Genomic DNA, 72089 nt, shown 5'->3' with positions numbered 1-72089 from the left:
ACACACGAATTTGTCTTGAGTGCGACTAGAAGGCATTCCGCGAGCGTGTAACGCGGTCAGGCTGAGAGCCTGTGTTGTAGCCACCTGTGGGGGAGAAAGAAGAAGAAGCTCGAAGCGTGCAGACGTGCTTTGCATCGGCTCCGTGATTTCAAATTTCCCAAGCGCCCAAAATCTCCTGGTACCACCGGTATCAGCGGAATATTTGCCAACATCAAGGGGATTCAACGGAGCCGAACTTCGGTGAGCCGCAGTTTTAAGACCAACGAGAGCCCTATTCGTTCGGCCACGCCGACGGTAGGGTTAGCCCTAACGCCGAACGCTGGCGCGCGGGAGCTCGGAGACCCGCAAGCAGCCACCGTGTCTACGGTGAGCTGTGGGGACGATCCAGCCCGGAACGCTACGATCGCGGGGAACCCAGGCACCATTGCCCACCAACCCACCGACACCGAAACCATGGAAGTTGTACCCGAGAGTCACCCGAGACCCCTGCCTGACGAGGCCTTGCCCGGGCCGTCTCCCGTCCTCTCGGAGCAGCTCCACAATCAAGAATCCCAGTGGCAAACGGTCGTTTCCCTTCATCGGAAACGCCGCCTGCAAAAACAACAATCCACTGGTGAGCAAGATCCAGTCGGGCAAACCCCGCCATCGAAAACCACACCGTTAGGGCTAGCTCTAACCCAGGCGCCAGCCGCCGCCGCGAAAGCCACGTCGCAAGCTACCTGCGAAGAGCGCGGAGCCGGAACACCTATTTCTGAAGACGCGGCTGCAACGAGCAGGCCTCGCCGACGCGCGCCTCCACTCCCGCGCACTGACATGAAAGTCATTATCCGACCGACCCCGGGCCTCATCGTTCGAAAACTACAGACCCACCAAGTGGCCAAGGCGATCGCCCAAGCCACCGGAGGTGCGCCGACCTGCAAGGGGGACGACTTCATCGTCCACCTGCGACACGGCTCGAACATCATCATCGTGAGCACACCTCACGAGGCCACGGCGGCCACCCTCATGCAAATTATAAGCCTCACCTTTCACGGACGATCACACCCTGTGAAGGTGTATCTTTCAACACCCGAGGGCCTGCTTAAAGGTGTCGTACACGGCATCGACGCAGGCACCGGCGAAGAAGAGCTTATGGCGAATCTTCGGGTCCGCACACATGGAGTCCGCATCGTGCGGGCCCGTATGCTCGGAAAATCCCAGACAGCCCTACTCCACTTCGAGGGACCACAGGTGCCTAGATTTGTGTACTACTATGGAGGGGAGATGCCCTGCCGAGACTACCAGCCGACAAGGCAGTTCTGCTCCATCTGCAGAATCACCGGACACCGACCAGACGTCTGCCCCAACCCAACGGTTCGTGCGTGCAACGTTTGCAACTACATTAACCCAGACGCCGGACACACTTGTGTTCCGAAGTGCGCCCTGTGCGGAGGGGCCCATCTCACCGCCGCAACAGAGTGCAACAACAAGCTCAAACGCATTCCACCCAGATGGAAGCCTGCCTCCACCACCACACCCAAAACCCAACGACAGCCCCGCCCGGTCACTCACTCGACCAAGGCGGCTGACCTTCGCCCGCGATGGTTCAGCTCCGAGCGGGAAGGCTCCGACTTCGACTACTCGGAGTCTCCGAGCATCTACGGATCTCGGTCCGGTTCCAACCCGAGGTCCAGGTCCAGGTCCCGCTCCTGTTCTCGCCCACGGTCTCACTTTCGGTCGCCCAGACGGCGATCTCGGTCGACGCCCAAGCAAGGACAGCAGGCAGCACCAGCCATCGCGGTACTCAAAGACAAGGGGCCCCAGCAACACCACCGAAAGACCAAGGAAGCCTCAGTCAAGAGGAATACCAGTAAAGAACACGAGGTAAGCTGGGCAGCAGTAGCCTCCCCCTCGTATAAAAAACCACAGACGCCACCATCGGTGAAATTGGAACAGGAACTCGCCACCATGCGCGCACAGATACAGACACTCACACAAGAAAACAGACAACTCAAACAACAAGTGACACAGCTCACACAAATACCACAAGAGGCGGCTCCACACAAGGACATCATTGACCTCCAAACCCATGTCGATGCCATCCGCACCCAGATGCAAGCCTTTATGGACGCTACACGCGCCCAGTTGGAACAAATAACACAGACTGCAATACAACGGACAGATGCAGCAATAAAACATATGGAAGCCACTGTAGACAGCAAGCTTAAGAGCCAGCTTCACTCCGTAAAACTACGAAAGACACTACGACAGAACCTTTACAAGGTCACACCTGTAGCAGCACCAAACCAAATCGTAACATCACCGACCACAACGTCCAACAATGCCTAGACCATACAGGCAAGTCAAAGAAAACTTAGAAATTTGGCAATGGAACTGCCGTGGGTACCGCAGGAAGAAAGGGCTGCTGGCACAATTGATCGCTCATTCCTCAAAACCACCAGGGGTCATAGCCCTACAAGAGCCCGGTACCCGACCAACACTACATGGCTACGAAGAATATCACACAAGTCAAGACGACAAGTGGAAGGTAGGCACACTAGTAGACAGAAACATCACAACCATACAACACAAACCCATAGACGACGTGGACGTACTACATGTACTTCTCGAAATAATATACAAAGGCAACCAGAAACAGCGCGCCTTCGTACTCAACATTTATTGCCCCCCTAGCCAAAGGCGGGCAAACATAGGAAAACTCTTTGGGGACACCCTCCGCCTCGCTAAAGACAGTCCCCTGGTAATCATGGGCGACTTCAACGCTCAGAACACCCTGTGGGGGTACCAGAGGCAGGATTGGAAGGGTCTCCAGCTACAAACACTAATTGAACAGTGTCACCTTACACTCATCACAGACCCGAACATACCGACGAGGGAAGGGAACAGCGTAACACGCGACACCATCCCGACCTCGCCTTCATCACTCAAACCACTCGAGCCGAATGGCTCAACACACTCGAAAACCTAGGCAGCGATCACTTCATATTAAACATAACACTACAGACTGGACGCCTACGCAGGCAGATCGGCACAGCTAAACTCACTGACTGGCGAAAAATCAGGGAAGCCCAAGAACAGGACGCCGACACAATCACGAATCTGGAAGATTGGTGCGACAACCTCCGTCGACATAAACAACGCCACACAAAGGAAATCGCCAGAACGGAAGAGACCCCAGAGGTGGATCCCCACTTACTACACCTGTGGGATGCGAAACGGGGCCTTACCCGCCGCTGGAAAAAACAGAAACATAACAGGAAATTGAAGACGCGCATAGCACAAATAACAGCGGAAGCAGAGGAATATGCCATGCAACTCGCTTCCGCGAACTGGTATAGATTCTGTGACTCCTTCGGTGGCACGCTGGACACGGCGAAGACGTGGCACATCCTCAAAGCAATCCTGGACCCCACCAAAACCAAAGGAGAAGGACACAGGGCTCTGGAACGGTTACTACACACCTACCCAGGCAGCCAACAAGACCTCATCGATGCCATCAAGACCAAGTGCTATGGAGATCCCACTCCCACACAACCATGTAGAACACCCTACACAGGACAACCCAACCCGCTAATGGACGAACCTATCACCGAAAATGAAATGAGAGCGGTTATCGCAGCCACCACCCGTAACACAGCGGCGGGTACGGACCAGATCACAAATTCGATGATCAGAAACCTGAGCGACAAGTCTATCTCCGCGCTCACAGCCTATCTCAACAAACACTGGGAACAAGGTACGGTACCGGCGATGTGGAAACATGCACGAATAATTATGATCCCCAAACCGGGCAAGAAATTGGCAATTGAAAACCTCAGACCCATATCGCTCACCTCCTGCCTCGGCAAGGTGTACGAAAAAATTATAAACACGAGACTACAGAGACACTTGGAAGATAACAAACACCTGCCGGACACCATGTTCGGTTTCCGCGCAGGCCTGTCCACACAAGATGTGCTACTCCAAATCAAGGAAGAAGTCCTCAGCAACGTTTCCCGCTGCGGCGAACACGTCCTCCTAGCAATCGACATCAAAGGGGCTTTCGACAACGTCAGCCACCAAGGAATCCTAGAAGGGCTGGCCAACACCAACTGCGGCGTGCGAACGTACAAGTATGTTCAGAGCTTCCTGAGCCACCGCACGGCGGAGCTGAAGATGGGAGAGATCCAGACCCCAGTGTACCACCCTCCCAACAAGGGAACACCACATGGTGCTGTCATCTCTCCCACGCTGTTCAACGTCGCCATGATCGGCCTCGCAAGCAAACTGCAGGACGTAGCGGGTCTGCGGCACGCAATCTACGCAGACGATATAACACTCTGGACCACAACAGGGTCCCTCGCGGAAAAAGAAGAACGCCTGCAAACTGCAGCAAATCTAATCCAAGAATACGTCAGCCAGCGGGGACTACAATGCTCGCCCGAAAAATCTGCGCTCCTACGAGTCTGGCGAGGCCGGGGTAACCACGCAGTCCCCACAGACCCAACAAGAAGACTCGAGGTACGCCTAAACGGGGGCCTCATACCAGAGAAGCCATTGCTGAGGGTGCTGGGCATGTGGTTGCAGTCCAACCAGCGCGCTACACACACCCTTACACTCCTCAAAACCAGTGTCAAGGCGATAGCACGCATGATCTCCCGCGTAACATCCAAGAACAGAGGAATGAAGGAAAGGGACACCCTCCGACTGGTCAGTAGTCTGGTGGTGAGCAGAATGACATACAGCCTGCCTTACTACCACCTCACACAGTCCGAGACGAAGCAGGCCGACACACTTTTGAGGATGGCATTCAAGACCGCTCTCCGCCTGCCGATGAGTACATCGACTGAAAAATTATTGGCGCTAGCGTTGCACAACACCCTCAGCGAACTGACAGAAGCCCATTACGTCTCGCAACAACAGAGACTAGCGCGGACTCACACGGGCCGGCAGGTCCTACAAACCTTGGGGTTCCCAGCAATAACAACACGAACCCAAGAAACCTGCTTAATACCTCGTCACGTCCAGGACAGGTTTCACATTGCCCCGATACCACGCAACATGGACCCTAACCTACACTCCGGCAGGAGGAGAGCAAGGGCCCAGTACATGGAGAAAGCGTTCAGGTTCAATACCACGGCCCGTTTTACGGACGCCGCCATGTATGGGACGAACAACAAGGGCGCAGTGGCAGTGGCATGCAACCACCGAGGCACCGTTACCTCCGCTGCATCGACCCGCCCCTGCACGATCACGGAAGCCGAAGAGATGGCCATCGCGTTAGCCATCCGCGAGGGCCTACGCGCAAACCAACCACTAACGATCCTTACGGATTCCCAGCAGGCCTGCCGCAACTTCCTACAGGGAAGAATTGGAAGACCTGCAGCACAAATCCTAGCACGAATACTTAAGGAGGACCCTGAGGACTTCACCAACCAAACCATCATCTGGATACCGGGCCACACTGGCATCACGGGCAACCTGCAGGCCGACAGAGCAGCTCGAGGATTCGTACATAACCGAGCACTCATCACGCCGGCTGCAGAAGACCCGGACCCTGTCGACCTCGAGTATTCAGCCATCGTTAACTACCACAGAGGGCGTCGCTTGCGATATCCACCACCCCATCGAAATCTAAAGACAGAAGATGCCGCTGCCTGGCGTAGGCTCCAGACAGGCACTTACACGAACCTACACGTATTACATCGGATACACCCCACAGCCTACACAGACGAATGCCCATGGTGTGGGGCCACGCCAACCCTATACCACATTACGTGGGAGTGCACACTACAAAACATAGAACACCTAGACACGAACACCACGAGGGAGCAATGGGAGGCACTGCTGTCCAGCTCGGCCCTCGACGACCAGCTCAAGCTGATAAAGAGAGCGGAGAAGATGGCAAGAGCCAGCGGAGCCCTGGACTAAGGGCCCCGACCATTAGCGGTTTTCTGATTATTCTTTTTATAAAGTTTATCTATCTATCTATCTAGCCACCTGTGCATACTTGGCGTACCATCGCGTCGACTGCGGCCAAGTTGTTTTGGAAACGCGCAGTAACCCGTGCATTTGTGCACTTAAAGTGCAAAAAAAATGGCCGGGAAGGGACGGATGCTTGAAAATCGGATGTTTTCTTCAGATTTTATGGCATAGTTTTGGAGGAGTCTATATGCTACGAAATGTATGTAAAAGTGATTTTACCTGTAATGCTGCTCATTCACTATTTACGCACGTTTAGCCTTTACACGCAATATTCCTATTAGGTCAATACAACAAAATGATACATGGTTGTAATTTACTTATTTTCAGCTGATGGAATCCGGTGGAGCATCGTACGGCAACGACTGCTACTTACATGGTGGCACAACTTGGGATGAATGCACAAGACGCCCGGGACGAGAATTTGTATAGAGAAAAATAAACATTTTATCATTTCAGAAGACGTCTTGCGTCTTCTTTATGAAATTCCACGTGACAGAAATTTGGTGAAGGCTTGTAAAGATTGTTCGCAATCATTTTTTACTAAATAATAAAACGATTCTGCACCACGGCTGCACGTGGTTCAGTAGTAGAAGCGAAAAAATAAATGCCCCGCAAATGAGCGGATCTGGCGTGGCCTGTTCGAGCTGGTGTTCAAAACGCGCGCGCCTGGAACCTATACCGGAAGGTGTCACTACCATCCGCTTGGGGCGCTATAATCAATTCGGCTGCTGGGCTCTATGGGAGTGTATGCTCTTGTTGAATCTCTTTCTCTATGGCTGTGGTGTCGTTGCTGTTGAGTTAAAACGGTAGTCCGTGAGAATATCACTTCGCTGGTCTCTGCTGCCGCGCTTGCTCACACTAGCGTTTTGACAGTAACGGCGTTCATCGAGTGTGATATGTTCATGTTTCCTCTTGCGTGTTGACACTATGCTTGTTAATTCAGTGAGTAAGCGAACGTTTCCATGTTTATACGGCCGATAAGACTAGTATCCTTACGTCGTATAGCTGTGCACTAATTTGCTGTCACAATTGATGCTTCGTCTTGCGAGAGAAACTGCGACTTTTTTGTAAGGAAACTGCTGATACGCTACTCACCTGCTACACTCAGTGTTGCAAAGAGCTGGATTTCACTGAAAAAGCAATGAAAAAAGAAAGAAAAAAATGGTGTGCGATTCCATTGATGTGAAGGTGGAAGGAGTTGACACAGAATTTAGATCAAAGGTATAAGCGCCATCCGTGCTGCTGTAAAATTTTTAATTAAAGAACTGTCACAAACATGGTCAATCTTATTTGACTTTAAGGCCATTCTCTAATGCATTATGTCACCATTTTGTCATTGACCGAATGAACAATTAGTCGCTGACATAAGACTTCTTTATCACTACGCAATACAGAAAAAGCACGACATAGTCTATCATTGGATACATGGCCATTGTGGTATCTACGTAAAATACTGCGCAGATGAGGCTGCCCGATGTGCGCATGATCATGATGGCCTCCACGTGTAGCCATACCGTTGTCGAGAACAGACGCAGCTACATGACTTTGCTCACTCGCTCGTGAACTGACACTTTCACAGTGGAACCCAACGGAATTTACCAACGCTCGTCTCTACAACTTGGATTCGAATCTACGGCTATTTGTACCGTCAAGACTATCAAGAGGTCAGGAGACGCTTCTGTGCCCCTTGTGGTTTGGCGCTGTCTTCCCGCATGCCTACTCATTCCGGACCAGAATGGCCACCAGCCCTACATGCGATAACTCTGAGTGCTGTTGCGACTCGTGGTTTGAAGACGTGGGATCCACTTTCCTCGTTGAGGAATAAGTGAACCTGAGGTTGGATCCGATATTCAGGACGTCAGATAAACACGTATATATTTACATAAGTACAATAAAATGCAAAGAAATACAAATAAATGCAAGGAAATACAGAAAAGTTGATGATGAAGTGCTAGTCGCTGATTTCCTGCCGCCATCCATAGCTCCTTTTATGGCGTGTGTGAGGTTTGTTTAGTCACTTCCCCCAATCCGGTGCCAGGGGGTCCATGACATCAGGTCCCACCAACTCGCTGTCAGGAGGCAGCTGACATCAGGTCCCACCAACCCGGAGGTAGGTCGACCTTTTCGCTGACTCCGATCGTACTCTGAGGGAGGGTGGCCGGGTCACACTAAGCGGACCTCTGGCTTGGACACGCCAGTTTGTGCTGCTGACAGATGAGAGCCGTATCAATGCTAATTTCTGACGCCTTTCATGAACGAGGTAATCCAGCGCTGGTCATAATTCCTCCGTGTTGAGAAACATGCCGACGAGACCATCGGCCCGTTCCCCACAATCGTGCGAACCGTGACCCAAGGTTGTCACGGGATGAACGGCCGATCACAATATTGTGAGCTAACAATCGCCCACCTTCTCTGTGAGGTGCACCGTTTCAGTACGCCCAGAAAATAACTTTCAAGAGTATTAGATAGTCTGGACAAACGACCTGTTTAGGAGGAAATGGTCCTGGGACACTAGCTGTGACCGTCCTCAGGACAGAAGTATTTGAAAGCATCGTTGCGCTTCTTGCGAAATACTGGTCTTAAGAGTTTAAGCACGGCCGTATTCTCCTCTACCCCTTTCTTTTTTGGTGTTCTTTCTCTTTTTTGTAATACATCTCTTCTATTATCTTGTATTCCCCTTAGCCCCTTTCTCCATCACAGGTTAGCCTGCCATTCTGAGACTTGGTAAACCTCTGTTTCTTTGCGTCTATTCTTGCTTCTTCCTCCTTCTCCTATTTCTTTTGAGCGCTGACAGCGGTCATGCCGAAGAAAGGCACACGCAAGCACACTTTTATTTTGATCTGAGAGCTTGATCCACGGCGCACGAACACACACCAAATTTTCTTGATCGCTGTGCCTGAGTAGGTGGCATATTTATGACCAAGTTCCTACGGTTCGCTTCATTATATGCAAAAGCTTATACGTCTCATCACCTGGATATGGATACATTGTCCTGATCGGTGGTCATCGTGACGATAGGTACGCACACACATTGTCGTATCACATCTGTTGTTAAATTTGTAAGCATTTTTAAGCCTACCCAACGTGGAGTGTGTCCATGACGTAGGACAATGAAGGGCTTATACCCCCTTGAGTGGGGTATGTGTCTGTCTGTAGCATTCTGAGTGTAGCCCCTTGAGCTCGAGTGAGCGTGCGGTGTGGCGTGCTATACTGTCTGCGTTGTAGGTAGTAGTGTTTAGTGATTTCATTGTATGTAGTGGGCGCGTCCTTATTCTCCGAGTGGTTGGGTGAAGCCGCGCGGTCTGTAAGCGCGCGCGCAGCCTCGTGTGCCGCCTCGTTAAGGTTGGGGACGTCGCCGATCTTTGGTCCTAAGTGTGCCGGGTACCAGTATATCAAGTGGTTCTCAATCTCTTTCTTTGAAACAATCCTGAGAGCCTGTGCGCAGACCGTGCCCTTTTGGAATGCTCTGATAGCGGCTATTGAGTCGCTGTAGATATGGGAAAGATTGTCATCGGTGAGCGCAACAGCGATCGCAACCTGTTCGGCCTGCTCAGGCTTCCTTGCAATTACCGTGGCTGCATATCTTGTGGATCCACGGCCATCCACAACCGCCACTGCGAAAGCTTTGTTTCCCGTGTATGCCGCCGCGTCCACAAAAGCTGAGCGTTCGCGGTTCGCCAAGGCTTGGTTAAGAAGGAATTGTCCTCTCGCTTGTCGTCTGCCCCTGTTGTTTTCGGGGTGTACGTTTCTGGGTATAGGACGGACCATGATCTTGGCGCGGATGTCCCGTGGGAGGTCCGCAAAGTCTTTTTCTATGTCTCCTTGTGCAAAGCCTAGCTTCTCTAGGATCGTGCGCCCCGGAGGCGTCGTCGAAAGCCTAGCAAGCTGGGCGCGCTGCTGGGCTTCGGCAATTTCTTCCAGGGTGTTGTGCATGCCCAGGTGCCCCAGCTTCTCGTTGCTGGTGCTGGTTGGAATGCCGAGGGCTTGCTTGGTGACCTTTCTGATTTGGGCATTCAGTCTGTCTCGTTCAGATCGTGTCCAATTGAGCATTGCCGCAACGTATGCGAAGTGACAGGTGACGAACAAGTGTATTAGTTTGATGAGATTATGTTCCCTGAGGCCCCTGTGTCTATTGCCAATTCTTCTGATGAGCCCAATAGCGTTGTTGGTTTTGGTCATGAGCTTTTGAACCGTAGAGGCATTGACGTCTTTAGTCTCTACAATCATACCCAGGACTCTGATTTTATCGACGCACGGTATGGCGTGTCCCGAAGTGGTTCGTACGGTAATTTCTTGATTATAATCGAAGTCTGACGAGTATGGCCTGCGGCCCTTCTGCGTGGGTCTGCGTACGAGCAGCTCCGACTTGGTAGGCGAGCATCGGAGTCCTGTGGGAATTAGAAATTCTTCTATGGCGTTCACTGCTTCTTGCAAGATGTCCTGCACCATGCCCGGGGTTCCTTTGGACACCCACATGGTGATGTCATCTGCGTATATGGTATGCTCGAGCCCGTGGATCTGCCCTAGTTTCTCAGCAAGTCCCGCCATGGCAAGGTTGAAAAGCATAGGGGAGATGACCGAGCCTTGGGGAGTGCCCCTGCTCCCCAGCGAGAGAGTCTCCGTGGAGAGGTCGGCAAATCGGAGCGTAGCCGTCCTGTTATCCAAGAATGACTTGACCTACGAGTGGAACCTAGCTCCGAGGTTGAGTTTAGAAATGGTGTCCACAATGTATTGGTGAGAGAGGTTGTCGAACGCTTTCTCTAGATCCAACCCAAGAATGGCCTTGGCGTTTCTAATGGGGTCATCAATGATTTGGTGCTTAATTAAAATCATGGTGTCTTGTGTTGATAGACCGGGTCTAAATCCGATGAGGGTGTGTGGTAATAGTCCCTTGGTTTCGAGGAATCTGGAGATTCTGTTCTGAATGGCGTGTTCCGCCGCCTTACCCACGCACGACGTGAGTGATATGGGTCTGAGGTTCTCGACGCCCGACGGCTTGTTGGGCTTTGGAATGAGAACCGTGGTGGCGTTCTTCCATTCGGGTGGGACCCTGCCGGAAGCCCAGACCTGATTGATTTGATCCGCTAGGAACCGGACGGAGTCTTCGTCCAAGTTACGAAGGGCCTTGTTACTAACACCGTCCGGACCTGGGGCCGATGTGCCATTCAAGTTTTGAAGGACGGTCCTGATTTCTTCCAGGGTGAAGGGTTCATCGAGATCGGGGTTGTCAGCTCCCGTGTACGGGGAACCGGATGCAATACATCCCTTAACGTACATCATTTACTCTGGCCGTGCTCGCAAGCTCACGTAAACTACGACCAGGACAAGCGCAAGTTTGAAGAGGCAATCCGGAGTGAAGAACTCGCTGTCCAACTCTGGGTGGTCCAGCAGGTCCACGACGCCGCCAGGAAACTCAACCTCCCGGTTCCGTCGTGGGAGACGCCCACTCCATGAGAGCCCAAAGCTCTCGTGGCCTGCAGGACCTGAATAAAGTTGATTTCCTTCCTTCCTATACCCCCTTAAGCAATGGCTCATACCCGAGTAAGACGAACTTTATTCAAATGTCCTGCGAGTTATTCGGGATTTGGGCGAATATACCCGGTTAGCGTCCGCCATGAGCCCTTGACCTCTGGCGGTTTCCTCGGCCCGCGGAACGGCCCAGAGTTGGTCGACCATAGCAAAAAACTGTCTACCCGGGAGTCTACTGGTCTTCAAAATGATCCCTACCGAAAGCTAACCTAATTAAAATGGATATCCCAGTGACGCGACATTTAAAAGTGTGCATAGAATGAAGCGATTTCGCAATTAATTGAAAGCTGAGTGTTTGAACACGCATATTTGTTGACGGACCTAAAATATCCATGGAAGCCTAGGCATAAACAGTTTCACTGTAAAAACGCATCATATTCTAGGTGAGCATAAGCTTGCAGAGCACAGGAAAGCGGCGCAAGACGTGAAAACAGCGCAATAAATACGTTCAGCATAAGATTCTCTAGTTTCCCTGCTGCTTGCTGTACATTGGCTGCGTTGTGTGTATTATTATGTATGAATGTATTACTGCTATTCTTGTATAGTCTTCAATCATTAAGTGGTCATTTTCTTTAGAATGTTTTAGTAGTGTTCATTGATTGGTTATGACTCGTTGCTCACCCCTGTAATAATCCGCATGGGGGATTGACAGTATTCTAATATTAAATGAATAAATAAAATAGAAAAATAAAGAAATAAATCCAGAGATCCACAGATTATTGCCGATCCGCCGCGCTGAGCGAATCGAGGGTGTGCGAAACATTTGGCGAATAGCTCGTTATGGCGTCCACTCTGCTGCGGTGCGCGTCGACCAGTTCTGGTTCCCGCGATGAGTGTGACCTCATTGTGGAACTCGAACATTCTAAGAGTCAAAAAGAGCATGGGCTTGCCCAGCCGCTCGATCATTGTGAACCCGTTCCTCTTCCTCTGCGCCCAGTTGTGCCCCAGTAGTACGACAACCTTAAGCTGCTCAAGTAAACCACTGAGGAACGCAAAGACCAAGTTATCGTACTTATCGACAAAGCTGCGCCTTCTGTGAACTTTGTGAGCGTCGAAAATGGGGAAGGGGGGGGGGGCGTCATCGGCTCGCCCGATGTGGTGCTCAGACTCCATGTGCAGCAGCAACGAGCAGGCCTCTGTGCTTGGGTGAACAGAGTGCTAGTGACGAGAACGACCACGAAAGACCGGTGCGATCATCCGGTGACCGGAAATCAAGAGTCATGGGAAACTTCCTTTTTAATCTCCGTTCGCACGGAGGAAAGCACCACCCAAAGTTTTGCAGCTGAAACGGCCGCACCTTCTTACGAGCGCCACCTTTATCGCGAGCAAGCAGTACACAAAAATCAGAGGCGAGAGTTACGTAGATGACGAATTAGGAATGAAGGCGCTGCAGCGACCACGATGGCATCGTAAACGCGAGCATAGATCCAGCCGCTTAAGATGGTGGGCGCCATCCCCAATAAAAAAGCAAACGATGAAACGGATCAGACTTACAAAAAATCCAAGAACACCTAAGCACTTCTCATGAGTTGGGAATGCAAAAGCAATAATGTCTAACTGACCACCGCTGAGCGGTACCTTTAGTTACCTACTCCTCGCGGAGAAGCGAGCGCGTTGAGAGGCTTGGCGTATTTTGGTTTGGCTTTACCGAGTTGCAGTTAGAACGCAGGCGAGAGCTTGCGCGGAGAAGGAACACGGCTGTAACAAACGCTTCCGATAGCAATAGCGAGGTTGACGTGGCGTCTCCGTGATGCACTCTCCCCTCACGCAGTACTTGGCGCGCTATCCGAGCAGGCAGGCTCGTACCCCGGATTTCCTTGGGGGGGGGGGGGGGGGGGGCAACCCAAGGCAACATTTCTACGCAATAGAGGGAGGGGGGATACCTTCACTAGTACAGTTGTGAATAATGGCCACTGCTCGCCGTAAAGACGAGTAAACCCGCAAACGAGAAATTTCATAAAGTGTATCTAACATGCAGGGACGCTTGTGAGATACACCTCTCCTTTTCTTGACAAACAAGGAATCACGTAAAATGTACAAGCGCATGCAAGAAGCGCAGAAAGAACACTGCCAAGAATAAGTAAGCAAGCAAAAGTGTAAAATAAAATTTCTAGCCCCGTTTTTTGAATTAGCTCGGGAAGAATTATAGAGAAATATATATTTGCGGAAAAATCACAGTTCTTTTGGATCCCTCGTCTACTGCTCCACCAAGGTAAGTGCCAAAACTGACTCGTATTGTTGTTTAGGAAGTTACATACCAGCGTGTGGCCAACAGTCCCGTACAGCTGCGTAGAGCTCCCGACGCCTCGGTTCTAGACGTAACGCGCCCACCGCGGAGGCTAGAAAAACACCTACGCAAGCACAGCAGAGAAGTGGCTACGTCAGGCGGCTCGACTGATAACTCTAGAAGCGTCATTCAAAACAGACGGAATCCTTTTCCATTTCCAGCGGCGTTTTCTCTATTTCCTTTTTAAATAATAAATGTTGATCCATAAATCTCTACATGAACAGCGCTTAAATTTGTTAATTTTTGCTTTTCCTTCCTGTTTCGCTGTTCACTCGCCTCTCTCCCGAAGATCACCTAATTCCTTAACTCCTTGCGACTCCTGTTTCGAGTTGCCCATTTCATGCGAAAAGTGCCGTACAAATAGGGACAAACCAGACACGCTAATGGGTGACATTCATATTGCTTATGGGGTTAACGGTTATTGCAGAGTCCGATGATGGACACTTTTCCGCATAATTTTATTTCCTACCTTTCCTAACCCATATCACGTGTACATGGTTCCGAGGATCTGCCAGCGTCGTGGCGAGACTTCACTCGAGGAAATAATTAAGCAAAGGAAAAGTTTAACGGAACTGGCGTTTTCTCCGGGTCCAACTCATTTCACGAGCATACAGCCCAAGTGACTACGAACTGAATCCCCTTCCTGATCCCTAGGTCAGTCTAAACAAAGAAGGCTGAATTAACCAAGCAACACCTATGCATGTGTCTGTTGAAACAGATGCTGGCAACTGAACGCATGTCGAGTTTATCGCGCGGGCATCGATTCGATGAGAAAACTGACCTTCACGCCCCAGGATATGCCGATAACTACCGCCATCCAAAAGGAGGGAAAAAGGTAGCAAAATGATGACCGTCGAGTAGCTCTCAAGTCTCAAGATTAATTTGGCTGTGCTTAAGGAATGTGTGTGAGGAGCGGTAGCGTGGGTGGCCGCTTAATTTTGGAGGGAGGGGGGGCGCTCCTGGGTACGTGCCTCTGTTTCATCGAGGTGCACTCATGTCGTGGCATTGTAGCCCATTTGAACTCCGGCAAGGCACGCTATTGAGTAGGGGTCGCAGCCAATGGGAGTTGAGGTGCCGTGTCGCTGCTACAGACGCCAGCTTTTTCGCTCAATTGGCCATTTGATGCTTTGGCATGAAGGATGTCACTGGTGTTTTGCAGTTCCATCCTACATAAACTTGTGAAAGTGGCTAGGGATACAGCTTTATGAATCAGTAGATCAGACATTTACACAGTTAAACTTCAAGCACAAGAAAGTAATCTTTAAATGTGTTACTATGTGCTAATGTACTTACTTAGTGTGTAGGGTTGTTTTCGACATGATATACGATAACTTGAAATGGAGGTATATTTTGGTGAGTCAATGTTTAACTGATCACTAAATATTTCATGCAAAATTGTTTGGCGAGCTTGTCTCGGTCAGGTTGAGAGTGCGGCAAGCACCGACTGTGCCTAACCGTTGGTGGGAGAATCATAGCATTTACGTTCGATAATGATCAATCTGATTGACTTTCTTTCGACACCTCCCAGCTTAATTGTACGAGTTACTGTGTGTGCAAACCAAACGACGCTGGCGTTTTCTAGGATTGCTCTGAAAAAGATCGTGTAAGCTAATAAATAGGTTTGTGATGTGGCTGTCAGTAACCATCATTGATTAAAAAATTGGTTACCGAAGCTTTTGCAATGACGTTAGAAATTTGTAAGTCCGAGTTTAGCTTGATTCTTAACGAGTTTGTGCTTTCAAGGTTAAAAGAGGTTCATTGAAGGCTGGTACATGCCCAGTATCACAAGCCAGTGGCTCAAGTTGGTCTGATGGTTGGTTTCAAACCCTGCACCCTCAGCATGACAAGCCGATGATCGTCCCACAAAAAGTTCTGATGATGATTTTTAACAGTTTCTTTCAATATCGGCCTAATTATTGTCATTTAGTTTCGTCTACTAGCACTTAAAATAATCTGCATGACATGCATGTCATGCTAGATTGCTACGTGTAATTGAAGATGTCTCTGGTTATTTTCATACACTTGCATTTTTTTGTAAAATATAAAGTGATGCCAATCGAAACAATGTATGGTCATCGACTTTGTAGATTTTATAAACACGAGCTAAAAACTGCATCGGGGGCTATTTTTCGACAAGAACAGTATGCTTGCTGTGTTCGTTCTTGCTCTGCATCTAGCAGGAAAATATTCACATAATTATGCAGACCTTGGGTTCTCTTTCTCTTTTGCATCTCCTTAGAAGATTGTATTTGTCTGTGTAGGAACACATGATCATATTGTGTGTATTTCTGTGAGACTGTGTAAGCTTGCGTTGTTGTACACAACTTTCTTATGTTATTTGTGCAATTTTGTGCATATTCCTCTAAAGTTAGAGGCGGAATGTGTTTGTCATTGCTGTAATCGCCAATGAGGGGGCATGCAGCTTTTTTAAGCTGTCGAAATGACAGCTTTTGTCACAGTCCCATTCGTATCATTACACTGTACTGATGCGCAAAATAAACATAATTGTCATTGTCATTAGTCCACAGGCTGCCTAGTGACCGAATTTGGCGTGAAAGAAAACATACACACACAGTTAAACAGCAGCAGAAATGTAAATATACCTGAATTAAGACGAACTTTCCGAAGAATGCTGATCGCGTTAAAACTCGTGTACCATGCGCCAAGGAAGTGATGTCTACCCCTAAATATCCTGCGAATCTCCGATATGCCCTTCAAATTGCCAGAAAGGTTCTTTTCGCTCTGGACGGTCTTGCGTTTTCCCAATCCGCGCTGCTCAAGTTCTTACTCGTCCACAGAGGCCGCCACTGAGTGCATGCAGCTTACTTTGATTTCAATATTGTGGGATTTGCAAATACATTGTGAATGCCGTCGCCTGCTTTTATTAGGTGATTTTCGAACTGCATAATATTTTGTGATTAGAGCAGTAATAATTGTGCTGAAGTAATTGTTACGGTATAACTGCGCAGGGGTCGAACTTAAGAAGCTTTTCCTTGGTAATTGATTCCTGCCTTTTGCTGTTCGCTTTTCTAATATTTCCCACATAACCATCCGCTGCGACCTACTTTCACGAACAATTTTATCGCATGATCTTTTTTGTGGCTGCAAGTCGTAATCGCTGGGTCTGAGATCGGTGCTCATCGCAGGTATGTGCGAAAAGCCGATTGAAGTTGATTAAATTCTTTTGTTTATCGTGGGTGGCTAAAACAAATGAAGAGCTTGGAGCCCGTCCTTTAAATATTCTAGCTGAGAAAAAAGAGTTTTGACTAATCAAGCTCATGTTTTACCTACGCGAACAAATATTTCATATTCCATGGCTCGCTGAAAGGGAAAGTGACGCGGAAGAAGGGTGTCTTGACAGCAATAGCGCATCTTGCTTGAAGGTGATACGCACCTAAATGTGGAGCGAAACAAAACGTTCAATAATGGACATTCCGTCTCTGTTAGACATTTTTTCTCATTGGACATTTTGTTTCGACTCGAGATTCCGACTCGATGGTCATTCGACATTGCGTATCAAATTGACTTTCCGTCCCGTTGGACATTTCGGTTCGCTGACACCCAGCCTCTTCTGCCGCCGCTGTACCGGGTATGGTTTTAATTTTTTAGATGTAGAGCTCCAGGAGGACAAATGTAACCTTTAAGCGAGAGCCTGAGGAGAGCACTACAAATTATAATGAAGCATATGGCACGACCTCTGGGGCAGCCTAGAGGGAGCGGCGGGATCGAAGCTAGAAGCGGAACGGTCAGTGCATTGGGGGGTCGCTGAAACCGGAGTTGGTCAGGGGGTGTTTGCGTACCGAATTGGCTGTTCATTCTAGCGAACAGCCGAACTTATACGCACCTGATACTATCCGGCCTCGGGGAGGCAAAACCCACGGGTCAGTCCGCGTTCCAGTTTGGATGTCCTGGTGATGCCGCCAGTGATGTGAAATAATGACTCACACTGTGCACTTGCTACTTGCACAAATTTTCACTTCCCTCGTGGCATGACACATACAATAGTCCTTGCACTTCCAGGTCGATTTGCGAGTGAACGAATGTTGCCAGATTGTGGGCAATCCAACAAGGAGCCCTGTGAGGCTATAAGCTCGAATGCCGAAGCATTATGCGTGTTAGTTGAGTTTTCTGTCTCGTGCCCGTTTCGCCTTAATGGAATTTGGGTCTCGTTTGGCATTGTGTCTCGTAGGGTATTTCGTCTCACTGCTCATGTGACCCTGTGAACATACCGGCACTTCGGACGTTCAGTCTCGTTATGCATTTATGCTTTCAATCCATGTTTAGAGCACCGCACCCCTCCCCCCCCCCCCCCGCAAATACTCGAACATTTCGTCACACTGTCAGCGCCACCACTGGCACGGTTCCGTGAGAAGGTGGCTTACGGATCGATGTCTTTGTCTTTTTTACTTTCAGTGGGAGTGCGATGTCTATATGCCGGTGGCACAGAACTTGTGCACCATCATTCCGCTTAGCATCGAGTCTGGGGCGCGGCATATATTTATTGGCAGGCGTTTGCTCACTATGCCGCAAAAAAAAAGAAGAAGCTCTCTGCAGGCTACGGCAAAAAAAAAGCGATCCGAAATAGAAGAGCAGGCCGGCCGCAAGGCACCGCCGAAAGTAGCCGAAGGTTTTATAACAATGGCAGCATGAGAGGAGGTGGTAGGGGAGGGTTGGGGTTGCTCTGCTCTAATGTCAGCCTTACAGGCGCCACTCCTCCACGTCCATTTCTTGTTCCGAGAGCCTTCGAATTTGGTCAATGTGTTCAAACCGGTCATTAAGTGCTTGTCAACTTAAAATTTATTTGATTAGCCATGTAATGTGGAATACAGGTTTCGAACCGCTTACTTGTTTCAGCGGCTCGCGAGGAATAATCCGGAAATTATCTAACGTAATTCTTTTGCTGACCTATGATTTTGCAAATTCTCATTTAGCAATGGCCAACTTTGACAGCATGAATAATGTCGCCAGGAATTCGACTTACCAGCAAAAAAAAAGCTCTAGAGCAATTAAAGGACATTTCCAAGAACGAAAGCACAATGCTATTAGTGCTAATGTCAAGAAACGGGAAGAGAGCGGTGCCGCTAAGAGAGCAAACGAGGATAGCCCATATTCTAGTTGTCTTTAAGAGAAAAAAAATGCAGCTGGACAGGCCATGTGATACGTAGGGCAGATAACCGTTTGATCATTACATTTGCGAAATGGCTGCCAAGGGAAGGTGAGCGCAGTAGAGGAGGGCAAAAAATTTGGCAAAGCAATGAAAAAGTAAATTTGCAAACGTAACTAGGAATCGGCCGGCACAAGACAGGGGTAATTAGGGATCGCTGGGAGAGGCCTTCATTGCGCAGTGGACATTAAAAAAATAGGCTGATTATGGTTTCCTAGGATTATAATTCTGACTGCTGTGATGAAAAGAAATGGTGCACCTAAAAAGACGACAGGGTGGAAAAACGGATGTATAAATTTGCAAAGTTTCAGCTGAGAGCAGACATTGTAATTCCTACAGCAATGGCAAAGAGGCGGAAACAACTGAGACCTAGCCACACAGTACCCGAGAACCGTACGCGCCTGGCTGCATGTCTATCTCCGTTCACCATAGCTGAGTTGCGGAAAAAAAAACATTGATATCTGCGGTTGTTAAAATTTATACAAAGGAAGGGGAGGAATGTGGTGGCCGCTGTATAACTGCTTCGCGGACACCTGACACATGAACACCGGTGAGGAAAGTGGCCTCAATGACAATGGAACGGAATAGGAGAGATAGTTGTTTTTAGCAAGGCAGATTATTCTGCCGCCGTTTACAGTATTGATGTCTATATATGCTACTCTGCATAGGGAAATGTACTAGGGGACAGAAACTCCCTAGGAGAAGGGGCGCAATAAAGAAGGGCGATTTGCAGTTAGTCTCAATTTACTCGCATGCTTCGCCTTTCATGCAGATGACATCCTGTGTGCATATCAGCTAGTTTGCAGATGTAAGGTGACCTCAATGTCAGATAGTGCATTGCCATGTCTGTAGTACGACAAAGACGATGGCTATAAGAAGGTACTGACATGTGGACTTGTTTATCTTTTTAGGGCGAGTGCTTTTCACTGTGTGACAAATGTTATCTTTAAGCGCCGGATGCACCCTCATTTATCGGAAGTTTCTCGAATGTTATCGATGGTTCTTCTGTCACCGAAGCTTGTGACACTATAACGGTGTTTAAGGAAATAGAGCGAACAAGAAGAGGTGACTAGCGCATGGTAATAAAAAATCGGTTCTCTTTGTTGTTTCTTTTGTCCCTCGAGTTTCCGACATTTCAACACTGGTGGTGGCGCTGGGTACGCCATTTGCCAAAATCTGCATAGATTTCCGTGCACCATATTCAGCTTTCAATGCAGGCAACAGGTACATTATTGTCGTCATCGACTACCTTACCCGGTATGTGAGGACAAGAGCTACCGAGTGGTGCCACAACAGCTAGAAATTTTGTCGGAAACGTCGCCCTTAGGAATGCTGTCCCAGCGGTAATAATAACTGACAGGGCAACTATGTTCACGGCCGAACTTCTAGACACAGTTTTCAACCTCAGCGGCATAGCCCACCGAAAAGTAGCAGCCTATTACCCCTGTACGAATGGCCTAACAGAGCGTTTGAACAAAACGCCCGCACAGATGCTTTGCATGTACGCTGATGTGGAAGTTAAGAACTGGGACACGATTTTGTCTTTTAAAACCTCCGCACAAAAAAACCGCTCGACAGAAAATGACTCGTGTGACGCAATGGAGCTTGATAGATGGTCGCGAAGCCATGACTATACGTTGGATGCAATGCTGCCGTACGAGTGTGATGGCATCCATGCAGATGCTGAAGAATTTGCTCACTGTGCCGAAGAATCCAGGCAGCTAGCACATGTACGCATCCACCGTCAACAAGACAAGCTTCCCAACGCGATACTATCGTCAGAACAAATCTGTCGCCTGCAAACCGGGTGAGAGATTGTAGGTTCGAATACCCTCATGGCGTCGGGGGCCTTTCTGAAAAGTTGGTAAGGCGAAATTTAAACGTGTAGTTGTTTATCAGGTGACCACGTTTCATCATCTCACAATTACTCTCGCTCAGCGCAGGACGTGCCAACTTGTATCGGAAGTTTCAGGAATTTCATTGATAGTTCTATTCGTTGTCTGTTGTCACCGAATCTTACATCATTATTCCATGTGCGCGCAACGCCAATGACGTGGAACTTTCTGGTGCACACACGAGCACAATAAATCACTCTATAACCTTCGATGACTGATGTATAAAGGCCGACGCGCTTGACTGCTTGACCATAGAGAAAGAAATTCAACAAGAGGAGACACTCGGCGAAAACTGACCACAGGAACACGTCACGCCTAGTGTCAACGGAATCCGTTAGCTGACGCGAGCATCGGAAACAACGAATGTGAAATGAACTTACAAAAGTTTCATTTTTTATTCTTTCTCGCTAAAACTAAAAAGTTTTGCGTATAAATGAACTTGTACTTTGCGGCTTATTTTTTTTTTTGCGTCATCTAGCAACAAGCTAGCGGCACGGCAGACGCGCCATAAGCATGTGTCATTCGCCAGACATGCCACGGAAGCAAGCGAGGCAAGCTGGGCATGTGAAGCTCGTCAGCTCGGTGACCCGTCTCTTTTGGATATAGCGTGTTTCTTGGGGCCCTGGCGTATTCTTGCGTTTCTTCTGCACTTATACACGGCAGCAGTGCACTATTGGACTACGGCAAAGGTGAGAAATTTTGTTTGACAGTCTGCGATACTTTTCCCGTAGTTTTGGCTTTTACGGCTCGAAATCGAGACTTGCGACGCAGTTAGTGAAAAACAGCTTGGCCATTCTGGCGTAGCTAATTTGAGGTTATGACTCATACTGGGAGATGTTCCCACGAGTACCAACATTATTAAAGCTTATTTCGGTAGTGTTCGGGCGTGCTCACCGCACCCGGCTTTGTTACGCAGTTAGCGAAAAACAGTTTGGCCGTGTGCCGCAGTTTCACGTTCACTGAATCTTACCGGGACAAGTTTTGGCTTTTTTTTCTGACCTCGAACATTATAGTAACTAATCTCATTACTTTTTTGGGATACTTTTCAAGCACAGTGGCCGCACCCGGTGTTGTGACGCCGTTAGGGAAAAGCAGCTCAGCTGTGTGCCGCAGTTTGTTTAACGTGTACTGAATCTTACTGGGAGGAGTTCGTGACGCATTATCTGACCACCCAAATTATTGTACTTAATTTCGTAACTTCTTGGGATACTTCTGAGGCACGCTCGCCGTGCATGAGGTTGTGAAGCAGTTCTCAAGAGAAGCAAGCCGGCCGTGATGACCGTTAGTTTGGCGTGTACTGAAACTTAGTGAGACAAGTTTGTGACGCTTTCTATGGCCCCGAAAAATATACCTTTTTTCGATACTCACGCTTGTCGAAGGCACAAGTGATTGCTAAGAGTGATTACACTGGAGTATGTTGCTTAGGCCGGCAGAACGCACAAAAGATAACACCTAGGAGCTCCAAAACCAAGAACTCGACAATCCTGTCTTCTGAACGACTGAAAACGGGCTTTGTGCCCATGCATTTCACTCGAGCGCGATTAGAAGGAATTCTCCGAGTGTCTAGCATGGTCTGACCGAGAGCCTGTGCTGTGGCCACCTCTGTGTATGTAGCGTACTATCGCATCTGCTGAGGCAAAGTTGTTTTGGAAACGCGCAGCCGCGCATGCATTTGTGCTCTTAAAGTGCACGAAATAATGCCCGGGAATAGGGGAATGCTTAAAAGTCAGGTGTTTTCTTCATATCTTATAGTACGGCTTGGAATGAGTCAGACATTTTCAACGCCATGTATTGAAAAGCGAATTGCTTTTGTTTGTAATGTCACCCATTGACCAGTTTCGAATGTTTCCCCTCGACACGCAGTGTTCCTATCAGAGCTAAATACTGAAACGAGACATGCTTGTAATTTACTTTTTTCATCTGATGCCTTCCAGTGGAGCTTCATGCGGGAACTACTGGTGCTTTCCTGGTGCCACAACGTTGGATGAACGCACAAGAAAGCCCGGAACGAGCACTTATATTAGGCGGAATAAATATTTCCTCATTTACAAAGCATTTTGCGTCTACGTGGCACAGATTCAATGGAGGCTTGTAAAGATCATTCGCAAGCATTTTAATAAAAGCAACCGCCCGTGATTGAGCAGCAGAACAAAAATTGGAGGGCGCTTAAGCTTTGCCTTCAAGAGTGGGCTTCTTCGATTTTCCACTTCTCGCTACCCGCGGGCTGCCAGAGCCAGCCAGAGCGCCTTCGTTTTTCTCGGGTTGCTCCACCCACCGCGCGACGCACTTATGCCGGGCGTTCCTTTTGCTCGGGCTGGACGGTTCTGGCTACCAGCGGGCTGGCGGAACCTGCCAGGACGATTTTGGTCTGGCTGCTCTCTGGAAGTTGTCTGGCTAGCAGACGACTAAAAGAGGCGATGGGCGCTCGCCGCCATCTTAGCTGGGACTTCACGGATTGCAACGCAGGTGCTTGAGGAATTACATTTACCTGCTTCAGCCAACTGTCTACGGTCACCTGCGCATTTCCTTACTTCTAGCGTTGTCTTTTTTAGGTGCTAACGGTCCGTTCCGCATCGAGAGCTGGTGTGATACGAGCCGTGGTGAACCGTTTGTGCGTGTCTCCCCTGATTGCTTCTTCGCGGCGGTGAACAGAGCGCCGCGCTCTCATGCGTGCATTGTAACTGCAACGTGTTCCACGCAAGTTGTAACGCTCATCCACACATTGCGGTACATTTTAACGCGACAGCGTTATGGAGCTCGTGTCGCAGAAAAGCCGCTGTCGTCGGCGTCTGCGGCGTTAGCCGTGAGCGATAAATCACGGCAGGCACTTCATAAATAAAAAGGAACTTCCAAGATGGGCTGGGTTGGAATCGAACCAGGGTCTTCGGAGTGTGAGAGGGAGACGCTACCACTCAGCCACGAGTTCGATGCTTGAATGCGGTACAAAAGCGCTTCTAGTGAATGCGGTGTTGCCTTAGAAACGTGCCGTAGAAAGTTATACTGCGGTGTATATCGGTAATTATGAGCATGTAACTTACAGAAGTCGCAGTTACACGAGTAGCGAAGTAGGTTTCCGCTACATTTCTTCTGCGCTTACCGCACACGCAGAGCCATCTTGCGGCAAACACAGAAAACCCCCTCCTCTCAATGTACGGCGCTGCCCCTCCGAGACACCGAGTTCTTTGGCTCGTTCCGTTTGCTCAGGCGCACGTTTGGTGCCGCGCCGAACGCTGCGTTGCTCGACGCTCACCGCGTGATAGGTAGGCGCAAAGTCCGTTGCGGGGTGCCTCGTAAGTGATCGCTGCGCCGCAATGCATTGTCTTACACCCCTTGGCGGGTCGACGGGAACGCTGTCGCGTTCGACTCTTGAAGGCGAAGCTTAAGCGTCCTCCAATTTTAACGCGACAGCGTTAAGGAGCTCGTGTCGCAGAAAAGCCGGTGTCGTCGGCGTCGTCGGCGTTGGCCGCGAGCGATAAATCCCAGCAGGCACTTCATGAATAAAAAACAACTTGCAACATGGGCTGGGTGGGAATCCAACCAGGGTCTTCGCAGTGTGAGACGGAGACTCTACCACTCAGCCACGAGTTGGATGCTTCAAAGCGGTACAAAAGCGTCTCTAGTGAATGCGGTGTTGCTTTAGAAACGAGCTGTTTCTAAGGCTCAGGCGTGCGTCGCTTGCTCAGGCGCACATTTCGTTGCTGCGCCGAACGCGGCGCTGCTCGACGCTCACCGCGTCCGATGCGGGGCGCGTAGTCGCTGCGCCGTAGCCCACTGTCTTACACGCCTTGGCGGGTCGACGGGAACGCTGTCGCGTTCCACTCTTCAAGGCGAAACTTAAGCGTCCTCCAATTTTTTGGGTTCGTCTTTCACTGGTGGCGTTCCTTTTCATATAGCTCGCGTACGGATATCTCTCCTTTCTCTGCAGTTAGAGAAGGCTTTGCAGCTAGCCAGTGTTCGCTCTCTCCGTCTTATGCTTAGGTGGCAGCTCGAAACCGATATGTGTTCGAACTGCAGGCCGTTGATATAAGAATACACTGATTGCACTCGGTACATTAGACACACGTACATTGGCTTATTGCTCTCATGATTGCGACCAATGTTTTTCGTGTGAAACGTATCGCTGGTCACAGGTGACGTGCATTTTCATGCGCCAGCCGAGTCCCCAGCTCCTTAGGGTCAAAATGAGAAGCACCATCAGCCACAACAAACTTTCTGAAATAAAGCCCAAGCAGGTCAGCGCGAAATTTTATGCGTATGAGACGTACCCGATAACCTGCTTTTTCATGTCTTGTGATGATACAGTGCCAACTCCTCAATGTCGCCGGTGGGCGGCGTGATCGCTGCGAACAGGGGTCCTCCAGCTATCGCTCTCGAGTATATACAATCACAATTTCGCGTCTTGTCATCCGCCGCGTCGGAGGCCATCTGTTGCGCTGCGCAAGGCGAGGTTGGCCCAGTACGCGTCCTGCTTCGAGTAGCACGGAATCGCGCGAAAGTGATCATATTCCTGAACTCAACTATATATTTTAAAGCTGGTAACGCATAAATGGGCCGACTACGCCGAGCGCGCGCCGGCCTCGCCGGGCGCTGCCATGCTGGTAGCATGTTTACCTTTGGCCAGCTTTACCGGCGTTCGATTTTGCAAACATTGGGCAGGTTCGGGTTGTCTTGGGATCCGAGCCCACGTGACTTCCCGACAGAACTGGAACTAGCCGGCTGCCAGAACTCCGAAAATTGAAGAGGCCCAGAGGAACGCAATATCATTATCACACCCCGTTCGCACCGCCTACTCAAACGCACCACGCCAGCCAAACGTCGCGATCGGCACAGATAGCCGGGCCCCGACGCGCCATGAAGGCGGACGCGATCATGGGCTGAGTGGCGCGCCACGTGTCGGGGCGGCGCCGTACATTGCGAGGAGGGGGTCGTCTGTGTTTGCCGCAAGATGGCTCTGCGTGTGCGCTGAGCGCAGAAGAAATGTTGCGGAAACGTACTTCGCTACTCGTGCAACTGCGACTTCTGTAAGTTACATGGTCATAATTACCGATATACACCGCAGTATAACTTTCTGCGACACGCTTCTAAGGCAACACCGCATTCACTAGAGGCGATTTTGTCCCGTTTTGACGGAACGAAGTCGTGGCTGAGTGCATTCCACTTCCGGGCACCGCAGAGAACAGACGTGTTATCATGTGCTCCGACGGAGCGGCGTTGGCAGCCGCGAACGGCCGCGGTAACAGGAATGCTGTTTTTGAAGACGAGGATTATCAGGTGATTTTGCCGCAGTTGCCTACCGGTCGAATCGTCCTTAACACTGTTTTTTTACACGCGGACGTCCGTGGAAGACCGTACAAGGTTGAGGATTTCCGTGACGCTCTGGTTCGTCTGGAACTGCTCCCCGAAGTAGTTGCTTTGGGGGCGTATCAGATGAATCACGTGTGGGCGGTCATGATGAAGACGACTGAAGCCACAAAGAAACTGCTTGCTATCCGAAGCATCATTGTCAAAGAACGCCGCTGTATTGTCGTTGACCCCACCAATCAAGGCGCGCGCTTGAAGTTACACTGGACGCTGCCAAACGTGTCAGATGAAGACATCAGACAAGCTCTTGCCCCATACGGAACGGTTACGGACGCGGCGAAAGAAGGGTGGCGTGTTCAAGGGATTTTGGACAAGGGCTCAACGACGTGGTCGGTGACCCTGCAGCTTAAGGCAGGTACTACAGTCGACGATATTCCGCACCAGCTACGCATAGCAGGGGAGCTCGTCCTTGCCGTCATTCCGGGCCGTGCCCCTCTTTGCCTGCGGTGCCATACAACCGGTCATATTCGCCGGGACTGTCGAGTTCCACGCTGCGAGGTCTGCCGCCGCTTCGGCCATGAATGATCTCAGTGCGTCAAGACATACGCCGTCGTCGCAGGACCAACGAGAAGAGAAGAAGAAGTATCTGAACACCTCATGGATGAGGCTGAAGTTGAAGATATTTCTCCGGTTAAGAGCGACAAGGTTGGCAACGCGGTCACACAGAAGCAGTCGCTTCACCCCAAAAACTTGTGCCCAGACAAGAAAACCAACGACGATGCCGATACTCGGAAAAAGACTGAAAACGGGGCGCCTAAAAACCAGAGTTCCGCGACAGAACAGAGTGATGTCCCCTCGAAGTCGTCGCCTGCCACTACGTGTGCGGAGGCATCTGCTACGACTCACGTCGACATGTCAGCAGCCACTAGCATGCCTGTGAAGAGGGCACACGAGGAAACGATCGGCGTAACCGGGATCTCTGGAGCAACGACATGCAGCGAACCACCTACAAAGGCGGCTCAGCTGCGACGTACGCCTTTCAAGCCGAGGCCCAACGTCCAGGTCGAGCGGAGACCCGAGACGGGGCCGCCCCCATAGCGGCTTCGTTTCGGGTAGTGGAACCTGGATATGGCCACTACGTGTGATACCGCCAGTTTGACTGGCGGAGCCATGTACTGCAGAATAGAGGACACCACTTTATGCATAGTGCATGGGTCGCTAAAGGTAAGTGCTATGCGACCCGATTGTTCTTGCTCATAATGGAGGCCGCAATTAACACCGCGATTCGTATTGCCACGCTAAATGTCCGAGGACTAAGCACGAGGCGGCGGCAATATCAATTGAGTCGTATCTTTCTGGAAAACGATCTCGACACAATCGCAGTTCAGGAAACCAAGATAGCGAGTCAAGAGCAAACGGATCGCATGGTGCAACCATTCGTTCCCCGTTACAATGTATGCGTCTGTCATGCGGCCGGCACATCGGGGGGCTGCGCTATTTTTTTGCGCAATAGCCTAAATATAAGTGTAGAAGCAGTCACAGTGTGTGAAACGGGACGCCTGATTGTTGTCGAATTTACCTTGAATGAAGTTTTCTGGCGAGTTATCTGTATTTACGCCCCTAATAGAGAGAGCGAGAGACAGTCTTTTTTTGAATGAGTTGAGGATTATTTAAAGACCGATAAGCTTTTGGTTTTACGTGGCGATTTCAACTGTGTTTGTTTTCCGGAGGATCGCGTGAAAAAACTGCCGCTGAATGATCGTAGTGCACTGCTATTGAACAATCTTGTCAGTGAATACAAACTGGAGGACGTCGGCTATGTGTTGTACGATCACAGTGTTCCGCGTTTTACTCATTTTCAAGGACTTAGCCATGCTCGGCTAGATAGAGCTTATGTGTCAGTGGAACTGGTGCCGTTGTGTAAAACTTACGAGAACAAGCAAGTCTCTTTTAGCGACCACAGTTTGGTTGCCTTCACAATAGGAACAAAAGAACGAAAAACAAACTTCTCGTGGGATTTTTTGAAATTTAACGATAAGCTACTCAGCGATGACTGTTTCGTAAATGACATTAAAGAAAAACTTGGACGATTGATTGTAGCTGAAGAGAAATATGTAGTCACCATGTGGAAAAATTTTTAAAATGAATTGAAGATGAGTGCTATAGAAAGGACAACTAAACTGAAACAAGAAGAAAAACGGAAAGAAAATGCCCTGAGGAGTAAAATCGACTTTCTACTTAATGTAGAAAGCACAGAACCTGGCCAGGTCATGAAGGAAATCAAGAAAGTTAAAGCCAGTTAGAAATCATCGACACAGAGAAGTACCGTGGTGCAATGATAAGATCCCGTGCAGAAAGATTGTGGCAAGGGGAAACAGCGAATAAACGTGCGCTAAGTAACGAGAAAGCTTACGCTTGCCGCAGTGATATAAAACAGATAAGCTACAATGACGAAGTAACGAGTGACCGCAGGACCGTTGAACGCGCCTTTGTTGAACAGTATGGAGACTTGTTTGGCGAAAGAAAAAAATTACCGACGATTACGTTACTTCCTAATGCGAAATTTGAGCGCAGCAAATAAGCTGTTTCACCTTTTCGATAGATTGAGGCAAAGAAATCGAGCAACACATGTATGCGCTATCACAGAATTTTTTTTTTTATTTTTCACACGTATTTCTTTAACAAAGACTCCACTAACAGTTCTTGACAGTCATGAAGGAAGCTTTGTGGTCGGAGAAATAGACTGATATATGTTCGACTTGGTACACCAATGCTTGATTCTCAAAGACGAGATCTATACAAGTGCCTCGCGAGGTTGTCACAGCCGTGGGACGCGTTACGAGCGAGAGGAACGGGATGTTCTCCCGCATAAGTGTTAGGAAATTGCTGTTTGTCTTTATGTCAACATTAAAGTCCCCCACTACTAACATCGGTGTGGATCGATGGACGGTTAATGCGAGTTGCAGGAAGTGCACGACGTCTTTCGTGAGTGCGGTAGGGGCGAAGTAGGCAGCTACTACCAGCAAGCCGTTGGGCAACTTTGCGGCGCACAGTTCGCCAACTTCAAAGTTCGAGCCGGCGCTTTGACAACCGGAGACTCGCAGGAAGGGGTGGGAGGGGGGCGGCGTGTACACCCAGCGGCAAACGATGGGGGCAGAAGCGCGTGCAGCAAGCGGACAACACGATAAAGGGAGGAGGGAAGAGATAGCAGCGACTGACTGATGCCGCTGACGCCGATAGTGAGTCAACCCCAGCTGCGGAGTTGGTTTCAGGGACAACGCCGCCGATGCCGACACAAACAATATGATACCCTCGCTTCCGCAGCGCTAAGAACCAGGGGGGGGGGGGACCCTTTCCTCCTCTTTCTGCATGGCGGCGACGGTGTTCTATGCAGTCACGTTATCTTGACTCTCTAGCGGCGTCAGCGGCATCCAGCGGTATCAGTCGGTCGCTGCTAGCGCTGGGGGGATGAAAGGGGGGCGGAGCTGGTTACGAGGCCGACGACAACGCCGACGCGAAACCCAGGAACGGACGCCAAAGAGCTGCGCTCTAAAACTGATCTGGGTGGCTTCATAAGCCACTTCCTACACTTTATGCCACGATTAGAAGAAAACATTAAACAAGGCCTCGAAGCGTCTATAACTGTGCGTGAAGTTGAAGCTGCTATAGAAGAACTGGGGTCAGGAAAGGCACCTGGGCCGGATGGATTAAGCGCAGCTTTCTACAAAACATTTAAAGCAGAAATAGCACTAATTATGAAGAAATTTTTAGTGCACTCCTACAAAAACAACCGAATACCCGCGTCATTCCGAACAGCTCAGATGGTCCTGATACCAAAATCTGACGATCCTGTAAAGCGCTTGTCTGTTGCATCGTACCGCCCCATTAGCCTTGCGAACACTGACTATAAAATTTTTATGAAAATAGTGGCGAAAAGGTTACAGAGCATAATAAAACTTTTAGTTGGAACCCACCAAACGTGTGGGATTAAAGGGCGCACAATAACCACCAATGTACACGTCGCAAGGAGCATTCTAGAATGCGTCGATGCTTTCGAAGGTAAAGTTGCAATGTTGCAGCTAGACCTGGAGAAAGCATTTGACCGTGTGGCTCATGATATTCTCTCCGAGATTTTACAATACACGAACCTAGGATCAGTGATTATAGATGGCTTAAAAATGGTGTACACAGACTGCAGCACACGGTTGATTATTAACAAGAGTCTCACGAGAAGTGTCAATGTCTGCTCATCTCTGAAACAGGGGTGCCCAATTTCGTCATTGCTTTTCGCAATATACCTGGAGCCTTTTTGCTTAGCCGTTAAAGAGAACGAGAAAGAAGAGGTTACAAATTACAGCAAAGTGAGGTGAAAGTGCTTTCCTACGCAGACGATCTAGCAGTGTTTTGCGATGACTACGACAGTGTCAGTGAAGCGGTAATTCTGGCGAAAACTTATTGTGAAAAAACAGGTAGTGCCATAAACTGGGATAAGTGCATCGGGTTTTGGCATGGCGCGTGGCAAAGCAAACCACGCAGTTTCGCAAACACACAGTGGGTGACCATGCCTGTGAAATATTTTGGCGTGCCGCTTGAACATTACAAAGACAGTAAACAGTTCTGGGAACGGGAAACACAGACGGCGAAGGAAAACGCGCTGGCATGGCAAGGGCGCAATCTCTCAATGTTCGCGCGCTCCACTGTGTGCAACATTTTTCTGGTTTCCAAAATATGGTACACACTACAAGCGCTATTCATGTCGCGAGTGAATGTACAGAAACTGCATCGAGTGTTCGCTGTGTTCATTTGGAACTCAACTTGGGAACGCTGCAGCCGCTCTAACCTGTTCAGATCAGTTCGCAGTGGTGGTCTTGGACTGCCACACCTATTAGTACGCCAGATTGTATCGCGGTTTATGTTCTAGCGGAACCACAGTGATCCAATTTTGCGCACCATGACACAAGTGCAATTAGGTAATCTGTTACCCGACTTCCTTGTTTCGTGTTCGAATGTTAAATCCCCTCCAGTGAAAGGTTTCCTTCAGGAAGTAGTGTTATCTTTGCGTATGCTTAGTGTTCGATTCTCGCTAGAATATTTAAGTTCCGTCAAAAGAAAGAAATTGTACCATGATATAATAGACTCATTATTGCCAGTTCCAATGTATAGGTTAGTATACTATGGAGGTTCAGGCGATGATGTCCTCAAAAGGGTCAAAAGAATGCCTGTGAAACCATCGGTAAAATCATTCTTCTTCAAACTCCACACAAATACGTTGCCTGTAAAGACTTGGCTGGCCGACAAGCGAATAAATGTGCCGTGGACCACCGATTGTATAAAGTGTAAAAAACCAGAGACTGTCGATCACGTCTTCATTGATTGTTGGGATCCCTTTTTTTCATTGGGACATCTTACAACGAACATTAAAGAAAGCATTACCAATAACCCCACGTGGTATCAGATACTTAGACACAGGCAATAACGATATTCCATATGACCTTATTATGCTGCTGAGCCTCCATAGTATATGGTCCACAAGAATGTCGGTATGTCATGCTGATGTGAATGCCCATTCTGTGCGAGAAAACTTTATTGAAAGTGTCGGCTACATGCGTGAAGTGTACAAAGCCCAGAAAGAACCGCCCGATTGGTTGCCGCTGTTCGATGAGTTGGCTAAATTCAAGCGGTTTTAATTTCAGAGAGTCAGCATAAGCTAAGCTGATTCTCTTTTTAACAATGTATTTACATGGCATTCCTGTAACGAGGAAATAAAGAAAAAAAAAGTCGTGGCTGAGTGGTAGCGTCTCCGTCTCACACTCCGGCGACCCTGGTTCGATTCCCACCAGCCCATCTTGCACGATGTTTTTTATTTATGAAGTCCCTTTGGGATTTATCGCTGTCGGCCAACGCCACCGACAACACCGGCTTTACTGCGATACGAGCTCCTAAGCGCTGTCGCGTTTAAAAAAGGCGCCGATTAGCGCAGCTCGTGGCAGCTAGCATTAAAAAAGCGCTCGGGGAATACCGAAACCGGAAGGATTTTACCCCATCAGCTTCGTGCGCTACAGTCAATTTTCTTTTATTTATTTATCAATACTGTAGGTCTTCTGCATAGGCGTAAAGGTAGCGGGCATGCAACATCACATGCATCGAATAAGATACACGTTTACATTGTGTGCCCAGAAAGAACTTTGTACTTCAACTGAGGGCAGGGAAGTATTGGCGAGGTTAGGCTTTCCCTTGAGACCCCAGTATTGCGGAGAGGAAACAGCACCGATAGACCGCAACGTTCGATCTCAAACCGCGGTGGCCCCAATTCCCAAGAACATGCACCCCAAGTACCATCGCGGATGACGCAGAGCAAGAATACAGACTCTTAACAAACGTTTTGGCGTTGGGCCGGTCGTTCATTATACGGATGCCAGTCGAACCAGCTCAGACACCTTCACCATAGTCTTGACATGTAAGAACATAACAGCATCATTTAAAACCACCTCGCCAGCCATGACACAGGCTGCAGTGATCGCCTTGGGCATCCTGGAAGCCGACCGCCAAAAAAATTCGGCTGACATACTATCTGTCTCACAAACGGCTTGCCGCCTGTTCCTATAAATGAAACGGTACCCCAATAAATAATCAAAATTTAAGGCAATAAACAAGAGGGGTACCACGTTATTATATGGTGTCCAGCACACGAGGGGCTGGCAGGAAACGTTAGGGCAGACCGAATTGATCGAGGATTAAACGTCCCAGCAACGGCATGGCCTAATGACGACCTTCCACCGAATTCTCGTGCAATCTTACTACAGCAAAGGCAGGAACGGAGACGTTTTGGATAACCTCACTCTCATATTAAAAAAAAAAAGCAGTCAACAGGAGAGTGACTGGCGTTGTATTCAGACGAACACATGCCCCAGGCTGCACGAGGTTCACATACGAGTGCCAGTGCTGCACAGTTACACCCTTGCTAAAACACTTCACATGGGAGTACCCCAGGAGGCCTCCGCACATAGACAGCTCCATATTACACCAACATCCGCTAATGAGGTATAGGCAGTGGGAGCCATGGCTTGAGGAGGAGGCTCGGGAGAGCCAATTGGCTCTTCTGGATCAACCCCAGCAAACCGCTCGTGCCAGCGGGGCCCTAGAATAGGGGCCCCAACCATCGTGCCTTATTTTATTTATATTCAATAATGTTTCACTCACTCACTCACTCCCAGAAAAACAAGCAGGAACGATATGAGAAAGACGGGAACACTTTTTCTATAGCAAGTACATCAAAAGTATATTAGCAAATTTGTTACACTTCGCGTACACGAGAAAAACAGGTCTGCCACTAGAAACCGCATGCTATACATGAGAAAAGAGATGTACGAACAAAAAATTTACGATAGAACATTACAAGATAATTCTGCACTTTTACAAGAAAAGTAGCTATACAGACTCCATCAACTGCTCCATAAATGCACAAAACCGATCTAGATTTGGATTATTTACTGATTCGCTTGGGAGCGCGTTGTATGCTTTAACAGCTTGAGGAAAATAGGAATATTTAAACGTACTGCAATGCGAACAGATTGGCTGGATGCATTTATCGTGGTTTGTCCTGCTATAGCGATGGCCAGGAGGATGAACATAGTCGTCTCTACTGATTCTTAGTGACCTTAAAAGAGAAGATAAAAAGCTTCATAGAAGCAACATGATGCCGGCAAGACAGAGTTGTAAGGTGCGCTTGATTGCGCATGCCCGTTGCACTGCCGTACCTAGAATATTTTGAATAGACAAACCTCAGAGCCGCATTCTGTAGTCTTTCAAGTTTGTAGCGAAGGTACTTTTTATGAGCGTCCCACATTTTACTTCCGTATTCTAGAGTAGGTCTGACCAGGGTTTAAAATGCAGGCAGTTAGTTTCACGACTGAAGGTACTTTGTTAAATTTTCTCTGCTGGAACCCTAGTTGTTTAAAGGCTTTGGCGCATGTATTGGTAATGTGCTTATCCCATTTTAGGGCTTGGGAGATTGTGACACCTAAGTATTTTGCTTTGTCAACAGGTTATCAACATCATCGGAATGTTCAGCGTAAGAATCGTCTAGCTTTATTTCCAGGTAATCAATGATGCATTCATCATTTGCTCCGCAATAATCTTTAATAAATATATATGAATTTTCAGTGGTACTTTTTGCCAGGCTGAGATAAAAAAAATGAATTATAACCAGATTATGGTCAGAAATTCTATCTTGCACTATAACTTCAGCATCTATCGAGCAGGAAATCAAAGGAAGGTCTAAGATATTAGAAACAAGACCTTGGACGCGTGTGGCTTGCGTTACGGGTAGAGATAAGGACAAGCTTAGCATGGTATTAAAACTTCGCTCGCAGCTGTTTGCTTCCCTATTGCTAACGGTTAGTTTATCCCAGTCTATTCCTGCCAAGTTGAAGTCGCCAATAAGCACGAGCTTCGTCCAATCATGCATTTTCTCGAGGAAGTGGTTGTGTAATTCCTCAAGGTAAGTTTCAGGTGCCGCAGGTCGTCTGTATACTCCACCTTTTAGTAGAAGTGTGACTTGAAATGTGATAGTACACCAAACACTCTCATAGTTTGGTATACCACGTTTCTCTTGTAACGTCAGAGCATCCTTTATAGCGGTGGCTACTCCGCCTCCACGGCTATCACAGTATTTGCACATTAGGCTATAGCCTTCCTGAATTATTTCTTAATCGTGGATACCGGGATGAAGCCACATCTCGGTAATCACAAAAATATGAGGTATGTAAGCCTATACAATAAAACATGATGGGGTACTTTAACTGCATCATGCATTAGAGCTACTAACCTCGTATCCCGCCGTCTCGGAACGCGCCGGCTCCAGAGGTATCCTGTTTCGCACGTGCTTATCCAATGCGTACATCGTGCCATTTATTTCCATTTTATCGAAAAAGAGCATAAGCTTATCAGCGCTCTCTCGATTAGGTTTTGAGCACTGCCATAATTTGCTGCGCGTTTCACTAACTGTGAGTGAAAAATCCTGTGACACCGATATATAAGTTCCTTTGAGCTGTGAACAGTTGCGCAGAACTGCCATTTTTTCGGCAAAATCAAAAAACCATATTATGACGGGAAAGTCCCGATTTATCATTCGCCAATGCGACGAGCGTGCACCATTGTCTTCGCTTTTACTTTCAGCAAATTGCTAAAGATTTAGTTTACGTCATTTCCTCAAAGATGCTGGGCTTTCGCTGCTATTTTCTGGGATACCATATATCACAATGTTGTTACGGCAGTTTCTGCTTTCCAAGTCGTCTATATTTCTGGACAATTGTGCGACTTGGTTTTGAACCGAATTAACACTGGCTTCACACTTCTAAACTGTTTCATTAAAGTCTGAGTGATACAAGCGTATTGTCAATAAGAGGCAGGCGTGTTTGGACGTCCTGCATTCCGATTTGAAGTTCAGTTCGGGAAGAATTAATTTATGTGATGGTATGTAAAATTTCCTACAGAACATCAGAATCAAGACCAAGAATATTCTCTACATCATAATCAGGGCCTGGCTTTTCGTCTACGTCGCCGCTCATAACTAACAATAAGTGCATTATGCGAAACAAATTCATACAACATAACAAACAGGCCGGACTAGACCGCTAGGTTTGAAACACTTCGTTAAACAATATTTTTCACCAGCCTGTGCGCAGATCACAAAATTGAGCATCGTGCGCCTGGCGGTGCCACAGACCCCAAGGCGGGATGGAAGCAGGCGTTGCCTCAATTTATGCTGTTCCTCAGAGGTCACTGGCGTTGCTGGATTGCCGAAACTTTTATCAAGATAGATCACGCTGGGTGTCACCGAGTCAAACCACGAAAGCGATATGGCTGTAAAAGGGGCCAAGCCAACTTGATACAATGCTGTCGATGTCACATACGCCGTAAGCGGGGACAGGTCAACTTTATACGATGGTGCCGATGTCACATACGCGATGTGTCCGCAGGGAGCCGGAAACGAGGCATCGCCACGAAAACGGGGTCCCAGGAATACCTGTGTACAGAAGAGCACAAAAATTAGCATCGTGTGCCTGGTGGTGCCATCCAGCCCACTGAAGGGCGGAAGCAAGCGTTGCCCCAGTTTATGCTGTTCCTCAGAGGTCGCTGTAGTTGCTGGATTGCTGAAACATTTATCAAGATGACTCACGCTGAGCGTCCCCAAGTCAAGCCGGGAAAGCGATATGGCTGTAACAGGGGCCAGGCCATCTTGATACAACGCTGTCAATATCAAAGACGCCGTAACCGGGGACAGTTCAACTTGATACCGTGCTACCCATGTCACAAACGCAATGTGTCCGCAGCGAGCCGGAATCGAGGCATTACCACGCAAACAGGGTCCCAGGAATACCTGTGTACAGAGTGGCACGGAAGTTAACATCGTGCGCCTTTCGGCCCCACCGAGCCTACTCAACTTGGCCACTGGGCTCTGTGGGAGCGCCTTCTCTTGTTCAATGTCTTTCTCTGTGGCTTGACCCGCTGATCAGATTTGGACGATCACCCACCGTTTTTGCCGCTATTGCTGAGCTTTAAGCGTAAGTTGTATTTGTTGTCTCTAGTTGGGCCAGTAAAAAAGTTCGTTTCTTCATTCACAGTTTTACCGCTTTAATATTCTCCGTCAATACTATTTGACATCTGGAGGAGGCATTCATGTACCGAACGCCCCCGCAAAGCCGTGATCCATGTCCGAACCCGAAAGACAACACCAACGTCGCCCCGAACCCGGGAGCGAGCTGAGATATACTGCCGATATCCGTGCGCCGGGTGCTAAGAGGACGGCCCCCTGAGTTCGGACGTTTGCCTGAGAGGAGAACGAAGAATGTTACGAAGTCAACAACGACAATTGCAGCCCCAGCGCCCCCTATCGTGCTTTAACAACCGAGGTAGCCACCTACTTACCATGGAGCTTTATTGAAGGTTCGGAAACCTGGCTTAAGACTTTCGAGAGGATCTCGGTCTTCAACAACTGGACCTTTGAGGCTAAGCTTCGCCGCGTGTACTTCTCCTTGAAAGGTGCCGCGAGGGCATGGTTTGAGAATCAGGTGTCCAGCCTTACAGCGTGGTAACTGTGCCGCAGTAACGTACTCAGGACCTTCATGAGCATCGCCGGAAAGGATGGACCGATGTTCTATTGGTTGGTTGGTTGGTTGAAGGTTTATTTCCGCAACTGGTGTTGCGAGGACAGCCAGGGAAAAAGCTGTATAGACAGCTTCAGAGGTCCCGGCTTCCTCTTACAGTGCAGCATTGACGGCGGCGGAGTACAACAACAAACAAAACGTGAGGAGAAAAACAAATAAAACAAAAAAAAAACCCACGCACGTTCGGTACAGAGAATGAGACATGCACGTTCAGTACGCAGTACATTGTACTTGTACAGTACAAAACTACACGAACATTTGGGGCAATTCTTTCAGGGAAATATTAGATAAATCAATATTCTCGTAGCAGTACAAATGGTTCAGAAGTGTCGGTAAGGTATGCTGCAACATTTGTTTGCCATAGTTTGTGCGGCATTTCTTAACATTCCAAGGTTCTGTTGTGCGGGTATCATACACAGTTCTGCTCTGCTCTAACCCTTACAAAAATTTTTAATGTGTTTTTTTAGAAAGTCTTTTGAACTTTCTCTATAGAACTCTATTGTGTTTATTTTGATTGCCTATAGAATTTTCCTATAGAGTTTCAAAAGTTATTTGGCCACCGCATTCTTATAGGAACTCTAAAGACACATTTCTATAGAACATTTCTATCGAGTTGCTTTAGAGATGCTAAAGACAAATTTCTATAGAATATTTCTATCGAGTTCCTTTAGAGATGCTAAAGACAAATTTCTATAGAATATTTCTATCGAGTTTCTTTAGAGATGCTAAAGGCAAATTTCTATAGAATATTTCTATCGAGTTGCTTTAGAGATGCTAAAGACAAATTTCTATAGAATATTTCTATCGAGTTCCTTTAGAGATGCTAAAGACAAATTTCTATAGAATATTTCTATCGAGTTTCTTTAGAGATGCTAAAGGCAAATTTCTATAGAATATTTCTATCGAGTTGCTTTAGAGATGCTAAAGGCAAATTTCTATAGAATATTTCTATCGCATTGCTTTAGAGATGCTAAAGAGAAAAATTCTATGGAATATTTCTATGCAGTTGCTTTCGAGTCCCTACAAGCAAATGCCTATAAAAGCTAGGCCGATGTGTGTAAAGTACTTGCAATTTACCAAAGTTCTACTGTAGGCAATAAGGACTACAGTAAATGCAGTGGCAAAATAATTGGTGCTACAACCACAAAGTATTCAGTTTGAAATGTTTATTGCACTTCAGACTAGATACATGCTTCATATATGTGACATACACACTTCAGACTAGAACTTGCAACACACAAACTGTAGCTGCCAACATGCTTCTCAGGTCAAGCTGGTGGTGCAAACACACGAAACATGAGGTAAAAGAATCAGTGGCAGACTTGATTACAGTTGACACCTCGCAATAACAGGCTTGACTAGGACAAGAAACCATACCATTAAAACTGCAAAAGGAGTGCCTGTTCCAGCAGTGCACATTAAATGTTTGGATACTAAAGCCTGAAAATAGACTGATATGAATGTGCACTCCAATGTTGTGTCAGCCTGACGAAACGACACAGCATTTTAGTCTGAGCAAAAATAACACTGGCAGTCGCTGCAAAAATGTGGCAAATAATGGCTTTCACAGATAAGTACACCATATACCGAAACCACACGCATTTTAGTCTATGTTTATGTGTAAAATTAGCACTGGTAGGCCCTGCAAAAATGTGGCAAACAGGGGTTATCATAGAGCAGTACAGCATATATCGTAAAAAGTTTAAAAGCTTGTATTTCGTTGTAAGGGAAACAATTTTGAGATCAGAGCCAATATTCTAATTAGGGTGAGAAATACAAACCAGACCGACACACGCAATGACTAAAAAAGAGATTTAGCTCAGGAGCTCCTATGTAATGCACATGAACAGTAAAATCGTTTTTCTCGGCAACTATGCAACCAAATTTGATGAGGTTTGATACATTTAAAAATGTTTAAATAATAGTTTTTACATTAACACCATCAATTTTCATTAAAATTTTTTGAAAATAGCAAAACTTGAAGGAAAAGGACTTAGTTTGCAACTGTAAATAAAAAAAGAGCTAGCACAAATTCGTTAATTCTGTAAATTTTCCTACTCAAATACATCCAAAATACAGAAATACTTTTGAGACAACCACAGCACTAATTTGAATTAAGTTTGCAGCATTTGAGAATTCTACCTGTTGCAGGAAGAGCTATTTGGCAGGTTTAAGAAAAATAACACCACGAAGCTTACTAATCCCCGTCTCTGTGCCAGAAAGAGATATAGTTCTGCAGACTCCATCTGCTATGTCTAAAGTCAACAAACTGTATATATGAATTTACAGCTTACATGAAATTGTTGCAACGTTTGAGAGTTTCGCGCATCTACTCATAAATTAGTGATTGTATATTAGAGCAGCATATGGTATCTCTAATTTGACAGATTAAATTATGGTATTAGGCCCAACAGAAATGTGATTTCATTTTTTGTTATATAAGATTTGTTAACCTTACTGCTCTGTTTCCTCAAAATTTACAGTTTCCATGAATTCGTGCTACGTGAATTATGCTTTTTCAAATAATGTTTACTTTGATGCAACAATATTTCTTTATTTTACCTGACTCCTTGCTAAAAAAACTGCACAGTATTCATGAGATATGAATAAATAAATATTAAGTGAATAAGTAAACAAACAAATATTGCGGTTTGTCTTAGCATTCCACCACCAGCATGAACTGTAGGGAGCTTTGGCTACTGCCCACATGGTTGCAAGTTCATTCTTACATGACCACCTGCTATTTCACTTCCCAGGAATGGAGCGAGGAAAGGCTAGTTTTTGGCCTCATTTGGTCCGTCTAGTAACGGCGACGGTGGAGCCTGGAAAATAAAATTGAAATTAATTTTCAAAAGGTGTAATGAACATTCAGTCATAATGTATTAGCAGGCACAAACATGCCACAAATATCTATATAGTTGTAGCATTATGCTAAGTTTCATTTCAGTCCAAAAACAAGAAAGGGGCTGACAGATGGAATGGCACACTGTGATATAAAGTTTCTAAACAGGGATGGAGTGCCTCAGACAGGCTGGCCAACGTTTCGATAGGAGGACCTATCTTCGTCAAAGGCTATCTTTGACGAAGATAGGTCCTCCTATCGAAACGTTGGCCAGTTTCATTTCAGTATTTCAGAAAAAAATTATAACAGAAAGGTGGCAGAACGCCCCACCTCCCCACCACTCTGCCAAACAGTGGCAGTTCTTTTGAGAATCACTTTTGAGAATATTTTTACTTTCCCAAGATTCGGTGACAACAGTACTGGGCCAATGTGCCTGGCAGTAGAATATCATTGCTGATGACAAAAAGCATCTCCAAACGACAACAGCCTAGTCACACATTAATCTCATCTTGCAATGACAACACATTCCCATTTATAACATAAGCAAGCAGGAACACCCATGAGCTAAGTCCTATACAGATGTCACACTATGCACAGAAATTTTTTTTTTTAAAAGAAGGGAATGACCTACTGGCTTCTATTGCTGAGCGGTAGACAAAATTAATATTCCATCCACTATTAGCCATAGTTGGTATGTACTATGCTTAATATGCGAATAATAAATTTCTCACATGGAGCCTGGGCAATCATGACGATGCATCTAAGTATGCATTGTATGGGGAACAATAATGTTTTAAGTTGTTTTCGCAAACTATGATGGATAACTGCCAATTTGTGGTATTTGGAACACAGTCGCGGTGTCACTGTCAGATACAATGGACACAGTATATTCGTGCTTTTTGAGTTATTGAAACAATTAGTTTCTAATCTAGTACGGGTATGTACACTGATATGTATCCTAAACGCAATGATAAGCCTGCCCAATTGCAATTGAAAAGTTAATTCAGTTTTAATTAAAAAGGGTCCTTCTTGCAACCTGGCATGTGAAAAACAGAAAACAAAAATTATACTAATCAAGTAACTTTGAAAATTGATTGCATAACTGCTCTATAGGTTAAGCAGAAAATTTAACAAGAAATAACGTGCCTAAAACTAGTTGCAACAAACAAATTTGTTACTACGAAGGTTGCGGACAATTCAGTAAACAGATTGTGACCCAGTCTTTTTATGTGGCATTCCTCAGCGATGTTGTTGGTCAATTGGTTGCCGCAGCTGAACAAAACAGATGAACAGTCTAAATCTGGCGCGCAGCCCCAGTCCCATCGGTGCATGGTCAAGTGGGATGAACATACTGATCCGGGGAGTGAATTATGGTGCTGTCTTAGGTACGTGTTGAGGCACCGGCCAATCTGTTGCATGTACATTTGACCAAATATACACATGATCACAAGAATAGACTACACTACCCCTGACAGACAAGACAAATTTAGTGGTATCTAAGCAAGCCTTTCTTGTCAGGGTGCCATATGCACAGAAGTGTGCAAGAGAATTGAGAAAGGCAAGCGGGCAAGGGAGGCTTGCTCAGTGAAAGATACCACCAAATTTGTCGTGTGTCACAGGCATTGAGTGCACTGCATCCCTTTCACATGTGGTCAAGCATACATAGGGCAAACTGGCCGGTATCTTATGTGTATAAGAGATCACTATATTTCATTTAAAAGACCAGTATGGTCATCCAACTTGGCCGTACATTTCCACAACGGGGCTTCATGTTGGATTACAATCGTTCATCTGTTTTCATCCACCGTAAAAACAGACAAGTGAAATCGATGAGGCATACCACATATATAGTAAGAGATGTGGGTGAGCCCCCATATTTAATGCAACAAACAAAAAAGGCATCCTGTGTAGGTCACAAGGTATCCATATCAGTCTGTGCCTATGTACTACAGAAGTAAATGCAGCTTAGTAAATACTGACCTTCATATTAATTTTCAAGAAATTAAAGCTCACCAAATGTGTATTTTGCAGTGGCTGTTACTATGAGAACAGAGAAGTAACTGTAAAGATATCAATGATAAACAAAGATGTGCACACTACGTGCTTAGACCTGTGACATATTTAGTCCACTACCCTTCGAATTCCTACATGCACAGAAAACTGCACGAGATTGTAGCACACACAGAAAAAAATTATGCAAATAGGGGTACAGCATAGGAAATAGTTTTCAAAGAATAAAACCCCAATAAAAAGTCATAAATACACTGTGTACAAAGCAAAAAATATATGTAACTTGCAGGTAAGCAACTTACGCAAAAGAAATACTAAACATCAGGAATGGTTGGGTATAGTTTTATACACAACACAATCATGTGGGCATAATGGCTATGCACACTAATAGGTAGCAAGTTCAATAAGGTTGCATAAATATTTAGTCTCTTTAGTATGCTGTATTAAGTAATGTGTTGACAAACTTCACCATGAATGACACCAAGCACCCTTTTTGGAACACGTACATTTCATACACACCTGTCATGACCATCCAGATCACACGCCATGCTGCTGCAGCCATATATCCACAGGGTCTGCATTTCTTGGGGCTCCTCGATCTTGTAGTTTATGTTGTGGGTCACGGCCTCGCCACTACAAAATCAATTCTATGTTAGCTTATAGCTGTGGCACAATAAAGCTGTGATATCGTGAAAACATGCAATCAGCACCTAAAAGAGTCACGAAAACAATGTCTGCACTAATGTGGAAAGAGAGCAAATGCTTGAAATCATCGAATGTCATGACAATGTGAACCTCTACATCGAATAAAGTTTTGGACGCACCGCAGCAGCAGATTACAATCTAAACTTAATGTTTTTTTTTCCGTTACTTAGTACAGGCAACGTTCCCCTGTAATGCTTAGTTAAGTCAGTTATGTCAACACATCTTGCCTTGGAAATAAAGCTGTACTAGTAGCATGCTGTGATTGGCTTACATTTTTTTCTTAGAACTGTTCGTTAGCCAAAAACCTCGGAAGCAGAGATTGTGCACAACGTCGAAGCATTTATAAGTGAGGAAACGTCATTGAAGAAAGAATCGATGAAGAGGTAGACGGGTCGTTACTATGCAACTTTAGCAGACAAGCGGGAGCTCACGCACAACTGCACAAGGCGAACACGATTTCCGAAACTTTTCTCTGGGGAAGCAAACGCTTATCAGGATTATCAATTCCGCACTGTGGCAATAGAGTTGCGTACACAATTCTTACAACCAGCGCGTAGCAAGTATCAGCACAGGGTTCACTGTTGTCGTGGGTGTTCCACTTACTACGTTCGCAAGGCACTCTATACACACACGGGAAGCACACACAACACGGATGAACGCACGTGTAGTTGGCGAGCACGATTGCTTACCGTTTCAACAGTACGACGAGGTCGAAAGGCACTCTCCAAGTTTCCAGTGATGCGTCTGCGATGTTACTTGCAGCAAACAAGCCACTGGGTAGTGGACGAGCTGAGGCGCGCTAATAATACGCATTACTTCTTTGCGCCGTCCACCAAACTTTCCACGAACACAAGCGGAGACAAAGGGAACGCACTCCATGGCATGAAAATCGTTGGTCCACATTTAGCCGGCGCGCCACGCATACGGCGTGCTTACAGCGAGACTCAAGCCATCTTCTGGCACTTTCGTGCACGCGAACTACGTCTCATTTCATTACAGCAAACCTAATAACACACGATCAAACAAACACATCGACGCAGCTCGCACGACAACCGTTGAAGACGGAGCAATAACAACACGCCGTACCTTCGTATTCTACCTGTCGCGTTGAATACGAAAATACCGGCGCCGCCAGCGCCGTCTGTATAATAGTGCGGCTGCTGTGGCCTCCGTGATTCCTACAATAATACCCACTACAGCAGGTTTTGTGCTGTTTTGAGCCGGCCTTTGAGCCGAACTACATACATATGTTGCTAGACAAAAAGAAACATTGACATGCTCATATTGTGTGCTATAGTTTAGGGTAGAAATAAATTACATGCAGTATTCTTGCTTTTGAATCGCTTATGCCACATGTAGTCAGCAAAAAGCATGGCCTTCAAGATCTCGACAATTTACCCTGTGTAAGCTATCGCTGCGGTGTGATTTTAACGATTTCAACCTCGGTCACTGGCCTTAAAACCCTAACTGACTTTATGCGCAGCCGTTACCTGCAGTGTCTGGCGCCCTCACTTTGTTTCTCATTGAAGTAACTTCCTGCTGTCGTTTAAATGTAGCCCAGAAATTGTCGACACAACCTCGGAGGTACACGTGTGCAGTGTGTGATGTTTCCGTGCGCTTGTGTCCGTCGCACAGCAACGTATATACGATGATGTTTAATTTTACCCGTGAGGCACAGGTTACGCTTATGTGTTCCCTATCTTGCTTTCGTGGCGATGCGCTTATCATGCGCAGATCGCGCTCATGTGGTCTGTGACTTTTCAAGATTCCTTGAAAAAAAAAAAATCGTTTCTGCAGCGTGCATTTGTCGCATTTGAGTGGTATGTGCCAGAAATGTGCGGCGGCGTTCGATCTGTTTCCGCCCCAAGTGCTGCAGTCACTGCATGCCAGCAAATAGATATGACGCGATTGCTAAGGCGCAGTTTTGCTTAGTGTTTCTTGGTATACATCTTTGTGATTTACCTGCATATGCGATATAAACCACAATGCGCGCTTCCGTTATATTTCTTTGGTTTTCCTAATTTCGATTAGTGTGATGTTTGCCTTGGTCAATGAGTGTCTTTTTAACGATGCTCTTACTTGATAGTGAAAAACCTCTGAAATGCCGATTGCAAGAACCAGCGTCTTCCAGTGCCTTCCAGTGTGAAACCAGCGCGTTTTTCTTTTTTCTTTTTCTTTCTTTTTTTTTAAGCACTGGATCGCACTGGGTACGCTGGCGCTCGCTGGGACTCACTCGAGACCAGTGAGAACGCTTGATAAGAGCTGGGTCACACTGGAAGAGACGCTCGCATTGGAAACGGCGCTGGTTGTGTTTGTGCTGCGCTGGCTCCAGCACGCAAGGACGAGCGCTGCTGAATATTAAATGCTTTATACGATTTCATGGCTTGATACTAGTATCTTGTCCTAAATAACGCTATATCTTAGGGTCATAGAACTATTTCGTGTCGCAGCATGGAATAAAGGTGCGTGAGCTGCCTTGTTTATTCCTGCACATGTGACACTGAAAATCACTTTCGTTTTTTGCATTTTGCCTTTTGACAGGGCGGACAGCTAAATTCTTTAACGAAACCACGCAAACGCAGAGGACGCCGCTTTTTTAGTAGTTCGCACGTAACATATGACTGGGAGTTATCGCCATTGTCGCAGTGTTGTGAAGTGGACATGAAATCCAGAAGTCGTTCAGACGCGCTCGAACGGACCCCGAGTTCGAAGCCTACCGCTGCTTGATATTATCGCACCGATAACAAGGCTGAGGCGATTCGTGCGCTTCCACTTTCCCTATTGTACTAAAAAGAGTTCTGAGGCTCAAATACACACATTTTAGCTTTCGCCAGCTACCCGCGCCGAGATCAGCCCCATCGAAGCTTAGGCATAGCGTGTCCGCCGAGTCCGTCTGCACGCTATCGGCGCGTCTAACCTCAAGAATCAAGAAGTCTAAAAAGGATAAATTACTTTATATTTCAGATTTCGCATCGGTGCTTTTAAATAAACAATTTTTTCATGTCTACAGTGCCAGCACAAGAAGTGAGGAGCGCCGATGTGACGCATCATAAACGCAGGTATATGTGCTGTCGCCGAAGGCTCCCAGCACTAGCCTGCGTTTCTCTGACGAATATATATGGCTAGACAGACGTGTAGACTGAAAGGCATCACTGAACTAAGAAAACATTGCATACCCCTCGCGTGAAGAACAAGAAACGGCTATCGAAATCGGCAGTAACAGCTCATTCATGCAGCGTCCCGGGTCGGTGGTTCATTTAGGACTTTTTTCGAAGCTAAAATACCAATCGCAGTCGATGTTATGGCACTTCCGAGCACACTATTGAATACGGAGAGCAAATTTTTCTTTGTGGTACAGGCGTGAGTTTTAGTTGCTGGCCGATAGCGCATCTACCACGTCTGTGCAAGACTCCTCTCTGTGAAACTAAAACTGCTTCTCGATTTTGATGAGCTAAATTATCGGCCCATGTTCCTATGCTGACGTGGCGTAGCGGTAATGAGCCGGGCTGCGGATCTGCAGGTACGACGATCGAATCCTGGTCAGAGCACTTCTGTTTTTACATGTTCATTTTTTCGATTTATATTGTACTAAAACGCTATCTGTTGCTTTCTGTATTAAAAAAAAAGACATACGGTGTCCAGGCACCGCGTATTTAACGCGCTAGAGCTGTTTTTCGCACCAGTAACCAGCGCCTCCCAGTACGCCGCGCTTGCCCAGCGCCCCATGCATCCAGCGCGCGGCACTGGACCCATAATCCGGCGATGCACTGGATACTGGGTACTGTTTATAGAGTGAAAATATAGAGCCGTTCTTAGACAGGCCGCACTTTAGCTTGTTTAATTTCCTATAAACGTTCCTTTACAGAACTCAGTACGTATGCCATATGATGGCACACTTTTAGAACGGGAATGGAGAGCCAGTCTAGAGACAGGCCCCATTAGAAGTTCTGAAAACGTTCTATAAATTTTTCTATAGAATTTGGTACATAAGATGTCAACACGACCTCTATAGAACTTTTATGGAGGATGTAGAGCCATTCTATAGACAGACCGCATTAGAAGTTCTGAAAAGGTTCTATTAACATTTTTCTGTAGGATTTGGCACATAAGATGTTAATACGACCTCTATAGAACGTTTCCGAAAACGTTCTATAAAACATTTTCTATAGAATTTGGTACATAAAATGTCAATACGACCTCTATAGAACATTTATGGAGGGTGAATGGAGAGTCAGTCTATAGACAAGTCGCATTAGAAGTGTTAAAAACTTTCTATAGACATTATTTTATAGAATATTGTACATATGATGACAATAAACCCTCTATAGACTGCTTATAGAGCGTGAATGGAGAGTCAGTCTATAGACAAGCCGCATTAGAAGTGTTAAAAACTTTCTATAGACATTATTTTATAGAATTTAGTACATATGATATCAATACAATCTCTATAGAACATTTATAGAGAACGAATGGAGAGCCATTCTATAGACAGGTCGCGTTAGAAGTTTTAAAGGCATTCTATAAAAATTACTTTATAGAATTCAGTACATAGGACGTCAATACACCCTCTATAGAACATCTATTGTGTGTGAAATGACTTGTTTCTATAGAAAGGTTTCTATAGACTTCTTATAGAGATTCTATGCAGACGACTCTATAGATCGCGAGTTCCTATAGAGTCCCTTTTGACTCCATAGGAACTCATTAGGAGTTCTAAAGGAACTCTAAATCCATTTTCATAAGGGAACCCAGCAAGTCTAAGCAAGGAGTCATCATTTTTCATCATGGCGAGTTTATATTTATAGCACAGGCTGTAGTTATACATGGACTTCATCTGTATAATGTTGTGTTGATGGAAAAAGGCCTGCAGTGTGGAAGAAATACGGCACTTTACATGCAATGCGTATAATACGTTTTTGTAAGACAGTGAGTTTGTTAATGTTTCCAGCTGTTGTTGTTGCCCACACCATACATCCGTAGTTGGCTATGGAAGAGAACAAAGAGTGGTAAAGTAACAAGTTAACTGATGTAGGAAAATTAAAGCAATTGCGGCGCATGATACCAACTGTTCTGGAAAGTTTCTGAACTACGTAATTAATATGATCATTCCACGACATATCTGCTGCAAAGTAAACGCCCAGAGTTTTCACAGACTGCACAAATTCTATTCTGGTATTGTTTAATTCAATTAGAGGAGGTTCAAAGTGTTTGTGACGTGGGTGAAACATGACTGCTGCAGTTTTGCTAATTTTAATTCTTAAGTGATTATCAGCCGCCCAAGTATTTATTTCTTTTAAGGTTTTATTAGCTCGATTTGCGAGATCAGCAGTTGAAGTACCCGAAAAAAACAAGCTGGTGTCATCTGCGTAAATTATGCACTTAGCAGTGCTGTCGATGTGGACAATATCATTGACATAAACAACAAAAAGAAACGGACCCAAAATGTTCCCTTGCGGAACGCCGGAAGCTACCGCTTTCAACTGGGAGCATTCACCGGCAATACTAACAAACTGAGACCTATGTTGCAAGTATGAGGCAATCAGCGTATGGGCTATGCCTCTAATACCGTAATGATCCAATTTTTTAAGCAGCACAGAGTGATTAACAAGGTCGAACGCCTTTGAAAAATCTAGAAATAATCCTAGTACCATGTTTCTTGATTCAAAATTTTCTAGTATGAATTCTTTTTGAGCAAGGAGAGCTAACTCATTAGATCTGTTTTTACGAAAGCCATATTGAGCTGAAGTGATAATGTTGTATCTTTCACTAAAACAAGATAGCCGTTTAAGAACAACTTTTTCGAGGCCTTTAGAAAACACACATAAGATGGATATCGGGCGATAGTTTCCCATTACATTTTTGTTCCCTTTTTTATATATTACTATAACTTTTGCCCTTTGCATAAGACGCGGGAAAACGCCGGAAACTAAAGATAAGTTGAAGATATGGGCAAGGCAAGGTGCAAGAATGTCGATAGTAAATTTTATGGGCTGTATCTGGAAACCTGACGCATCTGTAGCTTTACTATTATTGAGTGATAAAAATTCTGTAATTACTTCATTTACTGTAACCGGCATTAGAAATATTGTTTCGCTATTTCGGGCACTCATATTAGACAGATTTACCTCGCTGTTTGATGTGTCCGCAAAAGAAAGAAAGTAGTCATTAAAGGCATCTGCTAGGTCAGCACCTTTTAATTCAATCCCTTCATAAATAATTTTTGTCGTCGGTTCGGAAGGATTACCAAAGAGAGATTTTAAAACCTTCCAAACTTTTTCGGACTGTCCACCAGTTGAATTGAATCGGTTATAAATATATTGCTTTTTGGCGATGCGAAGTTGCCTTGTAACGAAGTTCCTAAATTTTTTGAACGTTTTCAGCGCTTCAGGACACCTACTTTTTAAAAGCAGTCTGTAAAGTTTATCTCGTTTTCTTATCAATTGCAACATATCTTTGTCGACCCATGGTTTTCTACTTTTCTTTGATTGGGAGAATTTCTTCAGTCGAAAGGAAGCATTATAAATGTCAGTAAATATCTCTAAAAATTTTTCGTATGCTTCATCAGGGTCGGTTTCCTCAAAAACATGTTCCCAGTTAAGAATAGATAAGCGTTCCTTGAACTCGCATAACGTCTGATCATTTATAACTCGATAAAATGACGTTTGGTCCGGTTGTCGTTGGGAATTCGGAGTGAGATTGACAGATATGAAAATTGGCATGTGATCACTCAGAGCATAAGCGATGGTGCCAGATTTCAAGCTATCTGTTTTGAAGTTTGTTATGAAGAGATCTAAAAGTGTTTCTGATTCTGTCGTAATCCGTGTAGGTGACATGATGACATTTTCACAGGAGTGAACGTTAAGTAAAGTATTGAACTCGATTGTTGTGTTATTATTGGCCAGCATGTCAATGTTAAAATCGCCACCTAAAATTAACTGATATTGGTTCATGTTAACAAATTCTAGAAATGAATCAAGAAATAAAAAAAGCTCAGCAGAACTGCTACCCGGTGGACGGTAGCAGACACAAATATCCTTGTGCCAGACTTGACTGCCAAGACTTCATAATGGGGCGTGATACAAGAAAATTCAGGCAGCATTTCCGATTCCATAAGATTCGAAACTAACATTGCAACACCACCTCCCCTTCTTATGGATCGGTTCATATAGAAACACTTATACGTCGGTACAACATAAACGTCACCTTCACAAGTAAACCACGTTTCCGAAAACATAACATTGAAACGAGTTTCCACTTCGCCGAAAAAACAGTCAAGTTCTTCTTGCTTATTTCGGCCAGATCTGAGATTAACGTGAATACAAGACCAGCAATGAGGATTATCAAGCTTAATGGAACTATGGAGGTCAGAAAGAGGAACTAATTCAGCGAAAAGAGACATTGAAGAAAGAGTGCCGCGTACTACCGCACATTACTGGCCTCACAACTGGTCTACATCTGCTGCACAACGAATGACAATCGCAGGATCGTATTGTTTCCTTCTAATGAACACTTTTCCATTCCGGTGCCAAGAATACTGGTACTCATTTTCACCTGCCCAAGCCTTTGCAGAGCGCAACAGCTCATGGCTTTGACGCGTCATGTTTTCATAACTGAAACATCCGATTGAGCATCTCTTAAGGCTGTCCGCTTTTGAAACCACATGTCACGAGTTAAGAGCTTTGAAAACCGTACAATAATCCCGGGCACCTTACCTGGCTTTGAAGGAAGTCTGTGCACAACATCAACGTCGTTCGAAGTGAGCTCTGGTAAATTCACAGATTTTGCTACATCATTTATCTTTTCCATCAGATTCTCATCATTAGTCACAGGTATGCCATGCACCTCAAGATTCAGCTGCCTATTTCGCCACTCAAGATCGTTCACAGTCATTTTCAACGACTCCACATCATCAGCGTTGACTCTGGTCTCAAGGGCACTGACACGTTTCTTTAAGGAACAAATTTCTTTATCATGTTTCACTTGTTGCTCAAGTATATCATCGTATTCATCGTATATCATCGGAATCTCGAGTGCCGCTATCCAACGAGAAGTTTGGTAACTTTATGGAAGAAATGAGCTATTCCACCACGACGACCCGGCAATGTCCGAGGAGAAAAAAGTCCGCTTACTCATGCGTGGTTTGAAAGAAGAACTTTTAGGGGGAATGATACGTAGCCCACCCAAGAACGTTGAAGAGTGTCTTCGTGAGGCTACCAACATCGCGAAACCACTGGAAATGTGGAGCCGACCATTCAACCACCGCACGAACTCAACAAACTACGCCAGGGTTTAATCACTGGCTGCCAACGACGGGCGGGAGACAATCAAAGCGGTTGTATTCAAGGAGCTTTAGAAGTTGTGCGACTAATGTTGACGAAAGCTTAGGTAGAAACCTACAGCTTGACTGCAACACGAGGCGATGGATTGAGGAGTTTCCAACATACAGATTTCAAGTAATCTGTCGAAACAACTTCTTTTCTAATCGCACTCACGTCAGTTCGGGAGTTCCTCAATGGTGCGTCCTTGGTGCACTGCTATTTTTACTATACATGAATGACATCACAACTAATATTACTTCACAAATAAGTTTCTTCAAAAATGACTGCCTCTTTTGTAATGAAATAAGCTACCCTGCCGACATCTCTATGCTGCAGTCTGATTTAACAAAACTAAATGACTGGTGGGACACATGTCAGATGGAAATTAACATAGAAAAACTAAACACGCAAATTTGCTTTGATAACTCGACCTACCTCGGACCAGTTTACAATACGAAGTACTACTGTTGACTCAGTAGCTTCAATCAAGTATTTGGGTATCCTGTTTACCTCCAATTTAAGCTGGAATGCTTACAATAAACACATCACTACGAAAACATGCAAAAAACTTGGTTACCTGAAACAGTACATACACCTTGCGAACACAGATACCAGACTTCGCGCATACAGGTCTCTTATCAAGCCGTTTTTGGAATATGCGTCCGTAATTTGGCACCCCCATCGCTCTAATTTAACGACTCTACTCGAATCAGTTCAAAATAAAGCTGCGCGGTTCATCCTAACTTTATACTCTCAATATTAAAGTGTGTCCACCTTAAAGAAATTACTCAATCTCCCTTCACTTGACATGCGCAGTAAATTATCGCGGTTGTCCTTCCACAGCCTTTACCACAGCAACATTGCATTCTGTCGAGCCTATATTCTTACAGCACACCACAACTAGACCCGCACAGACTATATTCATAAAGTAAAACCTATATTTACCAGGAATAACGCTCATCAAATTTCGCCTCTATTTTTATCTACTGCTGAATGTAACTCGCTACCTTCAAACATTGCCTCGCTTATGGAATCATTATGGTTTCATGCAGGGCTGCTAACCTTCTTAGAGTGTATCAACCCGTCCGAACCCACATTTGCTTCAATATTTACTTAAACAGCGTTTTTATGCGCTTGGCGTTTTATAAAATTCATGCCGTTTCATCTCATGTATTTTCGTAGATTGTTTGCCTAAATTATCATTCGATTGTAACCTTAAACTAGTTTTTTGAAGGGTACTCGCTGACTACATCACATTTTAGGTTCTTATGCTTTTTCACGCTACCGTATAATGTATATTTGGTAGCGTTTCTTTTTTCTTTCTTTCTTTTTTTTCTATTTTGTTTGTTTCTGCTCGACGTGTAGATTATCTTTTTATTGTTCCTGACGCCTTCATATAATATTTGCATTGTACACATTCCACTTACGCTTGAACTTTTTCATCCTAATCTGGTATATAGTTGACAGGCTAGCGACGTTAAGCCCCAAGTTGCAAGCTCCTGTCACCGCGGCAGCTACCGCTGCAGAAGAGAGTTATAACTAAGCGCCTTTATGGTCCTGCTAAGAGCGGGCGAGCGTATACTGCAGCTAAGCACAAAAGGAAGAGTGTTAATTCAGCGATTCCTCACTCGCTCGATCAGAGGAAACGCCCTGAATAAAATTGCAGATAGCGAAACGTCTCCTCTCCCGGCCTCTCCTTCTTGCCTACTCGCCGCCAGCGCTTTCTGTCGTCGCCCGCCCTCGTAGTTCGGTCGTTCTCTCCGGGCAACGTCTGCGTCGTCTTACGCGAGGTGAAACAGTGCAGACTGTAAGGAGTTTGCGCATGAATTTTAACCTTATTAAAGGCTTGTTTGTGTGCTGTGCCCAGAGCGATGACGTAACGCCATGAAACCGGCACTAGCAGGTGATTTTCGTGGTTCTTCGGCGCAGTAACTGAGCACTTGTTTTGCTGCTCTGGGTTGGCTGCCTGCTTTCACTTTTGAGGATTTGAGGCCTTTTGAGGCTAGTTTCGTGGAGGACAAATTCGATTTAATGTCGAGTTCTAGTACATAACCCAGAGCTATTTGTCTCGCCAATAATGTATACGTAATTTACACAAAGTTCCGCGTACCTGTCACCGCTTTATCTGACTTTTAGTCGGCCATGATCAGTGTACCTGCCAGCTTGTTGCTGGTTCTTTTATATATGACAGGCTAGTGACGTCAAGCCCCACGTTGCAAGCTGCCGTTGCTGCTGCAGCTACCGCAGCAGAAGAGAGTTATAACTGAGCAGCTTTATGGCCCTGCGGTAAGAGCTGTTGCGGCTTGCACAGATGAAGGTGCTTCGCGAATTCTTTTTTTTATACCATTGATAAAATTATTTATTTGGCTTTCGAAAGACACTTGCCTGGCATAAAAGGGCTGCGAGAAAGTCAATGTTTCGTTGGTACACGTGGAAACACGACGCATTTGCTGCTGATTCAACAACTGGGATGTGCTTGCGATTGTTGGCGTGCGTAGGTGTGTACTTGCGTGCAACCAATTAACTGCCGTTTGTGCAACTTGTGCAGTTTCATAATCGAATCACTGAGTACCACTATGACCGAAGGTAAGGCACGTAAAATGTTCGCCTGAATGATGCGAGCGTCTAGCAGAAATAGGTGCGATCATGGCGGTGTATAGCAACTGTTCTCGTCGTTTCGTCATGACTCTGTCATCTCTGCGGGCAATGAAAGCGGTCGTAAGCCTTTATGACAAACTGGTGCGCTGGCTCTCGAGCGCAAACATCATAGTGCAACCTCTACTTCATTTCTGAAGCAAAGCGTTTCAGGGACCAATGATAAACATAGAAATGGTATCTATCAATTTGGTTCTTATAAATGTTAGACTTTTACGCTGCAACGCTAGTGTTAAACGGGCTATAGTTGGTTCTCCGTCTCGCTAATGTGTCCTTTATTGCTGCCACCGGGTGTTCCAAGCACGCTTTTACCAATCTGTCTCAAAACGGATGAACCCCACTTTCAGAGCTTTTGCGCCTGATTGATCGACCTCTTGTAACCTGCGAAAACAAAAAGAAATCGTGACACTAGACAAACACAAGCACAGACTATCAACAGGCTTTTCATTGGAAGACAAATATATATGCGCAAACGTATAAGCTTGACTTCGCGTCGCAAAAAGAAACAACTGCTACAAAGTAGACTAGCGCCGCACGCGGTCGGATTCTTACTTTTTCATTCATCCGAGCTTCCGCATTTGCAAGAGTCACGTCCTGAATCAGCTAAAGCGTAAGTGCAAAGTGAGCATAACTAGCGCAAGGGCAACTATTCAGCCTCTCGTACAAGTCCAGTTTTCAAGTATAAAATGCCATAAATTCAAGACAATATTTATCTGTGGTTTACACATCCTTACCGGGCACTAGGGGTAATAGCGAGGATGAGAGCAAAAGGACTGTTTGGAACGAAGTTTGTACCGAATAGTATACAGGCGTAAATGTACAACATACATATCACGTACAGCCACACGTTTTAATCAGGCGGTGTTATGTAGAGAATAGAACAATGCTTCCATGTTCACCGTTGCAGTGCTCGATGCCCCTTTCAGAATCCCTACGTATTCTTTTCCAGCTATAAAGCCTAGTCGCAATAGTGACAGTGGTTTACACTTGTCAAGAGGAGCTTGTCATCTCAAAATATATTCACAGCGCCTAAATATGCATGGACTGAAAAAGCTTCGCACTCTTATAGTAAAATAAGGCGTGCTACCTTTTTAGCACTATATATGGCAGTAGACAGCCTACGCACTCCATAGTTTCACACCCTTGTTGACGCAGAGACGCTCATTGACGGTAGCGGAATCAGAATAAAAATATCTGAGCGAGACCCACGAAAGGAACCCTCGCACAAGTCTAGCCATGCATAAGCTTAACTATGCCTGAGTTCCGTGGCCCGTGCAAAAACAGTCTTTTTATAAGCTTTTGCACCTTCAGCATACCTAATTATTTCGCATATTTCGCAATATTCTGCAAGTTTTCGCATTTCGCCCCCATCGAAATGAGGCTGCCGTGGCACGGATTCCGTGCCGCGACAATTGAAAGATCAACGCCACAGCCACTAAGCAAGAGCGGAGTATGATATGTGAAAGCAATACATAACATAAAACAAAGCAAAAATAAAGGTATTCATGGACGTTGATAGCCAGGAAACTTATCGAAAACGTAACAAATCCCTGGCGAATGTCTCGCTGCAGCGACTCGACAGCAAACTGTCATGGCGGCTACTGCACCGAGACGCAGAAAAACATTTAAAAAGAATTGAGAAAAGGGCGCGAAAAGTGCCACGTGACCACGCTTAACCAACAATACGCTCATGCTCGTCGCCGCAGCTCGACGGCAACATAAAAGTAAAAGTTGGCTTTATTAAGTTGGCTTCAGAGTGGAGCGCCGTGCAGCGCCTCCTATCGAACATGGTTGCAGTTACAGCTGCGAAACGTCAGCTCGCAGCCAAGCACTCGCTTCAGGTTCTCGATCGCGGTCATACACTTCAAAGAATCGCTAAACGGCCGCGTTGCTGTAACCTCTCGCAAGATACAGAGGTTCTCTTCAGTAGTTAAATACCACTGAGGCTTTCTCTGTCTTGCAGGTGAGCCCGCGCCGCGTTTGAAGAAGACGCCGACGGCATGCCACTGCGGTTCGTGCGGCTAGTCGCCGTGTTTGTTTTACAGCAACACTAGTCCGGGCTCGCGCTACTCTGGAGGGAGGAGGAAAGCTATCAAGCAGCCCACTCCGTAAACACGCTGGCCGTGCCAGCGTACCGCGTATGTGCAGTGCTGTCTCCCTGGCCCACTGGGCCCGCTGGCCCGTAAGCCCGCTCAGCTATACTTTCTATTTATAGAATGATACCGATAGTTACCGTACTGGTCGTTCTCCTTGTCCGCGTCACCTAAGCGTTATGGTCTTAGTAACCATCTAACCAACTTGCGCAATAGTCTGTAATCCTAAACAACAGTGCCGTAGAACTTAGCGATAACTACAAATAGCTTGGAGGCCATGTGCCACCTAATTAACCACGACATTACCATATTAAGCGCAGCCACGTCGCAGCTAACCGCTTACGTCACCTTCTCAGATGTAATTTCAAACGCGCTCCAGCAGACATTCCAAAGCTCGCCTACACAATACTAATCACACCGAATATAAAAGAAGAAATCACACATTTCGGAACCAGGACAAGCATAGATTGTTAGCGAAATAGAATCCGTGTAGAAGCCTGCTGTTCGTTTTATTTCTTTTCGGATATTCATGCCACGCATGAATTACAGCGCTAAAGAAACGTGCCGACATCGAACATTTATGACTACGGCACAAACAATCGCGTTCGTTACTCCTGCACAAGCTTCATCCAACCGCATCGCTTCATCACGAAGTTTTTTTGTTCAACCTGCACCTCGTTTCAGTGACGAGAGCGTCCAAGCAAAATAGAACTTCCGTCATGTCCCCAACATTTACAGGAAATAATATATTTCCTGCAGAATAAAAGATTGGAATGACCTTTCACTGAACATCCGTCTTCGCAAACAACCTAGGTAAGCTTCCAGTATTTATACACATCAGCCCGAGAGCGACGAATAGTCTCCGTTGCGACAGCTCACCACACTTCGACGGAGGAGGAATGCAAAGGCGCCCATGCACACTGCAATGGGAGATCTTGAAGAACCCCAGGTGGTAAACAATATTCCCGTGACTCCCACTATGGCGTAATTAATAATTGTATTGTTGTGGCAAGCAAATCCCCAGATTTTATTTTCCCTTTGACGTATTCATAACACCTCATAATCTTTTTGACATGGCTTGTGTAAGCGAGTCTTTCGTAATATTTTGCACTGTATTGTGGCATTCTTTTCCTCTTATCGCTACCAAAATTTTTATCCTGTCGCTGTCATTTTGGCCTTAAAATTTTGTCCTTGTTTGTTTCCCGTCTGTCTCTGTATAGAATTTTCATTGTTCCATGAAAGAGCTGCTTGACACCCCTCTCCCCCCCCCCCCAATTATCTGATACCATCATGTTAATAGCCTGCAGGACTAGGTGTACTTCGAATAAATACACAAATAAATCAAACTGATAATAATTGCCCTTTGTGCATTCGCGTTTTTCCTAAGAGTGAATTTACACCAGCTCTCCCATTTCGTCATTTTAATGATGTGCTGACTGCTTTACGTTTAGCACGGTCTTGCGATGCTGTCAGCCCAAAGAGATATATTAACCACATAATTACGAGTGTGTCATTTACTGGACCCTGCAGCACGACAGCATTTCGCTGGTATCGATACAGCTGATGAAAGTTCTTCTTTATGTTGATTTCTTTTCAAGAAAGGATATACCAATCAGGGGTATTGGTCACACTAAAGAAAAATTAAAACAGCTGCGCTACCTGCCCAAACAATGTCAGGGATGCATCCGCGCTGGAGTATGTCAATCGATTTGCACGTGCTACACCCAGCATGATCACTAGGGTACAGAAATGACGTAAGTAAATACACAAGTTATGCTATGTTCACACTACGGTCGTAACGCGCGTAACAGCTCTTTTGGCGTATCGAACGTAACGGCTGTAAAAAACGTTACGGCAGTTAAGCCGGCACCTTTGTTCACATTTACTGCTGCTTAAATTACGGCTTTTACAACAGGCCAATCAAATTTGGAGCTGCAGAATCGACGTCACCAGCGGTCCAATATGGCTCCTGCCAACATGCGAGCGCTGGCCGAGATCGAAGAAATTCACGCTCAAAACAAACTTATAGTCATGTATTCAATCGCCCAAAGACGACGAAGGCGACGCAGAAGGGTTTGGGTGCGGCAAGCATTTCTCGACAGGGCCGTGGACGGCGATTTTCACAACCTCTTCGCCAAGCTCCGATTTGGTGACGCTGCGATGTTTCATAACATCATGCGCATGTCGCCCCAGCAGTTCCGCTTCCTTGAAAACCTAATGAGACCACTCATCGAAGTTCGGAGCACGCATCTGCGGCCATCGATTTCCTCGGCGGATAAACCAGATGAACTGAAAACAGTCTCGCAAGGCGCACTGCACTGCAAAAATTTTCACGAACACAGCCAATCGTGCGCACGGAATGGCGGAATGGCACTTCCCGCGCCCGGAGCTGTCTGCAGACGGGAGGACGGAAGTGTCGTCACCGGTTGTTGAAAGCCGAAAGCTTATCGGTCATTGGCTGTGTCGCAACGGCCGTAACATAACAGTCGTAAATGTTGCCGACCCTTTAACACTCTCACCCACGATTTTTGCGAGAATTGCGCACGTTGGTACCTTTACGTTCGCAGTCTGAACTAGACGCATACGCTTGTTGCGCTTCCGCTTACGTATGTTACGAAAAATCGGCGCCTTACGAACGTAGTCTGAACATAGCATTACATTCACTCCCGCGTTAGGACGCTCACGTGCCTTAGTTATCTTAAAGCTAGCTGGGACCTCACTGTGTAATTTTGCAAATGTACTCGCTTCCTATTCGTAGTGGACTCGTTTGTTTTGCAGACGGTGTTTGCGCACTAGTGTAAAGAGTGACTTCGTTGCTTAAAGAAGTGATTTTCATACAGGTGGCACTCAAAAATTGCCTGCGCTGCTCGAGCCTGCCGCACTCGCCGATGGTAGGGGCTCCTGCGCTTGCCTCAGTCTTTTACATATGCCTTCTCTACGGGGACAGACGCGATGCACCGTGGCCAAAGCGGTTGGATTTCCCTTTGTCTTACTGTCAGAGGAACTTCGCACCATTTCTGCACCCTACGAGTTGAACGCAAGGCGGCCTGAGCATAGGAAGCGTGTTGCATTTTCAACGAAGTGCCAAATCGTACGCTTTGTTGCTCCTAATGGGCACCACTTTGAGCACCTAATATAGCATAGTGTTGTCTGCCAGACGGACAAACGCACTGCCGAAATTCCTGCTAAGACGGACAAACGCACTGCCAAGCAACGCCTTTCTGGACGCAGAACGCGAGGCAAAATTTAGCTCCGATTATATCTTGCGGATGATGAGGGTGATTTATTCGCATCCCTTATGAAATGGGGCGGTGACAAACGTCACCTAGCCCGATTGAGTTACTCACGTATGCTATACATGCTTCTCATTCTAGATTCATTGATTCAATATATATATTTTTCCGCTCCTCCTCAAAGCTTTTCTATTATACCTTGTAGCGCTACCCATGCGGGTAAGGGATCCGGTCGTACCAAACCCTTCCCTGAAATTTTTCCACCAGTACAATTCCATTTTTATTCAATTTAACTTTAACGGTTTCACGTGCCAAAGCTTCGATTTGAATGTGAGGCACATGTTAAAGTTGCGGGCTCTGGAACAATTTGGAGCAACTCAGGTTCTTTAACGCGCACTTGTCGACACTACAACTGCGCCCTCTACGCGCGCGACACATGCCTGAGTAATGGCTTGTCTCCTCCACATACCCATACTGAAAATAAGGCATGTAGATAGTGTGGTGGCTTTGGTACAATCGATAGTGCTATAAAAAGTTTTGGCTACATGCGGTTTTAGCGAGAGCTAAAAATGTTCGACGTTAAAAAAAAAGTAGCTTGATCAAAATTTTTTCCCACTACTGGCCAACATTAGCAGCACAACACCAAAGCCAAATTACGATCTTCGATTTCATGCCGTTATTGTTATGTGTCTTCGGGACTTTATTGCAACATTTTTTTTTTGCATCTCACACAATAAGCTTAGCAATGCACGAGCTTGATTTCTGTGCAGCACGCTCATCGATCAAATCAATGAGGGGTCAGAATTAAAGAGCATAGAACGGCTGACGGGAGTAATGATACCTGCACATAAGCACGACAAGGCGGACTCTTTCTGGAAATCAAACGACTAGAATGTCTTCTCTCCTAGAGCGCTGTTTGATGGTGAATTATGGGCCTTAGCATTCGTGTGAACGATGCATTGCAGAGCGACGAATTAATTTGAACCACCTGGGGTTCCTCAGCATGCGCTTAAGTATACGTGTACTCTTTAATTCCACTATTTATGGAAGAAGGTTGCCGAGGCTATGGACTTGGAACGGATTCAATTCAGACGTTTTACACATCAGAGCATCGATTTTAATATCATTTCAATATAAGGTGGGGCACTTTCGAACGATTTTGAGCACCTGGGGCGGTATTTACTAAGCGAGCTGAAGAGCAAATTTTTGCGTAAGAAAAATCTCACGAAAAAAGCGTATTCACAACGCTTACACTGTTCGTTTATTTTCGGATACTCTGAAGGTATATCCGGCACTGGCAGTACTGGTGATGGTGGTGGTATCGGTGATCGTATCGGTGATACTCATATCGTTGGTACGCCGATCTTGTATATGGGGAAGGGCTCAATGTTGAACTTGTTGGTAAGCCTTCAAGCACATTTGGTGTAGCACTAAGGGAAGAGAATGTGGTACTAGTGATTGGACAAGTAGTACCTATACAAGGGCACAAGTGTCTCCGTATCAGTGGTACGGTGCTCTCGGTGGTACCACAATGCGTGAACAATGATACCGGGGGTATCGGTAGCAATGTGCCGATCCAGAAGTTAGATTTCTTACCGGTCATACGGTGCTCTCTGTATTTTCGATGCTGGTGGCACCGGTTGTACCAGTGATACCAGTGGCGGGTCCATCAAAAATGACAGATTAACTGCTAATGGTACCAGCTTCTTTGTGGTATTGGTACTGTTGCTCTCGGTTATGGTGGTACCACTGATACAATTGATACCAGTATTCTGAAAATATTGTCACATCAAAAATAGGCAAGGACAGATGGATTTTCGTTTCGCCTAAAAGTTTGGTTTAAAACGTAGACACTGTAGGGAACTCAATAAATTGTAGCGTTCGCACCAGCCATTATCTCCCCCGATTCGCCCAGGAAGACGTTGTATTTGATTGGTGTAACGCAAGGGTTGAATTGCCTTCAAATAAACTTTAAATGCGTGACTATTAAGAACGTCCAAGCGAACAAAAATCTATGTGTGGGTAGTGCGAAGTTTGGGAAACCAGTGACATGGTAAAGATGGTATGGCAGAACTTGCAAGAGAGTGTACGTCTGTATGTATTTGTGTGGTGTTTCTATGAAGACTTAAGATATTATATAACCCATATATGCCTAAGCTTTGAAAAGAATTTTAATATGTTGTTTGGTAAAAATCTTCATAGGGATTTGAGTGTAGCATCAGCACTTTATTGATATAAAATAGTTTTGCAACTGTTGGTTTAAGACGTCCTACATTTAGAAGACTAGGCAAACACACTTCTTATTGCAATGATATTATTTTAGCTATTAGTTTAGACATCTGCTGTCACATTTCTATCAACGCACGGTAGTTTTCTTATGACAGTAGTAGTAGCTTGTTCGTCTATGCTGTAGAATCACAATTTTCTCAAATCGGACAAATAAATATTCTGCTTCTAGCAAATACTGTTGGCTCTTTTAATGCGACGACTCATGAATTTTCTGTATATTGCAGCTCAAGGCTTCTCAAATGAGAGCCGGTCAGTTTTATCGCTTCCTACACTGTAGTGCTAGAACGCACTCACACGCATGAAAAAGGCATGCTAGTAGCAAAGAATATCACGTCTTGCTTGTATACCAGCGCAGTATATTGCAATGGTTTGGTGACGGCTGTACACTCCACCCTCGTTAGATTATATCGGGGGATTACGAAAGGCGCCGGCTCCTCCGCACTACGCTTGAGTAACTTTCTGTTCGATGGCTTATTACCAGGTGCTTGTGTTCAACACCTAATACATAAACTTCAGCACGCCACACTTTAAACACTGCGCACTTCCAAATGCTACAGTACTGCAGCAGTGCTGCAACGTTTGCAGTGATAGACAATTGCATCAGAATCCCAATCAACTCGGCAATCAAAATCTTGCATCCATAATTTTAAAACTGTTTCAACAATGTTTCAATAATACTGTTATCTGTTTAGGAAAGACTCGGAGAAAGAGAGTGCCTGAAATAACATTATCGTATCTCACGTATAATCCAAGCATAGAATATTGTACGGGGCATAGTAGTTAGTGCTATGTGCAAGAACAGTGACTACATTGTCTACGAAAAATTGTTTCGGTGTTCTATTTCAGACAGGTTGCACTGTGATGAATTAGCGTGCCGCATGACTAGGTGCCAGAAAAGGACGTTCAGGTCATGCTTGCGTTACTCTCGGAGTAGGTTTTGGCATTTTAATGGTGGTTTACTAATAAATACGTTATTATCGCTGCATTACAAAGCGTTTCATACTGCTTCATGCACAGAAGTGCTGTTCGACGAATAGTTAGTTCATGCAGGTGACGTATTCATGACTGCTTTCCTTCTCTGTTACTGCTGAGCACTTTCAGGTAGAATAATGGCAGCTATTGAATGCACCTCATCACGAGCGTCAATGTAGTTGCAAATTATCTTAAGCCTTGGAGGAAGGGGGGGATGTTTGTTTGCAATAGCTTGATCAAACAAATATCCGCCCTCCTAAAAGGACCAAAGCAATTCGTAGTTACGTTAAGCTTCGGTAAGATGTTTGGCCAATTGATTACTTTAAGTTCTCGAAACCGCACCCCACGCTGCCTAGTGTCCAGCATATAGGACGCTGCTGTTTGAAATGCTGTAAGTGAAAACATTTTAAATACGCAGAGTAGATATTCTGTCGCCTATGCATTTCGCCCCTTATGGACACGTAACTACATTCTCGACAACACTTTATTATATTGCAATTACATTTTCGTCCGACGATTCTCGTTCGATTTACGACATTTGGCGTTTGGACACGTCGAGCATACCAACGTTGAAAAGCTAAATATGTGTTTCCTTCGCCACCGCGCTTGTATTTTGTGCGTTGTGGTGCAGAGTTCCTGCGTCGGCGTAGCTCGCGCAGGTCAGCGTGCTCACCATTGCTGCAAGAGCACCCGCATGTGCTTCCATGGCACAGATGCACGCTTTCACAGCAACAAATAGTTTGTTCATCGAGTGGCTCTCGCCGTGATACTATCATCCCTTCCGTGCATTGGAAATGCAACACGGGAATTATGCTTCGGTACCGATCCATGAATTGCTTGGTAGAAATCCACTCGTGTTCCACCATTTAACAATTAAGAAGGAGTTCGCCTTCCACCAGCGTTTTCGAACACTTTCGCCACGTTTACGACCTTGCTCTGCCATCTCTTCTTTGTTGAGAATCTGTTTCAGTGTCATTCTTAACCTTCCGTTGCATCCCACCGCCATTTTCGACCAGCCACTGAAAGCTAAGTAAGAGAAAGCAGACCAATCGCAGACGCCGGCACAGTGCTCTTTATCCGTTTATCTGTTTCCACTGCATTGGCTCTGCCCCATTGAAGCCCTCTCCACTTGAGCGTGCTTCTCGCCTCTTTTCAACCAATCAGGTAAGACGAGCCGCTCAGTGCAGGCAATATTATTCGTTTTTAAAGCAAACAAAAGTGACCTTGTATTAACGAGGAGAGCGTTTGATTGGTATCTTCAGACAAGCCTGCTGGTCACCACGCGATGCTTGCGTCGGCGGTTACGCAAAACACGGCTACGCAAAAGTTTTACTGTAAGCAAATAAACCCATGCTCTTCGGCAGGTGCGAGTAGCCAGTGCCCGAGTCATGCGCTGCAGCCATAGTTTATTCCTTTCGGAACGGAGAAGCCTGCAGCTATTCAGATAAAAAATTCAGTTTTGTTCAGCATATTAATGCATCTTTAGCGCGTACACGTCACCTTGATGCGGTGAGTTCTCGCGGTTTTGTGACGTCGCGAGACAGGTAGGTGAAGTGGGTGCAGCACTAAAATTATGACCAATAGCCGAGGTGTAATGGCGAAAAGGCGTCAAATCAGAAATAACTACTTTTCTGTCGCTCGGTCCAATCATGCATAATCAGTGTGTAACGTCTAATCCGATGGGGAGCTGTCGTGGTTTTCGTGAAGTCGCGTGACAGACAAGCGACGTGGGGGGCGTTCAAAAACGTTTTTGACGAATCGCGGAAGGCTGATTGCAGAATTGGAATATGAAAGCTTGGAATAGTTTTACGTTATAGCGCTCATGTCTCGCAAGAGGCAGTCCTGCAAGAATTGGAAAAGGCTGATTCTAGAGAAGGCATACTCATCTAAGAGAAATTCTTCCTCGTTGACAGAATTACAATAATTGACATCGGCCAAAGCGGGCCAAGCCAATTCCCGATGCCCAACAAAAGAACACAGTAGAGAGGTAAAATTTCACCACTCCTGTTCACACTGGCCAGGAGATTGGATGTCTTTCTGTTCTTTGGATACACACTCCACGCGGACGAAATCAGACGCACGGGCCCGTGGGGGAAAAGAAAAAACACTACAGTATGCAACAGAAGTCGTATCAGGTTTTGCCAGGAAAAGTGGGCTTAGCTGTAAAACGACAAAATTCGTAGTCATAAGCGTCCATTCCAAATACTACAAGAACCGAGGCGAAGTTAGTTTAAATGTTGATGGACAAGCAATTGCGACAGTCACCAAAGACGGAATACTGAGGTTTTGGGTATGCAGCGACTGCAAGGCACCACAGACGATCAAAACGCTACAAACAACGGCAAACAGCACAGCGAAAATGATTCACAGGATCGCATATCACAAACAACGGATGAAAGAAAAGGGCACGCTCCTACTTGTTCAAGCCCTATTTATGAGCATAGTGACGTATGGCCTGCAGTACAAATCAGTTGGCCCGAATGAAAGGCGTAGACGCCTGAAATAGGAGTGCTCAAAAGGCTGCTCTAGTGTTATTCAGGCGCCCATCAACCGAAAAGTTGATGGCAATGAAATTATGCAACACTAACACCAAACTGAAGGAATCAGTTGTCATCTGACCGGGGGAACGCAAGCAGGGCAATTTTCCCGATAATGAGAATTCCTCTCAACCCCGAGCACTAGAGCAAATTGTTGGAGGAATTGTAAACCGAAACCATAAAAAGGATCTTGGTGGCAGCGACAACCGAAAACATGCATTTGGAGTGCCAGACGGCTTCACATTAACTTGTAGTCAAGTAAATCAGGAAACACTATGACAAACAACAGACGAGGAAACTCGACATCTCGGTGGCCCCTTGTGAGTTCGGCAGTTACGACAAACACGAAAACAACAGGGGGAAAGACACGATAGCTGTCACTAAAAACTCCACCAATGTGGTAGGTGCCTCGCTTCTAGCATTGTCAGCCACTATCGCGAGACCTACGGCAATAACCTTGACAATACGCAGGAGTCTGCTGGCGGGCAGGCGCTTGAGATTAATCTCGGACGCTCCGAATGCCTGCCGTCTCTATTTGAACGGGCTGCTACCCGCGACGTGGAGAAAGTAATTAAAATCCACACCCACACTCATGCACACTGGTTTGGTACCTGCGACACGCAGGCCGTGATACTCCAGTCACACGGGGCATTTTAGATTGTTATCGAGCCCGATGGGGATCGAATTTCTAATTTCACTCATTCTACTCCGGCTGCAATCCGTCTTTTGCGATGCATTGTGGCGCCATCATGCGGCGGCCAAGAAAAACAATTTGGCAGGCGCTGCTGCGCGACGCGACAACCGCCCCACGCGAGACTCGCGGCCGAACAAGCAGCGTGTGATACAAGACCAAAACAACGTGTGCGCGCCATCATACTTGTTCATCGTCAGCTTGCGATCGAGCCCGCTGGGGAATGCTTTGTACCCGGACGTTTCTTCAACGTGATGAACAGCTGGAAGAAGAGCTTCGGCAACACTTTACAGCCTCCTCTTTGGCCTGAAACCGCCGCACCTGTTGCGTAAAGTGTAAAAGTAATAAAACGCTATGAGTACGCACAAAAACGCATGACCCGAACAGGGCATGAGGTGTAGTTCTTAAGGCAAATATGGCGTTTCACCACTGCATGTCTTGCTTTATGGTGTGCCATTTGCTAGGCGTGCACACATACACAGGCAGTTGGGAGGACAACAGAATGCCAAGTTGCATCCATTATTTACCCACATAAAATTTGTTTACATGTACAAAAAATGCTAAGAAATGGTCATAATGGCCAAACTCGGTTTGTGGGGTGCCCGTCTTCCTCTTTAACCATGTCGTGGTATGAACACAGCGGTCGACCGCGTCCCTTTTTTTTTTTGAACTCGTGCGTGTACGCAAACAACGTCGGTATTGTCATGTAGCAGTGACGGCAAAGAACACAGTAGCAATACTGTGAATGACGAAACTCACTTTTATTGGTCAAACCTGTGCCTACAAATACAGGCTACGCATAGAGCACAACGATAACGGCAAACACAGCCGGTGATCTCCGAAAACCTGATCTGCCCTTCAAGCATGGTCATGCGCGTCGGCTTTTATACATAAGCCATCGAATGTTCGAGATAAATCGCTGGTGCCCACTCGACTTCCAGAAACTCCTACACCATTCGCGTCGTGCATGTATGAAGTCAGATTACACAAGGTTCGGCAACGACAGGCAGCGGATAAAACGATCTATAACATTCGAGAAAATTCCGATACATGCGGGCGCGTCTCGCGCTGAGTGATAACATTTATTTGACGGTGAAAAGCGGTCACCCCATAAAGATAAACAAGTACACGTGTCAGTATGGAATCCAGATGACTCGGTGACAGCGAAGGCACTCCTGAAATGTGTCACTTATACAGTAAGACGCGCCACTCCACTCCAGAAGATGCCGCACAGGAAAATGAGCCTCAGTACATACCGTACTACATCCCGATTCGCTAAACGAACATAAAAGCCTTCTGCAAGTAAATATTACTGGCTGTTAACAAGAGTGACGGAACGCAACTAGCAACGATTTCTAACTATAGCACTATCAGCATACTTCCACAGTGCACGCTGTTTCCCACGTCAGCCCGGCAGTGCAGGTGAGCTTGGCTCCAACAGATGACTACACCGACATCACGAACATCCACTGAGCGTTTATAAAGCTGCAAGTGTACACGGTGTGAAGTAGCAAAATGACGGCGTTCTAGCGACGGACGTGCAGGGGCTATAGAAAAAATAAACACCTCCCGTTTCACTCACCAGATCGCGCGAGCTCAGAGGTCGTTTGTTTCGCTAGCTCAAACATACATTGGCGCCGTCATCGAGACTATTCGTATGAGTCAGTAATGACAAAAACAGAGAGGTAAACTGCATATGCCAATATATACATGTCACTAAGTGCAGCCCTAATCCAGCCTTCACGATGCTGTCGATCGCCTTTTACCGACGGAAATCGAAAAATCCGCATTTGCCTGCTGTAATGATCACGGGAGCTGCAACTGCAAATGAAACACGACATTGGAATCGCGCTAAATTTCGATGGCAACAATGTTCGAAAGGCGTTCCATGCGCGCGGCAACGAGAATGGGAAGGCTCACAAGTGGGGGAAATAACTTTATTGGAGTTCCAGCTAGGACGTGAACTCGTCGCGCACCCGGCTATTCGCACGTCGCGACTGGCAGGTCAAGCCCACCGGCCGGGTCACGGGCACACCGCACAGCCAGGATATGCTTGTCTAGAGCGAGGCTAAGTCAAGTTGCCATGACTCACTTTTTTCTATCTTTTTCTTAGAGTGTAGAGAATGTCGTAATCGTCAGTTATTTTTCTTTTATAGAGGCACACTTCCAAATACATGTTTCGCTTTCGCCGTTGCATCCCCCCAAAAGTCGCTTCATGACCAGGTGTGAGTCCTCAATCACAAAAATAGGCACATTTCTTCGTAAGCGAGAGCTGTCCGATGCCAGCCGCTGTTGCGCTGTACGTTCAAGAAAACAGTCGCGCTTTGTTGTGTGTGCAAGCTGAACAACAATAATGAGTGCACTAGCAGTAAGAGCTGTTTTGTTTGGGCGACGAGTTTCTGTGTCAGAGTCTTAAATAGGCGTGCGTACTGCGTACTAGCTTTTTATCAAATCGTAAGTATTCTCAGTAGGGGCTCGTGGCGCGCCATTTACATCAATGTCGGGGTATCTATACCATTGCTCGTTTCGTGCTTGTTTGGCCGCCTGTTCACTCACATGGGTACGGAAAGCATCACGTTAAATCTCTAAATATCAAAGCTTCTCTCTCAGTTGATCATTTCTTTTTCGACTGGCATAACTGATACTTTAGTTGACTCGTAAGATTCATTATTGATTGCTAGGCAATCTAGTTTCTATCAGATACTTTCTGAGTCCTTTACTGAGTTACCTCTGAAATCTCAAAGTCCCGGCTTTATTTCTTTCTTTATATACCTACAGTAAACTTTTTTTCACCGTCCTTGACCGAGTCGATGACAACCCAGTGCTTGACGCACACTCGACGTGCACTCTATACCACAAAGGCGCACGCAAATGGTATTGTACGGGGCAAAGGAGAGCAACACCCATGGCAGAAATAAAAAGAAGAAGGGAAGAAGTGCTTAGCGCTCACTAACCTTTATAGCAACAGTCTGGCTTTTAGAGCTTGGCAGCACGCGAGCATTAGGATCTACTCCTACTGCCATAACCTGATGTAGCGGACCGCCAGCAATCAACGGAGCTCGGTACTTTCGAAACGCTCCTCCAGGAATCCACACTGGCGCAATGCAGTTCTGAGGCCGGATGTCACATGTAGAAATTCGGCAAACTAGCTTGTAGAAGCTACCACGAAGATGCAGCCACATCCCGGCAATCGCAGATTCTGTTTAGCAACAGTATAGCTAAGAGGCTGAGCTCCTACTACCGCAAGTGGCTGCTCCGGACTGTAAGCAATCAGCAGAGCTCGGTAAGTTTGAAACTTTTCTCCAGGAACCCACACTGGCGCGATTCAGTAGCGCAGGCGGACGCCACCTGTAAACTTTGGACAAGCAGGTTTGTCGAAACTGCCACGGAGATGCGGCTACACCCGGACAATCGCAGATCCTGCGTAGTGTTAGTGTGGCTATTTTCCTGAGGTTCTACTCCACAAAGCTGGTGCCACCGACATTTTTTTTTTTGCAGCATATGTGCGAAACTATCCAAAAAGATTACCATTCTACAGCAGTGCATCTACGTAGACAGCTTGCTTTGCGGTGACGTTCACGACCAACTGGTCACGAAAATTGAGGAAGATGCCAGTAGCATTTCTGAAGCAGCACCGATGCGCATCCACAAATTGGCTTCCGATAGTGTCAAGATCAGATAGTTGTTCGCTTGTGAAAATCCAGATGGGGGGCGGGGGGGGGGGGTCCTTGGCCAAACAGCGAACCTGCTGAATGTGATTGTCCTTACTCGGGAGCCTAGATAGGATTCATTAACGCTTTCTTGCTCACTGTGTGGTTGACTTTGCTAAGGCGCAAGGGAACACAAGGCACTTTGTTCTACGGACGACAGTACGCCTGGACGACCTTCTGGGACTGCTTTCAGCACATTCCTTGAAAGTCAAGGCTCTTTCCAGGAAATATGGAAGGAAAATTGGTCGTGGTACCAGTTGCCGCCAGAAAACCTCCAAAACCACCTGATCAGATGGTGTGAACAGCTAACTGGTCTTTGTGAAATAAAAGTCCTTGGGACATACGACACGGGCTGTTAGGAATCTGGCGCATCGAAGGCTACAGATTTTGGCTGACACAAACCCCAAAGATTATGGGGCTGTGGTTTTTCTCCGCACGGAGACCGAAACTTGCTTGCTTAGCTCGCTCGACAGTTCTCCTGACGAAATGTACCGTCACGCTGCTGAAAACGATCACACTTGCAAGACTGCAGGTCATAGCGGCGTTGCTCGTGTTCCCACTGTACCAGTTTTTGCAGTCAAAGCTTGACTTGGTTGTAGACAACGTTTCCATGTGGGCAGTTCGTCCGATTGCTCCAGGCAGCATCAAACGCGATGCACCGAGCCGGAAACAAATTTCCGTGCAACCGCGGAACAGAAATACAACAGACTTTTTTGTACCAAAACCCCGGTACAGGGGTGCTATGCAGGATGCGCCGAGTTTCTCATTCACCCGAGTTTTACCCGAGTTTGCTCGACGGCAGTTACCCGCCATGGTTGCTCAGTGGCTATGGTGTTGGGGTGCTGAGCACGAGGTCACGGGATCGAATCCCGGCCACGGCGGCCGCATTTCGATGGGGGCGAAATTCGAAAACACCCGTGTACTTAGATTTAGGTGCACGTTAAAGAACCCCAGGTGGTCAAAATTTCCGGAGCCCTCCACTGCGGCGTGCATCATAATCAGAAAGTGGTTTTGGCACGTAAAACCCCATAATTTAATTTAATTTTTTCGACGGCAGTCAGTGAACGAAGATAGCGTGGAAAGCACAAAGGCTGCAGGCAAAAAAGTATGTAAACAAAAAGCCGCGTATGACAACATGCGCGCACCCTGCGCGGCACGCTGCTTCCACGTTTCAAGCGCAGACGGCTGCACAACGAAACGCGCCAGCGCCGCGTATTGTTATCAACGGATTATCGCAACTTGGCAATACCGTGGCTGCGCCGCTGGCTGTCTACACACTTGCCGTGAGCCGCTTGCCACTTGCCTACACACTTGCCGTGAGCCTTTCCTGGGCGCGTCAAGGGCGTGCCTCTTCTTTCGCGCGCTATCTTACTATCCTCCATAGAATGCGAAAAGGGTGCATGCGACGCATTCTTGCACCTACGCTTTCACTCAAACGAATACGTTGAAATACAACAAATAAAATAACAAACCTTTTCATTTCTTTAAGTGTCTGTTTTTCGTTTTGAATGCTAGAATTTTCTGATGACAAACGGAGATGGAGCAAACTATTAAATTTTGCACTTCTTGCCGCGAGTGGCGACAGTGAGGCGAAAGCTTAGCAGCGGATAGGTTAAAGCGCGTCGCACGCACGAGACAGTTCATACGGTGAGAAGTAGCCTAGGGTGCACCTAGGGGCGCTACAGTGCTATTCTTTGTAAGGTCAGTCATGACCACTCTGTCTATTCGGGGAATAGAAACGCAGCGCCGCCGTACGACTGTTCATCGCAGGCGCTTTAAGGTCCCCGCTTTACCAACTAAAAAGGACGCACTAGTCATAGATACGGGAGCAATGGCTGTCGCTGCAAAATGGCGGTCCGTAGTGCCCGTAGTGACGCAGCTCAGTGAAAATGTACCAGTTTATCTTTGTGCGCGAAGCCTCGGCGTTGCATTGCGAAGAAGTGCGCGCTTCCCAGCGACACAATTCATCGCTTGTCATCGCTTGCCCAGTGAAGGTACCTGTGAGTGCATGTACGCAGTATTTGAGTGTGTTGTGCATTGCAAGGTGCTTGCGGATTACTTATGCTGGAGCCAGAAGCGATCTCGCAGAAGGATATCGAAGCGACACCGCAGCAATCGCATTTTGGCAGGTGAGGGTTCTTTGTGCAGTTATGAAATGAGACTTCGAACTGAGGAAGGTGTTGGAACTGTTGAGTGCGCAGGGCTTGTGATGAAGAAATGCCATTGCACTGGGTCTAGAAGAGCGAGAGATTCTCGGGCACTGATCGTATTCCTGACGCTGTGGTTCCGATACATCACCAATGACAGAGCAACCATCTCAAACGACTGCTGCGATACGCGCTCCTCAGCATCGTCGTCCCCTGCGCCTCATCGACGCCTTGCAAGCAGCTACAGTGACGTGCCGATAATTATTTACTGTGCGCTACGTCGTCACAATGCAGACAATGAAACCGTGATGTGGGGGCCACCTCAGCCCGAGAAGATATATGCATAAGCCAGCGACAGTCAACGCTTTGTTTTTGATAGTGGTGCTCAGTAGATCACCGATGACAGTGCGTTGTGCGTGTTTTGGGTCGGTGGTAAATATTGTTGATGCCTCTCAGCTCGGCACCGCGTCGCTGTTGCCGAAAGATAAGTTGGGCGCGGCCCAACCGTGGTGCGTGCGCGCACAAGAGTTACATGCCTCACGCGGAGCGTGACCTCTGGCTTTGATTGGCAGGCGAACT

General features: G+C 46.5%; 1 long non-coding RNA gene across 1 annotated transcript; it reads right to left on the bottom strand.

Moving 5' to 3' along the window:
- Positions 1 to 38381: 38381 nt before the first annotated feature.
- Positions 38382 to 43906, bottom strand: LOC139059607 (uncharacterized). The gene is made up of 3 exons (XR_011514236.1): positions 43555 to 43906; positions 42680 to 42793; positions 38382 to 40130 (listed from the first exon to the last, which is right to left on the bottom strand). It is a non-coding gene; the product is annotated as an uncharacterized lncRNA (long non-coding RNA).
- Between the last annotated feature and the right edge of the window lie 28183 nt (positions 43907 to 72089).

This window comes from Dermacentor albipictus, chromosome 4, assembly GCF_038994185.2.
Source record: "Dermacentor albipictus isolate Rhodes 1998 colony chromosome 4, USDA_Dalb.pri_finalv2, whole genome shotgun sequence".
In the NCBI taxonomy this organism is placed as follows: domain Eukaryota; kingdom Metazoa; phylum Arthropoda; class Arachnida; order Ixodida; family Ixodidae; genus Dermacentor; species Dermacentor albipictus.
This window is presented reverse-complemented; position numbering and strand designations above follow the sequence as displayed.